This window comes from Peromyscus californicus, unplaced genomic scaffold (genome assembly GCF_007827085.1).
Source record: "Peromyscus californicus insignis strain IS unplaced genomic scaffold, ASM782708v3 Scaffold_11__1_contigs__length_118956290, whole genome shotgun sequence".
In the NCBI taxonomy this organism is placed as follows: Eukaryota; Metazoa; Chordata; class Mammalia; order Rodentia; family Cricetidae; genus Peromyscus; species Peromyscus californicus.
The window spans coordinates 61,880,137-61,951,355 of record NW_026294402.1 but is presented as its reverse complement, the minus strand read 5'-3'; the positions used below and the strand labels follow the sequence as shown (position 1 = coordinate 61,951,355).

General features: G+C 46.9%; 1 protein-coding gene and 1 pseudogene across 29 annotated transcripts; both read left to right on the top strand.

Moving 5' to 3' along the window:
- The first annotated feature begins 22,191 nt into the window (after positions 1-22,191).
- Positions 22,192-22,623, top strand: LOC128105186 (40S ribosomal protein S25-like; annotated as a pseudogene).
- An 11,165-nt stretch (positions 22,624-33,788) lies between these two features.
- Tpm1 (tropomyosin 1) lies at positions 33,789-61,011 on the top strand. 29 transcript variants are annotated; one of them, XM_052713145.1, is made up of 10 exons: positions 33,789-34,107; positions 34,898-35,023; positions 35,227-35,352; positions 46,817-46,950; positions 49,362-49,479; positions 50,608-50,678; positions 50,930-51,005; positions 51,989-52,051; positions 52,339-52,408; positions 53,932-54,014. In XM_052713145.1, the coding sequence occupies exons 1-10, from the start codon at positions 33,994-33,996 to the stop codon at positions 54,012-54,014; spliced, it is 981 nt and encodes a 326-aa protein (XP_052569105.1). In that variant the 5' UTR covers positions 33,789-33,993. The 29 variants fall into 29 exon arrangements, with proteins under 29 accessions (XP_052569105.1, XP_052569140.1, XP_052569133.1 ...); XM_052713149.1 differs by lacking the exon at positions 34,898-35,023 and adding an exon at positions 60,156-61,011 and having other exon boundaries at positions 33,798-34,107; positions 53,932-54,010; XM_052713139.1 differs by lacking the exon at positions 50,930-51,005 and adding an exon at positions 51,454-51,529 and having other exon boundaries at positions 33,804-34,107.
- The last annotated feature ends 10,208 nt before the right edge of the window (positions 61,012-71,219 follow it).

Here is a 71,219-nt window from a genome sequence, read left to right as displayed (position 1 = left end):
CTAGATTTAGAACGTCAAGTCGGTTGTAAAGAAAAGAAATATGTATCCTCCCTCCACTCCCAGGTTCCTCACATTGGTGCTGGGAAAATGCCAACAAAAATAGCATGATGTCATCCTGGCTGATGCTGTTAATCCCTTTCTGTCCAATATTGAGGCTTGGTTTTTATTTAAAAGCGATTTTATTGTCAAAGGCTGGTTAAAAGCCTCTGAGAGTGGTGCAGGGAAACCCGGGGACGCCTTTGATGTGCTGAGTGATGCAGGGCTCCCAGGCCCCTGAGTCTAGTATGGAAAGAAAATGGGATCTGCAGAAGGCTGGGGAGCTTGAAGCATTCTGTTTCAGATGGTGTGCTTTACCTACAGCATCTGGTTTTGCATGTCATGGCCAAGGCTGGCATCCTGAATAGCATCTTTCTGCCTCTAGTGGGTCTGTGAAAATCATCAGGGTCCTCTCCCTCTGAATGCCACCTTTCCTGGCCCCACGCTGCTTGAGAATCCTGGGCCTTCAGCTGGCATGCTCTGCCCTGTTCATACCTTTAGAACAAGTATCCAAGTCTCAATCTATTCTAGAAGGTCAAGGTGGAGCTAAGGCCAGTGGGTATGAGTTCTGGACTCAGCTTTGGATGAATCTGGGAAAGACAGTGGACCTCTGTGAGCCTTATGACTGGACCTCACCTGTTAGATGAAGTATGTACACCTGCCCTATTCCATAGCCTCTATCAGAGGTGATCGACAAAACAAAATTAAATTATGCATTCCAAAAAGCTCTAAAGAAGCCGAGACTATAGCCCAGTTGTTAGAGTACTTGCCCTGCATACATAAAGTTCTGTGTTCAATCCCCAGCATTACAATAGACTGAGCGGGCATGGCAGTATATATATATATATATATATATATATATATATATATATATAATCCTGGTACTTGGAAGGTGGAAGCAGGAGAATCAGATTCAGGGTATTCTTTGGCTGTGAGTCAAGCCTGGACTACATGAGACTCTGGGATGGGAGGGAGGGCAAAAAGTAAAAATAAATAGAACATTCTACCAACCAAAGAGTTCTGTTCTAAGCTAAGCATTGTTCCAAGTAAATTGGAGAGTGGAGTTGTGGGGAAGAAGAGAGGCAGCTGGGGATGTTTAGAAGAGGGTGATTCCAATGAAGGACCAGGGAGTCTATGGCAGGAAAGGGTGGCACTATACCGGGAGGAGACAGATGGTGATGGATAGCGACAAACTGAGCCTAGGTGAGCAGATATCATGTTGACGTTTACAAATAGTTTTAGAAGGAAGCTGGTTTGGGTTAGGGGCTCAAGGCTGTGATCTGGAAGATCTATCCACACAGATGATAAAGGGCCCAGGAATGATGAAGGGGATAGAGTGAAAGGATACCTAGGAACCCTGGAGCCATGATAGACAATGACTAAGGGGTTGACCAGATGGTCCAGGAGGGAATCAGGGATGAGAAGGAACTAAGGGTGTGAATTTAAGGGAATAGGGTCTTTCACGGGATGAAGAGGAGTTTGGGAATGGCCTAGGGAGCCAGGATTTCAAACTGACCTCTGACCCTGAGAGGGATACATGCAAATAAGCAGCCCTTATCTGAGAGGACAGAGGCAAAGAGAATAGGGTTTTCAAAGGACAAAAAGAACATACATGGAGCAGAGGGAGGGTCAAGGAAAGGGGTTTGAGGACCTTAGCAGCCAGGGAGAACCTAGTCATATAGGGTTAGCGTCTGAAAAGAGGTCTGAGATCCTGCCTGAGACTGAAGAGAGAGACAAAGGGCCCAGTGGATTCCACTTCCTCAATCTCTAGCAGCTGGTGAGAACTGGGGTTGAAGACTTCCCATAACACCTTGGCCACAGTGCAGGCAAGTGTGATGCTACCGCACGACTCATGTTAGCCAAAAGGCACCTAAGGAATGCTTTTAAAAACCTTGTGTGATGGGTGTTGGCTCTTCAATCAACTGCTCAAACAGGACTTGTGAGGAAGGATGGTGGCTTTGATGGTTAATATTGATTGTCAGCTTCATAGGATCTAGAATCCCACGGGAGGCAAGCTTCCAGGCACACCTGTAAAGGATTATCTAGACTAGGTCTCTGAGCATGCCTATGAGAGATTATCTCGGTTGGTTTACTTGAGGAGGGAAGACCTACCACAAATGTGGGCAGCACCATTCCCTAGGTTGGAGTCCTGAACTAAATAAAAAGGAGGAATGAGCTGATCACCAGCATTCATCTCTGCCTCCTAACTGTGGATGTTAGTTATCTAACCATGACATCTAGCCATCTCAAGCTCCTGCCACCATGAACCCCCTGCCATGATAACTTTTAACTCTACTATTGCCTTGCCTATGACTCTACCACCTTGGCCTTGCCTTGCTCTTGACTCAGAAGGCCAAGCTATACAGCCTTTCTTGTCAGCAGCAACCATATACAAAGACGAGGCATGGGAGCACCAGGTTTGCTGAGTCTAGGTACCTATCAGGGATGTTCCAGGGAAATGTCCACACTGACTAGACAACTGTGTCAGCCCCAAGGAGGACTGTATTCTAGGCACTGCTCCGGTAAGAGTTGCCTTCTCACATGACACCCCCTTTCTTCCCCATCTCCAGTGGTTGTCGTGTTACAAGCCATCCCCACAACTCACTGGTAGACCCACCTGGTTGGTGAGTTAGCTCCTCTCCAAGAGGCAGCCTGTGGGGTCCAGATGGCATGGAAAACCATGGCAACTGGTTTTCCCAACTGCTTATCCAGGAGACCAAAGAAGAAGCTGCAATTCCACTAGGCCTGGCTGTAGCAGTCACACATTACCCTTCACTGCATCTCTTGTCCCCATGCCTCAGCCCTGATTCAGCATGGGAAAGAGCTATACAAGGAGAGAATGCCATCAGTAAGGATCAACCCCCATCAACCACAGGGCTCCTCCTTCTCTTTCCAAAGCACTGATGTGGGGACCTGGGATACAGTTCAGTCATGCTTGCCCAGCATGCATGAAGCCCTGAGTTCAGTCTCCAGCACCAAAGAAAAGCAGACATGGTGGTACACTCCTGTAATTCCAGTATGGGCAGAAAAATCAGACGTTCAAGGTCAGCCAGGAATGGTGTCATAGGCCTTTAGTCCCAGCACGTGAGAGAAAGGGACAGGTGGATCTCTTGGAGTCCCAGGGCCAGCCTGATCTACTACATAGCAAGTCCCAGGCCAGACAGAGCTGCACAGTGAGACCCCGTCGACAAACAAACAACAAAAAGTTCAATGTCATCCTCAGCTACATAGCAAGTTCGAGGCCAGCCTGGAGTATCTGAGAGCCTGTCCAAAAACAAAACAAAAACAAACAAAACACTAGTATGATACTTATCACATTTCCTCTCCCTCTTTCTTTTTTGTTTTTTGTTTGTTTTTTGAGACAGGGTCTCACATGGGACCCAAATCAAATAATAAACTTAGAAATCAGTTGGTGTTCTGCCCTAGGATCTCCATGACCTTATGTTTTTCTATTTTGCTGTCTGTAAATCCACATTTCTTTTCTTTTCTTTTTGTTTTTTTTTTTTTTCCTCACCCCAGACAGGAAGCTAAACCTTTATGGTATTTTTTTTTTTCTATATGTAGACCAGGCTGGCCTCGAACTCACAGAGATCCACCTGGCTCTGCCTCCTGAGTGCTGGGATTAAAGGCACAACTATACCTGACGCACTGTTTCTTAGTTTTAAATTTTATTATTGGGCGTGTGTGTGTGCGTGCGTGTGTGTGTGTGTGTGTGTGTGTGTGTGTGTGTGTGTACTCAATGGAGCTGCACATGTGTCATAGTGCATATATGGAAGTCAGAGAACAAGTTTGTGGGTTGTTTACCCCTTCCACCTTTACGTGGGTTCTGAGGAGAGGGGTGGACATATAAATAGGGTCACACCAGACTTTACATGGGTTCCGGGGACCCAAGGCTTGCACACCAAGCACCTTTACCATGGAGCCGTTTCACCAGCCCTAACTTCTTATACCAGCAGCTGGAGAGCAGTTTGTATCTTTCCCAGCTGGGAAAGTGCACGCTGTCTTTAGCAAAAAAAGCCTTCTTGTGCTTTTTCTGTCTTCTGCACCTAGCAGGATGCCCGGGAACGAATCAGAGTTTGCAAAATACTGTTATACTGACAGCACAGGACTCTGCTTTAGGCCCTGGCCACCAACACCCAGAATGCCACAGATTGGGGGCGGGGGAGTGGGGCGGGGGGAGACAGTGAAAAGCTGGGTTACCTCTCAGGGCTAGGGCAAGTGACTAAGAAAGGCAGTTGACAGAGACACACCAGCCTACCACAGCCCAAATGTCTTCCCAGGTCAAGAAGGCAGAGCCCAGGCCTAAGACACAAAGCACAGCCCCAGCTTGTCTGTGGTACTGAAGTCTGGTGCTGTCTCCACAGACATTGCAGGCCCCTGGAGCCAGGTCTCAGGTTACAGGGCTTCTTTCTCTGCTCAACGTTTGATGGGAGGAGCTGCTTCAGCGCACAGCAGTTACAGCCACCCCTTTAGTGTGGGAAATAGTTGCCAGAGAGCGTCACCTTCCAGGAGGAGCAAGGTCTACATTTCATTTGTTCCAAGACTCTTTTAGCTTCACAGGGTTCCTTAATCCTCCCTCCCTCCCTCCCTTCCTCCCAGTCAGCTCAGTAGCCTGCAAACCTTCCACACACACATCCAGTGTCCCTTTCAAGTTTAGCAATTGACCTAACAATAGTGCCTCCTTGCAATGTCCTTGCAAGTGCCCCAGTATCTACCGCCTGGTTTATCCAGTGTCAACACTGTGAGGCAGGACAGGAAAGGCTGGGTTTAGATATCTACCGGGTACTTAGCGATAGAAAGGCAGCAGCAGCCGACATTGTGCTTAACATTGTATAAGTAAACCACAGGAGGGAGAGAGCACTGGTTTCCCGGTGAGTGAATCGAGGCTCAGAGGGATGAAAATGTGCTGGGGCCGGGGAGATGCTTCAGATCAAAGTGCTCCTCGCACAGGCCTGATGACAGCACAAGAGAACCAACCCCACCAAGTCCTCCAGCCTCCACAGGCTCGCTGTGTGGCTCACACACATGCCCATGCAACACACATGCACACGATAAGAGGAACTTAAAAAGACTTTTCAGGAAGGATTTAGAGACTTTCCAAGTCACACGTGTTGTCGAACACGCCTGTCATCCTAGGAGCTGGAGGAAGTAGGAGGATCAGTATGCCAAAGCCAGCCTGAACAGCACAGTGAGACCCTGCCTCAAAAACTTCAAAAGAAAAGAAGCATCTAACCGCCGAACTGGGAAGGGATAAGAATAAGGATTTAAACTCGGTGTCTACCTGGCCCAGTGATGCAAGCCTGGGAGTCCCAGCTCCTCAAAAGGGTCACAAGTTCAAAGATAGCCTGAGACATTTAGTGAGACCCTGTCTCTAAACAAAAGTGAAAATAGGATTAATGTTCAGTGGGGAAAAGCTTGACTAGCCTACAAGAGACCCTAGGTTCAGTTCTCAAAACTACACAAATTCATAAACAAAGCCAGCAAAATGGCTGAGTGGGTAAAGGTGCCTGCTGCCAAACCTGACGACCCGAGTTCCATCCCCAGGACCCACATGGTAGGAAAAGAGAACCTAAGACTTTCCCAAGTTGTCCTCTGACCTCCACACACAGACAATACACACACAGAGAGAGACAAAAGTAAATAATAGAGTTCAAAGAATAAAATAAAAATAGAACCATTCCCTTAACACTATCCAGCCGCTTCTACCCATTTACCTAACATCTACGAGATGTCGGCGGTTGAACTAAATGCTGGAGGTGGAAGGAAGACACCACCTCACTAGAGAATCTACTCTAAAGAATTAGATTAACCCATTTTGATATAGAGAATATTTTTAGTATTAATTTTATCCATTTTCATGTGCGTGGGTGCTTTGCTGCATATATTTATGTATACCACCTGCATTCCTGGTGCCCTCAGAGGTCAGAAGAGGGCATTAGATCCCCTGGAAATGGAATTGCACATGGTCGTGAGCCGCCATCGGGTGTTAGGAACTGAATCTAGGTCCTCGACAAGAACAAGGGCTCTTTATCCACCGAGCCATCTCCTCAGCCCCGTAGTGTGGTTGGTAATAATAAAAGTAGATGGGTCCTGGAGAAACGGCTCAGAGGTTGAGCGTGCCTGCTGCTCCTGCAGAGGCCTGCGTCTGATTCCCAGTGCCCATGCTGAATGACTCACAACTGCCTGAAACTCTAGTTCCAGGGGATCTGATGTCCACAGACACCTGTACGTATATGGTGCACTTACAGACAAGCAGACACACACACACGTGCACAAATAAAATTAAAATGTGTGTGTGTGTGTGTGTGTGTGTGTGTGTATGTGTGTGTGTGTGTGTATGTGTGTGTGTGTGTGTAGGAGTGCACCAGCGAATGATGATTAATTCTATCAATAAAGGAGGAAGGATTAGAGACAGCTTCACAGAGAGACACTCCAATGACTAGACTCCTTATCTGTGACTCGACTCCTTTTCTATTTTGAGTGTGTAATCTTTAGTGTCTCTTGGATAAGTCACCCATCGTCTGGTCGAGCTCCAGCAAAGGGGCCCTTCCTCTGAGCCTGTGCTTTCACAGATTCATACATCACAGACACAAAATAAATAAAGGTGTTAGAGATCAGGAGAGCACTCCCGCCTCTCAGGACGAGAACACGGCACTAGGGCTGTGCATCTGGTCCTGTTAAACACCCACCCTTGTGGGTAACCGCAGTCAGGGCCCAGGGAAACACTTCTCCACATCTCTTGTCCTGTGTCTATGGATCAAAAAGAAATGCGTCCAAATGCCCCAGAGGTTTGTGATTTGTGATGTTGCTGTGTTACAGATGGACTCCCCTTTACAAGCCGGATAGCATTTGAAGAGATGGTTTAACAGTTAAGAGCTTGTATTGCACTTCCAGAGGACTGGGGTTCAGTGGCCAGCATGCACAGTGGGTGACTGACAACCATCTGTGACTCCAGCTCCAGAAGTGCAGCCTCTTCTTCTAGTCTCCAGGAGTAGCAGCACTCACCTCCCACATACCCCACATACATAATTAAAAATTCCAAGTGAATCTTTAGAAAGAGATTTGAGCAAAGAGAGGCTATGGTTAAATAAGAATAAAAGCCAGTTAATCAACTTATCTAGTCTTCCCTACCTACGAAGTAGAGTGCCATTCCCTACTAGTAGCAACTCTGTTTCTTGTTTCTCTTTGTCTTCTGAAAAGTAATTCTGGAGGTACTCAAAATTGAGGTAGTAGTCACATGGTGGCTGGGAAATAGCCTACAATATAAAATAAGTGCACGCCTTTAACCACAGCACTTGGGAGGCAAAGGTAAGTGAATCTCTGTGAGTTTGAGGCCAGCCTGGTCTACAAAGCCAGTTCCAGGACAGCCAGGGCTAGCTATACAGAGAAACCCTGTCTCGAAAAAAAAAAAAAGTCAAAATATTTACTGGTTTTGTATTCATAAATCTATTTATGACACATAGGATAAATTATACTAATTATTGTTTATATTTTTACTAGCTTTATTCATTTTATTTTATGTGTGTTTTGCTTGCATGTAAGTATGTGCACCATGTGCATGCCTGGTGCTCTCAGAGGTCAGAAGAGAGCATCGGATCCCCTGAAATTGGAGTTATGGATGGTCGTAAGCTACCGTCTGGGTGGTGAGAATAGAAGCCAAATCTTCTGTAAGAGCAACAAGTGCTCTTAACCTCTGAGCTATCTCTCTAGTCCAAATACTAATTCTTTATATTGGCATAGCAGACCTCAAAGCTAGTTTTTAATCTCATAATACTGTTTTAAATATTTAATTATATTTTCAAAAAATTAAATAGTTTTTCATCTAAGCTAATTTTCAAAGTTTGATACATTATAATTTACATTAGATCTTTAAGTTTCAATAGATTGCTTTACATATTTAATCATATAAATATTGCCATATGAAAACATGAGAGCAATGAGCTGAAGGGTAAAGATTACCAAAGGACATTACATTTATGTATGAAATGTTATTATGAGAATATTATTTTATCCAATTAATATATACTAAAACCTCAAAATTTATATGTCTTTAATATAATTCATATTTTACCTTTTAATTTCAGCAGATTGTTCTGCACATTCTAGTCAAATATTGTATCATGAAAACATTAGCTGATGTAATAACTGAAATGTTTGTGGTTAGCCAAAATTCAGATGTGGACTCTCTAGGGCCGTGGGATCTGAATATGGGCTCCCTAGAAGTAACTAAATGAGGGAAGCAGAGTCCTTGTGGGTGGGGCTGGTACCCCAAGAAAGTAGCAGCGTTACTTAGCTCTTTTAGCACTTCTCTTTTTTTAGTGCTTTTTTTTTTTTTCTTAGACAGAGTCTCTTGCACTACCACTCAGGCTAACCTAGAATGAACCATGCAACCCAGACTAGCCTCAAATTCTCTGCAGTCCTCTTGCCTCAGCCTCTTGAGTTCTGGGATTAAAGGCAGAACCTGTCATGCCCCACGCCTTCTGCCTTCAGAAGGTACAACCAAAAGTCAGTAGTCTGCAACCTGCATGAGCCCTTGCATGGAGGCACCCTGCATGAGCCCTTGCATGGAGGCACCCTGACCAACCCTTGCATGGAGGCACCCTGCATGAGCCCTTGCATGGAGGCACCCTGACCAACCCTTGCATGGAGGCACCCTGCATGAGCCCTTGCATGGAGGCACCCTGCACGAGTCCTTGCATGGAGGCACCATGCACGAGCCTTTTGCATGGAGGCACCCTGACCACCCTTGCATGGAGGCACCCTGACCACCCTTGCATGGAGGTACCCTGCATGAACCCTTGCATGGAAGCACCCTGACCACCCTTGCATGGAGGCATCCTGACCACCCATGCATGGAGGCACCCTGACCACCCTTGCATGGAGGCACCCTGACCACCCTTGCATGGAGGCACCCTGACCAACCCTTGCATGGAGGCACCCTGCATGAGCCCTTGCATGGAGGCACCCTGCACGAGTCCTTGCATGGAGGCACCATGCACGAGCCTTTTGCATGGAGGCACCCTGACCACCCTTGCATGGAGGCACCCTGACCACCCTTGCATGGAGGTACCCTGCATGAACCCTTGCATGGAAGCACCCTGACCACCCTTGCATGGAGGCATCCTGACCACTCTTGCATGGAGGCACCCTGACCACCCTTGCATGGAGGCACCCTGACCACCCTTGCATGGAGGCACCCTGATCTTGGACTTCAGCTTCCAAACTAGTGAGAAGAAACTTCTGATGTTTTAAGCCGTGAGTCTACAGGACTTTGCTGTAGCCGTCCAACCTAAGATTAGGCAGATTCACTCTTACTCTGGTCCCCATCACTCCCCTCTCTAGGATTCTTCCTGGGCCAGCAAACAGTAGAATGCTGGAGTATGGTGCCTCATCTTCAGCACCTCACTCAGCAGGAAGTCATGAAGGGCTCCCTGGCTGGGGTAGGAGGGGACGCAGCTGCTATTTAGCACTGCTCAGGCCCTCACTGTGTTTTATTTTGACCTTGGCCTTTGGATGATTCACCTAGCTTCCTGGTCTGCCCTGACTGATATATAACATCAGTCACTGTTCTCCTGGGTCAGGTCACTGTCAGCCTTCTTAGGTCATCACTGCTAACTTCCCACCAAATATCTCACGATAGCCATTGGCCTGGCTGCTTCAGTTCCCTAATATGAATGCTCTTCAAAAACCAACCCTTGACTGGAGCAGTAGTTCAGTGGTAAAGAGTGTTAATGGTATACACAAGACTGAGTTCAATCCCCAACACCCACTAAAAGTAACCCTATCCCCTAACTACCCCCCCCCAAAAAAATACAAACTGGCCTTCCTCACTCATTTCATGTTTTATTATATATATATATATATATATATATATATATATATATATATATATAATACTTTTAATAATATATATATATAATACTTTTATTATGAGTGTGATGGCTAATAGTGATCATCAACTCCACAGTATCTAGAATATTCTAGGAGACAGTCCTCTGAGCATATCTATGAGGGAGTTTCTGGGTTAAATGATATGGGAAGACCCATTCGAACTGTGGGTGGCAAAACCCCATTGGGCTGGAACCCCCAAGTCCATAAAAGAGAAATCATTCTCTCTCTCCTTCCTCACCACACACTACTCACTGCTTCTGTCTGGTTCAGCCGCCTCACTCTCACGCTGCCATGCCTTCTCAGCCATGGAGTTAGTACACCCCGACCTGTAAAACAAAACAAACCCTTCTTTTCTGAAGTGACTTCCCCCAGTCCCTTGTCACAGCAGTGAGAAACATCCACAAGCTAGGCTGTGGTGGCACATGCCTTTAATACAGAGGTTCTCAACCTATGGGTCGTGACCCCCTTGCCTGCATGTTGGATGTTTACACTATGATTCATAACAGTAGCAAAATTACAGCTATGAAGTAGCAACGAAAATAGTTTTTTGGTTGTGGGGTCACCACATGAGGAACTGTACTGAAGGGTCACAGCATTAGGAAGGTTGAGAAGCACTGCTTTAATTCCAGCACTTCGGAGGCAGAGGCAGGGAGATCTCCGTGACTTAGAGGCCAGCCTGGTCTACAAAGTGAATTCCAGGACAGCCCAGGGCTACACAGAGACACCCTGTCTCTAAAAACCAAGAAAAAAAAATAAGAAAGAAAGAAAAAGCAAAGGTAACTAATGCAATGAGCTCGCCCTTCATTTCAGGGTAACATGTAAATCATTAAACTAGAACGGAGGGGCAGACAAGATGGCTCGACAGATAAAGGCTTTTGCTAACAAACCTGAACACCTGAGTTAAATCCTGAAAGCCATGTGATAGGAGAGAGCCAAGTCCTGCAAGTTTTCCTCTGATCTCCACACACACATACACACACACTGTGACATACACACATGATATATATATGTACACAAAGTAAATAGATAAAATGTGATGGAAAGAATTTTTAACCTAGAAAGGAGGTTATCTAGTTTGATACACTCTTTTGACAACTAGGGAAACTGAGGCAAATGAAGAAAGAATGCAAATGACTGACCTCCATCAGCCAGCAAGAAAAATGAACCAAGCTGCAGGCCCCAGGCTCCAGGCTCAGCGTCCACTCACTGGCTCCACATCACCCGCTGGGCTAACTACATGACATTCTCTGCAGCATCCCACCCCAATAAGTGTCTCCTAGCATCCCACAGAACATGTGTCATGAATTATGGGGTCACACACCGAGTGCTAGTGTAACAGGGAAAAGCAGGAGAGAGTGTTTCCTGTGTAAAGTCGAGCCACAGGGCTGCCGCTGCCAACTCTGCACGCCTTTCTGGAGACTAAACATTTTCACGGTTCCTTTGGCCCAAGAGCTATTTTCTTGTTGAAAAAGTGGGGGAAATTCCCCATACAGATGGTAAGAAAAATAACTTCAGCTGGGCTAATCCAAAGACAAAGGCTTTTTCTGAAACAGAAGACGGACAGAAGGGTGGGGGGAGGAGGCGGGAGAACAGCCGTTAATTTTAAATAAACACAGAATGTCTCTTCTGGGTTTCATTCTATTTGCTCATGCCTAAGAGCGCCTACCTGAATGGGGGTGGGGCTGGGTGATCTGGGGCCCTGGAGTCAATGGGTGGCCTTGAGCTTACAGGAACACCTCCAGCTCCCTGAATCCCCTCCCTGTTCTTCTAGGCTGCTGGGAGCCGTGTATCACAGGGGACATTTGTCTTCTAGTGGAAGCCTTGTCTGAGAGAGATGCTTCTCCTAGCGATGAAGTCCACTGGCAGTCTGACCCTGTTTCTTATCTCCAAAATGCACCTTTGTCTTAATGAATTGATGCTTCCTGGCACTGACATTTCTTCTGTTACAACTGTTTCTTGATTTCAAAATAATTTGTTAGCTAGGCATGGTGGTACATGTTTTTAATCCCACAACTTGAAAGGCAGAGATAGAAGGACCCCTATGAGTTAGAGGCCAGCCAGAGCTTCAGAGACTGTGTTTCAAATAATAATAATAATTTGTTGATTTTATCCATTCATAATATATGAATTTTTATTTGAATTTTCACTTGGTTCTGGAGCTAAAAGACATTCCAGGTTAGAATGGGATGGTACAAGCCTGGTGACCAGAGAAAGGGAGATAACTGACTCCTGAAAATTATCCTCTGACCCCCACGTGCACTTAAGTACACATACACACACACACACACACACACACACACACACACACACACACACACAAATAAATGCAATTAAAAATTTTTAGACTACCTTAGTAATAATCTTCATAATATTCACCCAGGAGGCAAACTTGAAAAGAAAAACCAATGTAACTTGAAAATGTCCATACGCTTTTCTCCTTTGAGATGAAGGGAACCCGCTGCATGTCCAGGGCATCCCCTCCGAGACCCTGTGTTGCCTTTAACAAATGCCTGTCACTGCACCACCCTGAGAGACTGTATTAGCCAGCAGCTTATGGTTCTAGAACTTGATTCACTCAGATGGATTTAGCCACAAATAGGTGGTTTCACTTGGCAAAAAAAAGTTAGGAATTGGGCTGTGGATGTAGCTCAGCTGGTAGGGTACTCACCTGGGATGCATGAGGCTTTGAGTTCAATCCCTAGTCCTGGAATGGTGACACATGCCTGTCTGTCATCTCAGCACTGGGGAGGCAGAAGCAGAAGGATCAGAAGTTCAAGGTCATTCTCTACTACATAATGAATTGTGGCTATCCTGGGCTACATGAGAGCTTGTGTCAATAAATAAATAAATAATAATAAGGAATTTCTCTGGAAGGCCTTGGGGTTTCATAATAAGGCTGGCCTATAAACCGTATGAGAGGGTTGGCTCAGCCTCCCAAGCATCCCTTCCAGATAGCCGATGCTCGGCCAATGAATGTGGGCAACAGCCTGTGAACTAAGGCCCCAGCATGATCACGTGATAGATACTAATGCACAAAGTGAAGATGTCAGAGGGGAGCTGTGTGACCTTGAGCCAGACTTTGCTGAAGGCATGTGTGTGTCCATGCTGTGTTGGGAGTATTCTGAGTTGAGTTAGGCTGGGAGAGGAAGCAAACACCTTAAATCCCCAGCCCTCTGGAGCTAAAGGCAGGGGAATCTCTGTAAGTTCGAGGCCAGCTTGGTCTACATGATGAGTTCCAGAGCTACATAGTGAGACCTATCTTCAAAATAAGTAAATAAATAAATATATGACAGAAAAAAATAAAGGAGTGCTCTAAGTAGGTGTTGACTTTCTGTAAGGCCCTACAGAAGCTTAAACAACATCAAATCCTTCCTGAAAGCATTTTTGTTCACGCAATTATATACCCACGAGATATTTATTAAGCCGCTATGTGTGAATCACCATTCTAGCATTGAACTAAGTCTTAACATAGGGGCTCTAGGGATAATCAAACAATCATAAAAGAACTAGGATAAGACCCTCACTTCCCACACATACCCTTGCCTTCTGCAAAAACTAGACACTCTCACAGAAAGTATTACAGAAAGTGAAACACCATGACAGGAAACAAGCTGCTCCCTAACGGTGCAGACTACCTGTAGGTTTCCATTAACTACTTGTGTGTGTGTGTGTGTGTGTGTGTGTGTGTGTGTGTGTGTGTGTGTGTGTGTGTGTTTGTGGGTGTTTTGCCTGCGTGTATGTATGTGTATCATCTGCATGAAGTGTTCACAAAGGCTAAGTTGGATCCCCTGGAACTATAGTTACCAATGGCTGTGAGCTACCATGTGGGTGTTGGGAATTGAACTCAGGACCTCTAAAAGAGCAGCTAGTGCTCTTAACTACTGAGCCATCTCTCCAGTCCCTGTATTATTTGATTTTTAAAATAAGTCAAAGACCTCAATTATCCAGACATTCATTCCAAAAGTAAATTCTTCAAGAAAAAGTTAGTCAACTACAGACCATGCAAGCTGGCCCTGATCTCTCCCCGACAATCTCCACCATCTCCTCTGAGTCTCACCACCCATTCATTGTTCAGGTACTAGGCATAAAACGTAATGTTCAAACCTCAAGCCTCCTCCCACAGATACTGACAGGTGCCCAACTAGGTCATTATGTCTGAGTCCCAAGCCGCCAAACTAGCTGATGCATGACACCTCTCACCTGGGAAGTGAGTTTACATCAATGGGATGTCACCTCCTGCTCCCCACTTCCTGCTGAACTGCAGGATCCTGCTGCGGACATCCCCCATCCTCAAAGGTGTATGAAGAGGCTATGTCTCCTGCTACAGGGCCCTTCAGAGATGCTGCCACACTGTCTGTCTCTGGTGCTAGGGTTTGAACTCTCCTCCGGAGCCTCTGCCATACTGTTGCCTCCTCTGTTTCTCTATCCATGGTGTTAATAACTTTTAATAAACTCTCCAGTCCCAATAATCCTCTTGAACCACTGGAGCTATCCAAAACCTAACCCCAGCATAGCATTTCCGTAGCACTGGTGTGAATCTTTCCATTTCGCCTGAGCTATAAGAATAGCTAGTATTGTAAAAATGTCTGAATTAAATCAAGTCAGACTGCAATCCCTCATTCACCTAGCTCAGCAAGAAGTCCATGGTGTGTGTATGTGTGTGTGTGTGTGTGTGTGTGTGTGTGTGTGTGTGTGTGTGTGTGTGTCTATCTGTCTGTCTGTCTGTCCCCAGCTATCAAAGCCTTTATGATCCATGAGAGAATGATGACAAGACCTGCAGCCATCCTTGTGCTCTGATGTCCCCACTTGTGGGGTGCACTCAGAGGTGGGTTGCTCTACAAACACATCTACAAGCTCAGCCCAGGCCGGAGCCCACTCCACAGCAGGGTACTGGAGTCTGGCCCTTCAACAACCATTCCACCCAAGTGTTCCCCCACCCTCTGCCACTTCAGGAAGGAAGGTCTTCCATCCCATCCTCTTTCCAACCCTACACTGCAATCCCTTGACCTCTTCTGCAGGAGAGTCAGACCTATTCATAGCTGAGATTCACCTTCCAGGAAAGCTCAGGAGCTTTTCCCCTTGCTTCTGGAGTCACACACTCAAAGCCTTTACTGTCAGCCCTTGCATCCCATGAGCCAGGGGAAGGTGTGCAAGGCTAGCTGCCACATCCAGCTGCCCTGGTCCCTGTGTCCTTGGCCCTGTCTGCTCCATGTGCATTCCTTTGTCATCCACCCCGAGCCCCCAACCCAGCACAGCTGTTTTGCTGCTGAGGCTGCAGGAACAGCCAGAAAGACAAGCCCCCCCCATTTTTTCAATAAAAAGATCCTTTAGGTTACCACAGCATAGTTCATGATCTAGATTCTAAAGTATCTATTTCTTATAGAGCAGAAAGATGGACTAGAACTCACTCGTATCCAGGACTCCTGGAGCCAGACACACCGGGAACTTCATGCTGTCCAATGAAGCTTGATATTTTTACCTCAGTTCCTGCTGAGGGGCAAATGTACCTCTCTAGAATTTCTTTATGCTGTTTGTTGAAACAGTGCGTTTCTCGATGTGTTTGTTAGGCATTGAGAGATGTTGAAAGAGGGGTGGAGGTGAGGGTGCTGGAGAGAAGACTCAGTCAAGGGCTTGCCACACGAACCTGAGGATCTGAGTTCGATCCCTAGGACCCCTGTAAGCAAAAGCTGGCAAGGGACACAAGTTTGCAATGTCAGTGCTGGGCAGTTGTGGATGGGGAGGTCCTAGGACTTGATAGACAGACAGCCTAGCTGAGTCGATGAGCTGCACTTAAAACAGAGAGACTCTGCCTCAAAACAAAGTGGAGAGTGACTGAGGAAGACACCTGAAGTCGATTTCTGGCCTCTACATGCACACAGAAAGGAAGAGGAGGGAGGGGGCTCCTGCTTGTACACACAAAGACACCCAAAATAGCTAAATCACTGTTCAACTAATCAATTGTAAAGATTAGAATAAGCAGATGATATGGTCCCTGTTCCTAAAGACATCTTTCATTTTCTAGGAGAGATAGTATGCACTCCTGAGAAAACTCAAGTTTAATGATAGTAAGGGGCAGGGCTTGCTTGGTAGAGTGCTTGCCAAAATTGCCAAACTGCACAAAGCCCATAAAACCCGTGTGGTGGCACAGGGCTGTAATCTCAGCACTCAGGTGAAGACAGGAGAATCAGAAATTCAGGCTCATCCTCAGCTACATAGTTGGTGGCCAGCCTGGGCTACATGAGACGCTGCCTCAAAAAAAAAAAAAAAAAAAAAAAGTTGACTCTGGAAAACTGGCACATCACTCCAGATTCTTAAAAGCAATCTTGAGTGGTAGATCTTATGATCTCCCATTTGCTAGATGAGGACACCGAGGTCCCAGAAAAGAGGTGGTAGACTTTGACAAACCTTGCCTCTGGAAGTGAGAAAATAACCTTGAGTCAGAGGTATTCTTGCTCAACTGTCACCTACTGACTGGCTCATTTCCTACTCGCCCTGACCTGCAAAGACCATAGTACATGTGGATGGACAGACACAGACAGACAGACAGACAGACAGACACACACACACACACACACACACACACACACACACACAAATGTGCGAAATCTGACCCTACATTAGTGGAACATCTGACTCTTTAATGGTCTGTAAAGGTTTTATTGTTCCTTCTTTTAGAAGCTGGCTAGATCTTCCCAGCTCTCATAAAGGATATGGCTCCAGCCGCTGCCTCCACCTGTCATGACCATAGGCACCCAGTGACCTAAGGAACCCCACAGGATGATTCTCCTCCAGCCACGGGCCTCTCTGTGGTGGCTTGCTGAGCTATCACTCCACCTGCCCCACTGTGCAGGATGAAGCTGCCCACGGAGCTGTCCAGTGTCTTTTCAAACTCATCTTCTGTTCTGTCTGTGAGTCTCCTCAGCGTATCAAATGACCTTTGACTAGTACCCAATACTCACTGTCTCCTGGTTTGGGGGTCATATTGTTCTTCCGTTTGGAGTATCCTCCTTACTTGTCTAATTGCTCTTTCAAGTCTTTCTCAGTTTTTCTCCTGAGTGTATGACCCCTGCTTTCTCTGAAACGCCACAGCATCTCACCTGTTCACGCAATGGTGTTACCATTCTTTGTGTCTATGTGTTATTTGCAACTGGGCCTTAGAGGTTAGGAGTCAGGAGGCTGAGTCCATGTCTTATCTCTGGAAAAATTGGGAAAGTGAGTCACAAGAAAATCATCTGTGAAACAGTTTCGTGAGGGTGAAATGGGACGATAGAGAGGCAAGTACAAGCATTACTTATGTTACACTGGCCCTCTTTCTGCCTCAGTTTGAACACCATATACGGTGTTCATAATAGTGAGTTCTTCCTGTTGGATTAGCCATGAAGATTAAGCAAGCTCCTGTGCACACATCACTAAGCACACTCCTTCACCCACCTCTGGCCCCCACACACAGAGTCTGGGGCTGGGGGTGTGGTTCAGTGGGTAAAGGGCTTCCCTAGCATGTACCAAGCCCTGGGTTTCATCCCTAGCACCACATAAACCTGTCACAGTGGGACATGCCTAAAATCCTAGCATTGGCGAGGTGGAGACAGGAGGATCAGAGGTATAAGGACGTCTTTGGCTTCATAGCAAGTTTAAGGCTACCCTGGGCTACTTGAGGCTCTGTTTCAGAAACAAAGACAAAAATAAACAGAACCTGGACTGGATGAGTATTCTATTCTTTACACAACATTGCACAGGCTTCAGGATGCGGCTGCAAACTGTCCTCCACAGGGGTGGCTTCTGGAACCTGAGCAGAAATTCCATTGCTCTGCAATAATCATCGTCATCGTCACCGTCATCATAAACAGTTGGAGTCTCTGCATCCAGGAAATTAGTTTTCAGGGCCCAGGTCTGTGCTAGGACTAAACAGTGAGAGACTGCAGAGCACGCGCATGAAAAAAAAATTACAGCTAATCCTCAGAAGGAAAAGAAAAAGCCACTGGCTGCTATTGCCACAGAGCCAGAGGTAGCCACAAAGCAGCATGGGGTGCAGCAGCCACAGGCCTCCAGGACCTGTGTTACCTGATCGTTCTGGGTCAAGTGGACGGTTTCGATCACTACATGGGCTGAGATGTCCACTTGGGAATCTGCATTTGAAATGACAAGGACACCATAAACCACCCAAGGAAGGAACCGACACAGACCCACATCCCTCATGCAAATCTCCAAGCCCCACCTTCCCCCTTCCTAAGCAGCATTCTTTCATTTCAGGGGCAGGTCTCCAGGCCTTTCGCGTCACCTGTGTACAAGCCCTAAGGTCAGAGACAATGACCAAGTATGAAACAAGTCCGACCTGTGAACTCTCTCCTGGAATTCTGGAACTGGACACAGGAAACACTGGCCTCGGTTGTGATCAGGAAGCCCCACTTTCAGAGACAGGATGGAATCCTAGACAGAAAAATGAAGAGTTTGGAAACTTCTGCCTTGTTTCAGAGAGACACAGCTCGAGGGGGCACATGGAAAAAAAAACCACAAACAGAAAACATCCCACTGAAGACACCGACTTTCTTTGCCTCATTGCTTTGGTAACTTACAGGGTATTTTGTACCATGAGTGAGTTTGCTGACCCTTAAACTAGTCATCCAGGACGGATAGAGACCTAATCACAAGGTAAATTTTAGAGAGAAATGCATAACCGCTTAGTTGTTCAAAACCAGGTGTAAGACTTCCTACCGTTCAAAACTCGAGAAAGCTATGGGAGTAATGGTTACTTAGCAGAGATAGAATAAGGAGAGCTTCTGGAATGTTCTGATTCTTGATCCGGGTGTTGGTTTTACTAGTCTGTTTAGTCTAGTAGAGATTCAATGATCTACATGTATTTGACACACATTTTTTACGTATGCTTTATGTTCCCAAAAGATTCAAAAGTATGAGGCTGGAGAGCATTTACTGCTCCTGCAAATGACCTGAGTTCTGATCTCAGCATCCATGTCAGGTGACTCAAAACTGCCTATAACCCTAGCTCCAAGTGAGCAGACACCCTCCTCTGCCTTGGAACTCACCATGTAGACAAGGCTGGCCTCTAACTCAGAGATCCACATGCCTCTGCCTCCCTAGTTCTGGGGTTAGAGGTGTGTGGGACCATGCTTAGTTAAAAAACAATATTTTTAAGGTTCAAAAGTGAAACAGTAAATCGGTGTTCCTAGAAACCACCTGACTCTGTCCTAGAAAGAATTAAACATTCTATTTCCCTAACTTCTGCATACAGGTGAGATCTGACTAAAATAAATGACCAAAATTGGCCTGGGGATATAATTCATTGCTAGACTGCTTCTCTGGGATCCGCAAGATCCTGAGTTCTGTCCCCAGGACAGTCAATAAATCAACAAAGAAAAGTGGGAGTCTGAAGACACGGCACAATAGCATACTGATGTGGATGTTATTATCATCTCTATTTCAGATGAGGAAGCAGAGACCCAGAGCCTTGGCTAATGTCACACAACTAATAACTATCAAACCTAACACTTCACAAAGGTACAAAGGTAGGTGCCCTTGAGTCCTCTGTGTGAAGGGTAAAGCAGGAACTTTTGGTTTTGTTAACCAGTGGTTTTTACTACAGAAACATTGTGTCAAGCCAAAGGGAGCATGTTTACTTAAAAGAGTAAATATTCAATTTGCTGATGATCACTTTCCCACCTATGAACAATGGAAGGGGAACAACAGAAGTGGGTTCTATATCACACTTACTATTGTACACAATTATATACAAAATGTATTTGTTTTTATAATTTATTTATTTTTATTTTATGTGCACTGGTGTTTTGCCTGCATGTGTGTCTGTGTGAGGGTGCCTGATCCCCGGAACTTCAGTTACAGACGGTTGTGAGCTGCCATGTGGGTACTGAGAATTGAACCTGGGTCCTCTGGAAGAGCAGTCAGTGCTCTTAGCCACTGAGCCATCTCCTCAACGCCACAAAATATATTCTTATCTGTAGTTTCAGGAGATGCTGAGGTTGGGGAGCATTTGAAATCCTTCATCAGATTCTTGCCTAGGTGACTCCAAATGTCATCTATGCCCAAGAATGTCATCTGTGCCCCAAATTAACCCCTGAACTGTCCTCAATGGGACAACAAGTTAACCCGGAAGGGCTTATGTGTAAGTTGGCCCAGCACTAGGTCAGGTGTGCCTAGGGACAGAGCTCTTAATGTCTCTTCTGCTTGTCTCCAGTCCTTGCAAGGTGGTAAGATCCAGCAGCTTAGCAAGCAATGATCATACCATCGAGAAAACCCACCTTGAGCTCCCTGGTGGAGGAACCCAGGAACCAAGAGTAGCCAGGGCCACATAGTGAGACCTCCCTCTTCCCCTCCCTCTTCCCCATGAGAAGTGAATTCAATCACCAGATTGTTCTGCAAACTTCCAAACATGTTTTTATTCTGTGTGGGTATATAATCATGCATACGTGTGAAGCACACTGCATGTCCATCATGTACACTATTTTAAACTAAATTTTACCAATGTGTGTGTATGATTTGTTGATTACATTTTTCATGCACCAAAATGAAACCGACAACTTGAAAGAGGGGTAAGCCCATTTCAATGTTTAGCTTCTAGTTCACTTGTTTTAAGTGCGGGGGGGGGGGGGGGGGGGGAAGAAAAGAAAATCTGGGCATGGTGGAGCACACCTTTAATTCTAACACCCTGGAAGCAGAGGCAGGAGGATCTCTGAGTTCAAGGACAGCCTGCTCTACAGTGCAAGTGCCAGGACAGCCAGGCCTGGGCAGAGAAACTTTGTCTTGGCGGGGAGGGGACAAGCTATTGACTTCATACTTGTGGCATTTTACATAATAGCGTTTGGAAGCATCGAAGATAGCCAGAGAAGAGATTATGGACGCCGTTCAGTTGGTGGGGTGCTTGCCTAGCGTGTCTCATGCATGGCTTCAATCTCTTGCATCAAATTAAACTGGGTGTGATGGTACATGCCTTTCAATCCCAGAATTTGGGAGGTAGGGGCAGGGGAGTATCCCTAGCCACATAGTGAGTTGAGGCAAGTCTGGTCTACGCAGGTCCACAACCAGGTCAGCCCGAGAATTTATCATCCCTCGTTGTACTGACTGTGACACTGAGGAATGCTGTGGATGGTATGGGCTGATGTCAACCTCCAAGATTAGAGCCAAGTGACCCACGACGCATCTGTCCTCCACAAATGTGTTGGGCTTCATGAAAAACACGTTTCCAATTCCAGTGTGTACCATCTTTAGAAGGCAGTGAATTAAATCTGTCATGGGAAGGAGGTTGATGCCCTTGGCCATTGCCTGAGCTTCGTCTCATTTTCAGGGCTATCAAAAAAATATTTTGCTCTAGGGAAATATGCAGATACTCTATTGTTGGTGTGAACGGTAGAGGAGAAAATTGAAGTTAGGAGCAAATGGTGGCACCTCTAGCCACTATTCTCAACCAGGAGCTGTGACGGGCCTGTGGTTCAGGAAGACACGAATACGAAATGGCTCCCATTGGAAAACCGTCTCCTGGGTGGTATTTTAGGACATTAGCTCAGGCTGCCTTGTCCTCAGTCATCTCCCTGGCATTTAAGCAGCCCCTTGGGTTACAGAGCATGGCAGGTGCTGGGAAGTGAAGAAGGCCATGCTAAAAATACCAGCCTCTTCTGGAACTCTGCCTACCAACAACCCTGAGAATGGAGTTCCCTCCTCCAGCAGCAGGGCCTCAGTAAAGGAACGGACAGTTTCCTCTGCCGCAAGCCCTAGGAAGGTCCCTGGCTGGAGTCGCCAAGGTAGAACAGTTCTCAGGAGAAAACTCTGAAGGAGGCATTTCTCTGGAGGAACGGCAAGTTCCACAAAAGCAAAAAACAAAACAAACACAAACAAACAAACAAACAAAACCCACGGGTTCTCTTAAGGAAAATGCAGGAGCCCACTGGAAAGTCTTAGAGAAATATCTTACCTATCACCAGAATGAAATCTTTGCAAAAGCAAAAAGCAGGTCCACTACTCACTCTCAGTTACCCCGTTCCACCCACATGTTCCCAACCAAACCACCTCTGCTGAAAAATAAGCTGTTGGCCCTGGGTCTGACAGAGACGCAGAAGCAGGATGCCAGACATCTGAATTTGAACTTGATATTGTGTCTGGGTCAAGATTGGTAGTTTCTGAGTTCTTGGCCTCTCATTCAGGGAATTAAAATAAAAACCCATACAGATTTGCAAAAGTAGCAAGGAAAGTTTATTTAAAAGAAAGCAATAGAATAGGATCTGAGCTTTTTCTCCCGACATCTTAGGAGGCTGCAGAGGTCGTCGCCACTCTCCGAGCTTCATCATGCCGCCCAAGGATGACAAGAAGAAGAAAGATGCCAGGAAGTTGGCCAAAAAAGACAAAGACCCAGTAAATAAGTCTGGTGGCAAGGCCACAAAGAAGTAGTGGTCCAAAGGCAGAGTTTGGGACAAGCTCGACAATCTGGTCCTGTTTGACAAACTCTGTAAGGAAGTTCCCAACTACAAGCTCATCACTCCAGCTGTGGTCTCTGAGAGACTGAAGATTCGAGGTTCTTCAGCCAGGGCAGCCCTTCAGGAGCTACTCAGCAAAGGACTTACCAAGCTGGTTTCAAAGCACAGAAACACAAAGGGTGGAGATGCCCCGGCTGCTGGCGAAGATGCAGGAGCAGGTTCAATCAGCTGTACATGTGGAAAAATAAAACTTTATTAAATCAAAAAAAAAAAAAGAATAGATCTGAACACACTTCAGGAAAACAGTGGGCCCCATAAGCCAACCGAGTAGAGAGTGGGTTACTACATGGAATCTCGTTGTATGAGGTTCAAAGAAAGGAAGAGCTGGTTACTAAGGGACATAGTTTGGGTGGTTTTCTATTTTGATTGATAGGTTAGGGCATATAACCATTTTTCTACTGCACATGTCCCTTCCCATAACATATTTGATTTTAGCTGTGTGCACACTCTTTTATACACAGGCATAAGATGGCAGATAGTGGGGCTAGACAATTGGCTCAGCCATTGAGAACACTTGGTGCTCTTGCAGAGGACCCAGGTTTGATTCCCAGTGTCCACACAGTGGCTCACAACCACCTGTAACTCCAGTCCTAGGGAATCTAATGACCTCTTTGGACCTTCGTGGGTACCAGGCACACATGTAGCTCACAGACATACAGGCAAAAAGCTCATAGACATAAAAATGCTAAAATTTTAAAAATCTAAAAAAAAAATTTGAGATGGAAAATAGGAGATTCTCCCTAGAAATTCACTTGGAGGACACAGTTTGCCTCACAGCACATGCATCCCAAGCCAGTTCAGGTTGGATTAATCTTTCCATTCTCCGTAACTAGATATGTGAAACAGGTTTGAACAGAAACTGTTAAGTTTGATTGTTGTTCAGGGAGGAGAAAACTATTTCATTTTTCAGGAAAGGACAGTTTCCTCTGCCTCAGCCCTAAGGAAGGTCTGACTGTAGGGGTCAGCTCAAGCAGGTGGCGGTCCAAGGTTGCCCAGTGCATTGTTCAGAGAGGGATGTGTGTGCACAGTCCATGTAGATGGAGGAGCTGGGCTGCCAAGTGCAATATTAGAGCAGGAATGTGTGCATAACCCAAGCAAACAGAGTCCCAGGTTTCTCCAACTGTTCCCTGAGCTTGTCTGCCTCAAACTTACTCAACATGAAGGCCCTGCTTGAGCCTCAGTGAAGGGTAGTTATCACACAGTCCTTCAGCAAGTACCTGGTCTGCCTCCTCCGCCTATGTGAGCTGTAGCTGGATGACTAGTACAGTGCATAGGCCAGCCACCCTGAGATGTGTGTGTGTGTGTGTGTGTGTGTGTGTGTGTGTGTGTGTGTGTGTGTGTGTGTTCACACACGTGTGTGGAGGCTCTGTCAATCTTGCGTGTTATTCCTCAGGCAGTATTATTATCCCAGGGTTGGGGAGGGCCACACACCTTTAATCTCAGCACTTGGGAGGCAAAGGTAGGTGGATCTCTGTGAGTTTGAGGCCAGCCTGGTCTACAAAGTGAAGCCCTGTCTCAATAAACAAAAATAAACAAACAAAAAAGGGTAGGGATAATCTCCTACTGGCCCCAGAACTCTATTCCAGGCTGGCTGGCCAGCAAGATGCAGGAATCTACCTGTCTGCATCTCCCCGGCACTGGGATTACAAGCATATGCTACCATACCAGCTTTTTTAAACACGGGTTCTGAGACTCGAACCCAGGTTCTCATTCTTGTAAGGCAAGCACTTTATCAACTGATCCATCTTCCCATAACCTCTTCCCCGTTTGAGACAGGGTTTCATGTATACCAAGTTGGCCTCGAATCTGCTGTGTAGCCAAGCATCATCTGGAGCTTCCAATTTTTCTGCTTCCACCTCCTGAGCACTGGGATTATAAACCTGTGGACACACCCGGTTTATGCTGTGCAGGGAACTCAACCTAGGGCTTCCTGAATCTAGGTGAACACTTTACCAACTGAGGCACATTTCCTGCCCGCCACCTGGATTTTATACTCTGCGGAGTAAGTGCTGAGCTCTGCAGAGGTCACGTCCACATGTGTTACTGTTAAGTACCTCAGTGGAAATTTGAGAACCAAGTATAAAAATATATAAATGAACAGATGGCTTTCAATATGAAAAGAATGCAGAGTTCACTGGGAAGCAGTGATTGAATCTCCAAGCTCAGATGTGAGCCCTGCAGCTGGCTGGAGTCTCTGGTCTACAAGGTCTAGAGGTACTTTCATTTCTGCGTGTGTCTCTCTGAAGGAGCCCTGAATGCTGTCTCCCACTGTGGGTTTTTCAATTCCCTCCCCCCCTCCTCCCCATATACACACTACCTGGATGGGTCGGCAGCTCAGGCTTGGCCAGTCTAAGAATTTCGGGAAAAGGAAGCATAATGTTTAATCTTCAAGGACAATTTGACTGGACTCAGAATCCATTAAGACATGGTGAAGCTCACTTCTGGGTGTTTTTGGACTTAGAATCCGTTAGGAGATGGTGAAGCTCAGGTCTGGGTGTTTCTGGACTCAGAATCCGTTAGGAGATGGTGAAGCTCAGGTCTGGGTGTTTCTGGACTCAGAATCCGTTAGGAGATGGTGAAGCTCACGTCTGGGTGTTTCTGGGAAGGCCTTTCCAGGGAGGACTAACTGACAGCAGAAGGCAATCCTGGATATGAGCAGTGGCATCCCATGAGCTGAGGCTGAGGCAGTACAAAAGCCAGCAGAGAAAAAGCCAACATTTTCTGTGTCTTTACTTCCTAGCCTGCCATGATCGGACTACTCAGTTCCACCACACCTTCCTAGCCGTGATGGGCCCTCAGAAACTGTGAGCCCAACCAATCTTTCGTCCCAAGTTGCTTCTGTTAGGTATTTGGTCACAGTGGAAAGAGGAAAAACAAAGGAACAAAAAACCCCAAAAGCCCTCTGGTGGCTCCTTCTCTCCTGATCTTTACCTCATAGTGTTTTAAAGCATGAAATGAAGTATGAAAATCAAAATTGGCTTGGGAATGAACAGAGTGGAGCTTCATGTCGGGAGCGGAACCACTTGTATCCTTTTCCCTGAACTGTCACCTCCCAGGGAGGTGGCCTCAGACATCCCACCACTCTTGGTTTTCTGACCTACAGTGTGGCCGTTACACCACTCACCCTAAAGTTGTCGGAAGGGGTTGTAAGGAGGGAAGGAACTTGAGAGTGCTTTTTAAAAGGGGAGGGCTGGAGAGATGGCTCAGCAGTTCAGAGCACTTGCTGCTCTTCCAGAGGACCTGGGTGAAGTTCCAGCACCCACAGTGGGATCTCTCAATGCCTGCAACTCCAGCTTCAGGAGACCTTCTGGTTTCTGCAAAAACTCACAGGCACACACATGCATACATACACGTAAGTAAAATAAAGTAAATCTTTGAAAAAAAGAGATCATTCTTGAGATGGCTAAATTCCATCACTAACTGGGCTTGATTAACCTGATTAGACCCACATATCGATACTTCTGTTGAGAGGCAGAAAACATAAAACAGGAAAATCCTTGTGCTTTTTTTTTCTTTAATGTATTGGGGAAATGATTTTGCCCATGCAATCTTTCCAGAGAGTTAGCACACTCTGGGGTCTCAGCAGAATCAAGGCCAGCTGTGGTCACTACCCATGAAGACAGGCACCCATGATGGCCCAAAGACTCCAAAGTGTTCTCAGGGCTCCACCCCCACCCCTGCTCCTGGCAGAGGCTGTTTTCCATGGGCCTTCAATGACCCTTGGGAAACAACACTCTCTAGTGTTGATGAGAACGTGCTGAATCTTGTTCCGAAGGACAATGAGCCATGAGTATATCACGCTGCATTCCAAAACCTAGTGGAAGGAGCATTGTTTCTGGATTTAATTATAGATGCTTCACTTTCTCTTCAGTGCGTGAGTCAGTGCAGCTGACTCTGGGGGAGTCACAATGCACAGGTAGCTCTTGCTGTTAAACAAGGTGTGACTATCGGGTAATGAGAGTTTTGTTTTGCTTTGTTGTTTTTTGAAACAAGCCGTCCCTCATGTACACATTCAAGTGAGCATTCCTGTTGAGGGTGTCAGTTAGCGAGCTCTGCACATGGTGACTTTCTTTTGTAATTAAATATTGGGGAATGTAGTATGGTAGGTACAGAGGCCTTCCCGGAGGGGAAGGGGCAGTTTATTTAATAGCGAAACTCTCTTAGGAAAACTGAACTATCCAGGTGTCAGGGTACATGCCTGTAATCTCCACCCTTGGGGAGGCTGAGGCAGAGGGATGGCCTGTATGGGCTACATATCCAGTTTAGGGACAGCTTAGACAATTTAGAAAGACCCTGGTCCAGAAAGAAAGATGGGATAGAGGAAGCAAGGAAAGGGAGACAGACTGGAGAGAATAAGGGATGGGGAGGAGAAAGGGGGAGGGGAGGCGAGAAGGGAAAGAGAGGGAAAGCTGGCCTGCCTGCTATCCTCTGAACAGTAAGAGATCTCAAGCAGTCTGCTGGGGCAATGGGAACATAATTGGATATGTTTATAATTTGATATATATATCAAAGAGAGAGTTTTACCCAGCATTACACAGATACTTTTCCTAGAGGAAAATACCCATGTCTCTTCTGTAGCATGGACCTTGGATGTCCCCTAAAATCATGTGTTGAAGGCTTGGTGGTCATTTGGAAATGGAGGAAGCGTCAGTTGGTGAGGCCTAGCAGAAGGAAGTTAGAGCATTGGGGAATACCCTCGAAGGGGATTGGGGTCATGGCTCCTTCCCACCTCTTCACTTCCTGCCTGCATGGAGGTGAACATCCCTCTTCTATCTCACTTTCCCATTGGGGCTTGCTAACTGATCCCAGGCCCAAGGCAACAGGCCAACTAACCATGAACTAAAGCCTCCCAAACTCTGAGCCAAAATGAATCTTTGCTCCTTGTGTAAGTCGACTGTCTCGGGTATTTTGTGACAGAAAACTAACTAGTGTATCTCCTTGCCATATCCCTTGGTGCCAAAAGCCCTAAATATTTTGCACATAAAAGTATCCAATTATAGACCTGGTGGCTCACACCTGTAATCTCAGCACTTAGGATGCTGAGGTAGGAGGACTGCCCTGAGTTTGAGTCCAGCCTGGACTACAGAATGAGACTTTATCTCAAAAATAAAGGAAGTCGCCAGGCGGTGGTGGCACATGCCTTTAATCCCAGCACTCGGGAGGCAGAGGCAGGTAGATCTCTGTGAGTTCGAGGCCAGCCTGGTCTACAAAGTGAGTTCCAGGAAAGACACAAAACTACACAGAGAAACCCTGTCTCAAAAACCAAAAATAAATAAATAAATAATAGAGGAAGTGGGGGCATAGCCCAATGGTAGTGCACTCACCTAGCATGTACAAGGTCCTAAGTTTGATTCTCACTAATGATTTTGTTTTTAAGGTGCCCAATGCTTGTGAGACATGTGTCAGACCTTACTAGATCTCTTGTATTCCTTCCTTTGAAAACAGATGTCCCACGACGCAGGGCAGCCACAGGATATCCAGGAAGAGTCCTAGTGAGGGCCCAGTGTTCATGGTGTAGCAGAGACCAGGAGCCTTGAACCAAACCAATGATTCTTTGCAATAAACACCTGTATGTAAAAATGTATGGATAGGGACTGGAGAGATGGCTCAGCAATTAAGAGCACTGGCTGCTCTTCCAGAGGTCCTGAGTTCAATTCCCAGCACCCACATGGTGACTCATAGCAGTCTATAATGAGATCTGGTGCCCTCTTCCGGCCTGCAGGCATACATACAATCAGAACACTGTATACATAATAAATAAATAAATCTTTTAAAAAAGATGTATGGATAAGCCGGGCGGTGGTGGCTCACGCCTTTAATCCCAGCACTCGGAGGCAGAGCCAGGCGGATCTCTGTGAGTTCGAGGCCAGCCTGGGCTACCAAGTAAGTTCCAGGAAAGGCGCAAAGCTACACAGAGAAACCCTGTCTCGAAAAACCAAAAAAAAAAAAAAAAAAAAGAAAAAAAAAAAAGATGTATGGATAAAGGGGTTTACTTAATGACTCACTCTGTCACGCTGCAGCTTCCATGACGAGATTTTCCCTTTCTCCTTTTCCCCTCCTTTTTTTCTTTTAAATTTTATTTTGTTTAATTGGGTGGGGTGAGTGTTGGAATTCCTGGCCACTCCCCCAGCTACATGACCGCACATGCACTGTCCAGTAGCCAGGCAAGATGTTTAGTCATTCCAGGGCTTTATGGCCTACATCATCCATGTGCTGCGTGATCACACAATTTGCACACAGCGTGATCACGTACGTAATCTATGCACATTCGTGGCGTAGCTATGTAAGCCCATTTGCGCATGTGTGTGGAGTGGGTGGGTGGGGTGTCCATAAAAAGCGGTCACAGACTCCTGCCCCCTCTTCTTCCTCTTTCTCTCTGCAGTCTTCCATAGGCCTAAACACATTCCCCTCTGTTCCTTCTCTTAATAAACTCTTATAGTGGGTTTTGTCTGTCATACCTCTTGGCTCTTCTCATATGGTAAGCAGGCAAACAGCGCTGCTTAATGAATAACACAGTACTGCATAATAATAACTGAAAGTGGGGGTGGGAGAAATGGATGGGATTGGGAGGCATGATGTGAAAGACAAAGAGTAAACAAAAAGAAAGTTAAAAAAATAGAAGTCCTTATCTTGGGTGGAAATGAGGTCTTTTGAATGTTGTTTTGATACCTTACCATCTCTGGTGGTTAATGATGATTGTCAACTTGCTGGGGTTCAGAATTGTCATGGGGGGGTGGCGGGGGGAATCTCTAGGCCTGCAAGTGAGGCATTATCTTGATAAAGTTAGTTGAGGTGGGAAGACTCATCCTGAATGTAGGGGACACCATTCCATGATCGGGGGGTCCTAGACTGAGTAACAGGAGAAGAACAGCTGAGCACAGACGTTCCTTGTGCCTTGCTTCCTGGTCGTGGACACAATGTGACCAGCCGCCTCAAATTCCCCTGCTGTGACTTCCCCTCCACGCCTCACACTGTAAGCCAAAATAAACCTTCCCTTCCTTAAGTGTGCTTCTCATCAGGTACTTGGTCACAACAGTGAAAAATGTCACTAATATGTCTCCCCAGATACTAGCTCCCCATTACTGCCATTAAAAAGCCATTCAACAAATATTTGTGGAGAAATGACTGAGTACAGGTCCTGATTAAGTGTGGACATCCAGTGCTCACACAGAAACTCTGAGCCAAGTGAGCCAAGGATGTTGTTCATGTCCCCACTCCACCATTACTTGGTGACTTGCTGTGTGTGTGTGTGTGTGTGTGTGTGTGTGTGTGTGTGTGTGTGTGTGTGTGTGTGTGTGTTTCGAGACAGGGTTTCTCTGTGTAGCTTTGTGCCTTTCCTGGAACTCACTTGGTAGCCCAGGCTGGCTTCAAACTCACAGAGATCCGCCTGCCTCTGCCTCCCAGTGCTAGGATTAAAGGCGTGCACCACCACCGCCCAGCTTTTGTTTTTTAATTTAAAAAAATCAGTTTGTTTGTTTGTTTGTTTTACTGTCAAGAAACACTGGCCTTCTCCTATGCCCTTGGGAAATGAGGAATATAAGGCATTAATCTCTCTCTGAATTATATTCTGTTCATCTCGACATGGTTGCTGCATTCTCCTATCTCTATGATCAGAGTTCTCTGCTTCCCCCTATCTGAAACAGCCTATAGTGTGTATTAGTCAGGTAAAACTAGCTCTGTTTCAGTAACAAACAAGCCCCAGATTTCAGTGACCTAAAATCGCAAAATAGAAATGCAAAGATTTCTTCTATCTTGATCTCATTACATGTCCACCAAGAGTTAGTCATGGGGGAGGAGGTCACATGAGAACTCAGAATGACAGAGAAATGACAACCTTAAAAAGTAAACACTGTGAGGCATAGACCAGCTCTTAAAGTATCCATCACAGGTCTCTTATACTCACATTTCCTTGACCAAAGCAAGCACCTAATGGACTTTGGCGAGGATATACAATCCTGCCAAGGCACTGGCTGGACAGAGAGAGCCCAAGCACCATTAAATAACCATAACCACTTCTGCACATGGCCTCTTCAGCTCAAACTCCAAGGCCTTTTCATTTCATATTGAAGTTATGATTCATATTTTCCGTGTTCCTTAGTGTGCTCTACGGTGGGAGAGAGGCTGAGTAGCCCGGTTCACCTTTGCCTGACAGGCCACATTAGCTCCTTGGTTCATCTTTCTACCTGTCCTTGTTCATGGCCAATTACTAGGGAACAAAGATATACCATATAGCAAGTGGCTATCCAGCTCTCTCTTCATGGTCCACTTCGAAGATCAGAAGACCTGCCCAGAGTTTGTTGTTGAAATCATGGTATTTGGCTTGTCATATCTCCTGATGGAAGGAAGGCCATGGGTAGGACAATCCATGAAGTTGGGTGGGACCTGGCCAGCTGTCAGGCTATTAATCAGAGAACAGAAGTCCACAGGAGTGAAATGGCAATGACTGAAGTCAGGGACCTACTGTGTCAACCCACCAGTGGTGATAATACGGTAGCTCTGAAACTAGGAAGCTAGCTTAGTGAGCACTTGAGTTCACTCCCCAGAATCTGTGCTGAAAATCCAGGTGTGGTGGTGTACATTTGCCATCCCAGCGCTAGAGCAGAGGACCCCTGGGGATCTCCATCCAGCAAGCCTAGCCTACAAGGCCAGTAAGAGGCCTTGTCTCAAAACCAAAGTAGATGGCATCCTGAGGAGCAACATCAAGGTTGACCACACACACACACACACACACACACACACACACACACACACACACACACACTTAGCTCACTGTAACTCCATTTTCCACACTTGAGCTCCATTGGCTCCAGCCTTTGAGTAAAGCTGTAGGTGAGACACAGGCCAGGGCTAAGGAGAAATAGAAAGAAATCTATAACTTCTACCCACACAAGAGTCATGTATTATGTAACCCCAGGACTCAAGAGGCAGAGGAAAGAGAATGGGAGTTCAAGAACCACCTAGACTCCCAAGTCCTCTCCCATCTGGCCTCACCTTGCCTTTCCAGTCTGATGTCCCAGAAAACCTACTACCCAACCACCGTCAATGGCTTCTCACTCCGTTGTTACCCTCCTCTAAAATCTGTTTTAAAACTTCTCAAAGAAGGCTTTTCTGTCTGCTCTGACTTGGTTCTTCCTGCATCTCCCTTTCTGAGGTCTTACACCCCTGTTCATTCTCAACATCAGGATGAGAAAGATGAATGTCACCCAGTTTTAAGTCCGGAGTCCAGTAGTGCCCATTGTGTATGTAGCGGGTAGCCAGTTGTGCCGTGTTTGATGAACTGCAGCCTTAGCTCATTTTAAAAGGCTGTAGTGACCCTTCAGCTTCAGTAGATCTTCAGCTCCGCCCAGCACACTGAGAAAGTCAGTGTCTACTCCAGCACCCCATTCAGAGAACAGAGAATGGAGGAAGGCTTACCATGGCTAAGGCTACATTAAAAAGAAGTGGCCACGTCCATTTTGGATCTCAACTTCTAACTCCCGAGTCCCTATTCTTCCCCCTCTGTTAACCCCAAGCTGGAGAGTCAGCTTCCTACAGCCCACACACCTGAATACTGCCCAAGGCCTGTGCTCAGTGTGTCAGCGCTCTGAGTCACTGGGCATGTGGCAAGCAAGGGCTCTGGTGAATTTTCTGTGCCACAAAGCCCCTGTGCACCCAGCTCTCATGTTCTGGTCATTACAAGAGGTTGTGTTTTCCCTCCTGGGCAATCAGAAATCTGATAAAATCCTAAAGAGGAATTTGATCATTCTCTTGGAGGACTTAACAAGTCATTTGGCCTGCCTAATCTGCTCGGACACCGTCTGGGGAATATTTGATATCCATGTAGTACAGGCTGTAAATTATTCTGTAGGGACTGGTCACAAGACCCTCACAACCCTGTCTCAGCTGGTCATCGGTAAGGTTTGGGGACAGCCCCCCTCTCTTGAAGCCTCATTGAAACTGAGAAGATCAGGCTTCTCCTCCTTGAGGTACGTTTAAAGAGATAGAGGGGGAAATCCTGCCTTCACAAACTTCTCCCACAACGCAGAGCTGAGCTGGCCCCTTCCCTCTGCAGAGTTCAGGCTATGGATAGAGTCTTTTTGTTAGACTAATTTGTACCATGTTCTCAGCACCCTGGCACCCAAGTGCTTAACACACATACATACACACACACACACACACACACACACACACACACACACACACACACACACAGACACACACACAGAGAGAGAGAGAGAGAGAGAGAGAGAGAGAGAGAGATTCTCTGTATGGATCAGTGCAAGGAAAAGATGAAAAACAAGATCTGAAGGGTCTTTGGGACCCCTCTACCCTCTGATCTTAGATATGAGGAAACAGGACCAGCAAGATGGCTCAGCAGGAAAAGGAGTCAAGTCCAAAGACCTGTGTTGCATCCCAAGCCCCACAGGGTGGAAAGAGAACTGACTCCTAAAAGTTGTCCTCTGACTGCCACAGCCCACTATGACAGAGTGCACCTCTGTGAGCCCCCCTCCCCATAAGTAAATGAGTATAATAAAATATCCAAATACATAAATAGAGGGAGCTGCAGAATTGAGGCTGTTACTAATCACGGCTACACAGCTGATCATGACTAAAGAGGAGACGCCAAGATGCACCTCCCCCAGTTCCCACAGGAAAAGAAAAAAAAAAAAAAAACAAACCTCTACACACTAACACACTCCCTCTACCCTTTCCAAAGCACCACATATGCACATAACTCCGCCAACTGGGCCCTAAGTCCCTCAAGTATTTTATTACCCACCCCCATCTTGGTGAAAAGACTCAAGAGACCTATTCGCTGTCATTGTGTCCACCAGCAAGGGCAGAGAGTCAGGAATGACCCCCACACCTTCCTCCAGCTCTATTTCTCTGCTCTGGTTGAAACTTCCAGAACATAAGAGCCCGGGTCTACACCTGGTAGGCCAAGAGCTGCCGGAAGAGCGCCGCTGGGTACTGAGAAGCTCCCAGACCCAGATTCGAGGTGCAGTGGCTGTGACAGGTGGCCCCCAGGTCTTAGGCTGAGCACCCCAGAATCTGGACGCCAAGTGAGACCGGTGCGCACACACCACCTGCCCTGTTCCCAGAATCCCGAGTGGCTCCAAGAGGGCTCTTCTGGGGATCCTGATGGCCAGGCGATGGCTCTGGGAGGTGGCTAGAGACTCTCGCTCAGCGCCGGGCTCCGCTCCAGCGAGGTCCGGGCGCTCTTTCCCAGGCGCACAGGTTTAGAAATAGGACGGCCTCGCCCGGCCGCCGCCTCGGAGGCTCGGGTCCCCATATATAGTCATATCCACCGTCAACTGGGAGGCCGGCAGGCGGCAGCGAATGGGCGTGCGGCCCCCGCGGGAGGAGCGAGGAGGGGGCACGGGGCGGAGGCAGGAGACTGGGAAAGGGGGCAGGAGGAACAAGCTTTTCCAAAAAAGTATTGGCTGTCCTGAGGAATGCGGTCGCCCCCCTGGGAAAGTACATATCAGAGAGCAGCAGGCAGCTCCGCGCTCGCACTCCGTCTCGGCCACCCCACAGCGCTCGTGTCTTCGCTCCTTACGCTGCCTAAGGGCCCCTCGCCACCGCCACCATGGACGCCATCAAGAAGAAGATGCAGATGCTGAAGCTCGACAAAGAGAACGCCTTGGATCGAGCTGAGCAGGCGGAGGCTGACAAGAAGGCGGCGGAAGACCGGAGCAAGCAGGTCTGCGCCTACCCCCACCCTCACCCCCCACTGCCCCGACTCAGAGTCGGTGGGTCACCCCCGATACCGGAGCTGGCACCCTTTCCCCATCCCATCCCAAGCCCAAGGTGTCCAGGAGCGCGCGTCTAAAAAAAATAAATAAAAGAAGAAGAAGAAGCAGCGCGAGTTAGGCTACTTTTAACTTTTCTGTCTCCTCCAAGGACGCTTGTGGCCCTTCTCTGGATCCCACGGTCCGCGAGGTCCATGAACTCCCTAGAGGGGTTCTTGACTGGGAATCAATTTTGAAAGAGGAAGGGAGAGAAAGGAGACCAATTCCCGATGTAGCCGGAGGGAAGGGCGGGGGAGCGGGGCAAGGCAAAAAGTCCTAGAGTGTCCGGAGTTCTTTGGACTTTTTGGTTGGGGAGAAAGAGCCCTTGAACATGCGATGGAGACTTTGGAGGGAAGAGGGGAGTCGCTGAATTATTTCCTAAGAACAAAGATGGGACAGAATGGAAGACACAGATGGAAAGCTAGCCAAACAGGGGCGTGTTTCTGCAACCCCTCAAGTCGGGGACCTGAGCTCTCTGAGCTCTCGGCAGGAGAGTGTGGTCCCAGGAGGGGCGGGGGGGGGGGCGGTGCGAGATGAGTCACTGAGAGGTTCCAGCTCCGGGAGAGAGATTATCTAGGGTCCCTTGAGCCCCAAAGCAGCGATCCCTCAGCCCCAGGGCCCCAGCCAACCTGGCACCCGTTTGTTGTGTGTCTCACACCCGGTCCATACCGGCCGCCCGCGCCCGCTCGCTGCTGCCCCCAGCTCGAGGAGGACATCGCAGCGAAAGAGAAGCTGCTGCGGGCGTCGGAGGACGAGCGGGACCGGGTGCTGGAGGAGCTGCACAAGGCAGAGGACAGCCTCCTGGCTGCCGACGAGACCGCCGCCAAGGTACCCGGGCGCGCGGCGTGGCACGGCGCACGAATGGCTAACTTTCTCTTCTCTCTCCCTCCCTGTCTTTCCCTCTCTCTCTCTCTCCCGCTGTCCCTGTCCTTTACGGTCTGTGCACCCTCACCCCGCACCTTGCGGGATCACGCTGCCTGCCGCACCCCACCCCCATCTCCCCTTCCTCGTACCCCACCGCCAACTCCCAGCTGGAAGATGAGCTGGTGTCACTGCAAAAGAAACTCAAGGGCACTGAAGATGAACTGGACAAATACTCCGAGGCTCTCAAAGATGCCCAGGAGAAGCTGGAGCTGGCGGAGAAAAAGGCCACAGATGTAAGTGCACGCTCACACTGCCTCCCTCACCTCCTGTCCGCGTGGCCACTCTGGGGGTCACCACAGGGGCTGCAGAGCAAAGGAAGGAGGTAAACCTCCTCCTGCCGGACACCTGCACACAGCCTGGCCATGGCCCAGAGCATGGATGCCACCTCTGACTGCCGCTGCGCACATTCATTTATATTTCATCCGTTCCTTTTTCTCTTTTTTCCTCTTCTTTACCTCCTCCCCTTTGGTTGGAGGTGGGTGGGTGAGAAGCTGGGAGAACACAGCCTCTGAAATGGGGACTTCTGGAGGTGAACTTCGCCTCCTGCTGGTATAAAACCTCTGAAGTGTGTGTCATCGCCAAGGTTTGTGCAAAACAGAATACCTAGTCGTCCCCCCCCCCCCCCCCCCCCCGTGGTTTCCGATGATGGGCCTAGTCTGGATACAGAGAGCCTGGCCCTTACATGCACTCATACTTTTTTACTTCAAAGGCTAAGCTTGAAGACTATAGGGACACTTTGAGGCTCTCTTTCTCACTCAGGCAAGCCTTAAGACCTGCCCAGGGAAGATGATACTTGCTTGGGTCTGCAGTCTGAGGCACTAGATCCAGAAAGTACGCAGGGAGTTATATATAGCTCAGTGCTTTATATGGCATAGTGAGCTGACTGCCCCCTGCCCGCCCCACCCCCACCTGTCAGGCCTCTGACAACCACGGCATACTTCCAGGGGGTGATAGACACAGCTCCAACTCTGCTAAGCACCCTCTCCACTGCCCTTTGGAATCTTAACTACAGGGTTAGTCTCTTCTGTGTAGAAAGTCAAGCTGAGGGTCAGTTTTCCAAAGGACTGACTTCTTTTCACACCACTACATTCCACTGGAGAAGCCAATTAAGCCTAGAGGCCCAATTAGAAAAGAATTCCTTGGGAAGCTGATAACAATTCCAAGAATGTGTGAGTAGCAGAGAAAGCTACACCCAGAAGTCGAACCCCCAAGTTTGACAGCAGTTTGTAATTTTCTGGTTTTGTGTTTTTGGATAATGTGTAATGCAGATTACCCAAGGGTTTTTGAAACCTGCAAGGCCTTTTGTGTCCCAAAAGGCTTGAGGTTTATCCAGTGTTCTTGGTAAATGGGTGGTCTAAACCAGCCAACAACTGGGATCGGACAAAAGAAAACTTTCAGTGACGATTAAGTTTCCTGGGAAGGAGGCTTCGGGAAGCACTGCTTGGCTAAAACTCATACTAAAACCTACCTGACTTTAGAAAAAGAACAACAACAGAACAGCCTTCACGACTCTGAGCCAGTTTTGTATAATGTGGATCAGATGTCTGCTTTGTACATGTTAAATGGAGGATGCCCATCTCCCCCAAATCCTCCTGCAGGACATTTATTTAGGTTTTTCAAAAGAGCCGCTGATAGATCTAGGAGAGATATTCCTTATAAGGAAAGGAATTCGGGGAATTTGCAAATAGCCCAGTGCGGAAAGAAAGCAGAAAGAAAAATGTTACTATAATTCTTAAGGAGGTGAGGGGATGATAATTGTTGTAACTATGGAGTGGTAATCATGTCTTTAATGAGAAATCGTGGGGGGGGGGGGGCTACTGGAATGGGGTGGGTCAGAAGTAGAAAGGAGGCTATTTAAAGTCAGCTGTGGGGGCGGGGCCAGGAGGAGAGGGAGGTTCTTAAAGCCAGTTTTGGTTCTTTCTATGTGCTGGAAAATTGTCTCTAAATATGGTGTGAGCGTGTGCTTCTCAGTTTCTTTTGGTTGGTGTATTGATCATCTACCTCTGGAAAACACCCTTAGCTCTTTGGAGATAAGGAATGTTGAAGGAGGTTCATGAGGACTCGTTATATTTAGAGAGATCTTGACTCACTTGAAATAGCTAAGACTTGAAGAGGAAACGACCTGTGTCACTAAAGGGAAGAGGTGGAAGAGAAGTCATCCTCCTGAAGCATTGCAGTGAGGACATTTTACTCTCTAGTGTTAAAAAAATACATTTTTTATTATTATTGCTAAAAACATTTTCCCAATTTACCAACCTACTTTACAAACTAGTCTTCCAGAAACAGGTTTTCCTCAGTTTAAAAGGCTGTCACACAGGAGCTAGCTAGCATCCCCAGCAGTCTGCTTTGGATTTTTACTCCATTATCTTGGCTCCTTCCCCCCAGTAACTGATGGAGCTGATATTTTTGGGACATGAGTCTTTCTCCCTCTAGGTCTTCTACCTAGTGTACTGACTCAGGCTTGTCTAAACTCGGGTTTTCCCCCCTGGGATCTCTTGGGATGGGACCCAGACACAGTATTTCTTAAATAACCAAGGGATTCCATCCTGTAGCTAAACCGAACAACTAACTGCCCATAGCTCTTCAGTAGTGACATCAGCTTGAAAATAAACTCCCGAAACTGACTTCCTAGTGCTTGAAAAGCAAGACATGAAGTCACTAGGGTGGCTGCTTACTGCATTGGCAAATGGCCAGCATTTTCCCTGCCTGCCCTTGGACGGTTGCAGATGCCCTGTCTGGTCATCCTCAAGGTTGGAGGCAGATCGTCTGTGAGCTTTGGGGAGGAGCTGTACCAACCACTGCTCAGCCGACCAAGGGCTTGGAAACCAAGCAAGAGGCTCCACCTACAGGACTTGAGGGCTCTAGCCAGAATTTGGAGGCTTGTTTTCTGCAACAGAGGCCAGAGGGGACTAGGAATGCCATAGGTGTTCTGGTTTTGGAAGACAGCCTTGGCAGGAGTGTTTTCTTTTTCTACCTTTGTTTACACACACACACACACACACACACACACACACACACACTTAAATAGGTCCAGGACTGACTTTAAGAGCTCTCTTTGACAAAGGTGCAGGAGGATATAAAGCCCAGAGACTTGACAGATGGCTTCTTCCAGATTGTATCTGTGTGGCTTTGCAGCTAGTAACCAGAGGTTCTGTCACAGGTTTCTGTAGTTTTGCAGCTTGGGTTTATCAGATTCCAGATATCAGACTGAATTGAAGCCAGGGAAGGTTAGGATGCTTGCCTTGACTGAGATTGCACAACAGGACATGGGGCCCCACCAAACTCTTAAGGTAGTGCCTGCGTTTGTTTAATTATATCGTTTGAGTTCTTAACTATATGCAAGGCATTGTTAAGTGTTTTATATTATCTGATAATTCTCAACAGCCCTGTGAAGAGCCCTGTACTATTATACTCGTTTTTAAGAGATGAAGCCCTGAGAAGTCATTTGTCCAAAGCCAGCAGAGACCTAAGAGCTAGATTCAAATCTAGAAAAGCTGTATTTCGAACAGTCTAACCACTGCGCATTGTCAGATAGTAATTTGCACTTGGTGAGATAATTGGGGTATTGGGGTACTTGTAGTCTTGGAGCTTGTGTTCTAGGATTCTTTACAAGAACCACTTCCCTTAAGATAGTCATACTATAGGCTTCAAGTTCCATGTTCGGATTCTGTGAAGTAGGGATTACTGAGCGCTCAGAACAGCCAGCCAGAGTCGCCATGGCCTTTAGCATTTAGAATGATGGCATTCCTTATGACCAAAACAGTTCCTTTAGGGAACATTCAGGGTCCAGACTCCCAGCCTGGCTCAGCTTCAGTAATCGGGATTCCGGAGCTCTCCAAGCGACCAGCAGGAGTCGCCATAGGCTTTAACATCCAGACCCTCTACTTGTGGCCACCGAGGCGCAGCGGAGTGAAAGCAAACGCCCTCCTGCGGTGGCCTCGCTCTAGGCGAAGCAGCCCAGAGCCAGGCGTCCCCGCGCGCACGCGCAGTGGTTCCACCGGCAGCCTGTTCCCGGGGTCTGCCGTGCCCCGCCCGCCTGCCAGCCGCGCCCGTCCTCTGCGCTCGCGCACCCGCCCGCGGCTCTCTGGTGCGGCCCCGGGGCCGTGACTTCCGGGCTGCTTCTGGGCCGCAGGGGGCGCCGGTGTTGCAAAGCCGGCCTGGGCGGAACGCGCCGGACTTGGGTTCTGTAGCTGCAGCCGCAGCAGCAGCAGTAGCAGCAGTAGAGCGCGGAGGCAGAGCGCAGCCTCAGCCGCCGCCTCGCCATGGCGGGTAGCAGCTCGCTGGAGGCGGTGCGGAGAAAGATCCGGAGCCTGCAAGAGCAGGCGGACGCCGCAGAGGAGCGTGCGGGCAGCCTGCAGCGCGAACTGGATCAGGAGCGGAAGCTGCGGGAGACCGTAAGGGACCCACCCATCACCCCGAGGCCCCACGCCGCACCTGGCGCACCTAGGCCAACTGGCACCCGGCTGCTCGGTCCTGCCTGTGTAACTCCCTAGTCTAAAGTCAAAACCCCCAGTGGGGAGCAAGAGTGCTCTTGAGAAGGTTCTGGGAGCGGCATTTTTCCTGTGAGAGGACTACATTTCTGGGGTGATCATGAATTGTGTCCCAGGGATGCGCACTTTGCGCTGCTGGCATTTATTTAGTCATACTGGGGTTGGAAGGAGGCGTCCCTCCTTTTAAAGATCAGTCTCTGGGGAGAAGCACTGTGGGACTTCGGGGCCTGCGGATGCTGGACTTTTGTCTCTGTTGATCCTGTCGTTCCTAGAGGCTGTTTCTCTATGGAGGTTAAAGACATCGACAGTACCAGGTTCTGAGCTAGCTTCATAGCTTGCAAACTATAGCTTTAGGTTTCTTAGCCCTCCCATCTCCCTACTTGGGTGTCCCTCTACAACAGATATCCCTTTGTTACGAGTTTTGGAAAAGTTGGCCAGATGTAAACAGTTACTGGTTATACCTTTTGCCGGCCTTCCCTCCTCCTTGTCTAATGTAGTACCTGGCTTCCTTTCTTCCTAAGGAAATGTATCCATCAACAGAAACGGGGTTCCAAAGGGAGTTTAGGTATTAGATATTTATCGGTCCTGTGTGTGTGTGTGTGTGTGTGTGTGTGTATACACGCTTACACGCCTGTGTTTTAAATCAAGGTACTCAAACACCTTGGGAATTTTATGACAAACAATAATATGGTGTCCAGCTGTGCTTAATATACACAGGACTATTCTGAATTGAGTCATCCCTCCTGGCCAAGAGTTTGTAATGGTTGCATGGCGTCTTGTAGAAACTCCACAACATGTTTTGTATAAAATACAGAGAACCAAGGGAGTCTTCCTCAGAGGAAGGCCCAACTAGAGGAAGTTTAAGATAAAAATGCAGATGAAGATTTAAAAAAAATAGTAGACAAAAGATAACTTGCAGTATTTGCTTGATAGGACTAGTTAGCGGAAGTCCCACTGTAGAGGTCTCAAGGTGGCTGGTGATGTAGGAATTCTGATCGGTGCCTGGCTAACCACTGAGAACTAGTGAGCTAAAAAACTAGTGAGGCAGAGCACTGGTCCCAGTTTGCCAGGATTTGAATCTTGGCCATCTCCTCTCTAGCTGGGGACAACTGTTGGTGCTTTGGTTGCCTGTGAGTCAAACGTGGTCAGTAGAGATGTAGAGATCACAGCGCGGCTCCGCAGATGAACGTAGTACTGCTTAAACTAGCCTTGATTCACGGTGTCCAGCACCACCCTGCCTAGCATTCTTGACCGTAATTGCTTGGCAGGCGCTCCTAAAAATGGCCCTGCTCACTTCATTAACCATAAAATTCCCCCACTTAATGCTTTCAATCAACAATTCTTTTTCTCAGTTTTAGGAAGGGAATCGGGCAGGTTGAAGGACTGTGGCGATGGAGCCTTACTGGACTCCTGGCCCCGACTGGTGGTGCACACAAAAGACACACCTGCTATTTTGCACATTTTTGTTTTGTTTGTTTGTTTTTGTGACAGCCTCCCCAGGCTAGTTCGCTAAGGACAGAGCTTTCATTCTTTTCAAAACGTAATGCCTTTATTTGAGCAGCTCAAAATCCTTCGTAAAGAAATTTTAAAATCGTTTTTTCAGGAATCCTCTAGCAGGGTGATTGGTCAGGATTCCCAGTAGAGACTGAGTGTGAGCAACGGGTGAGACAATTGCAAATTGCTGACTACACCTGACTCTTACACTGGAACTTACATACGGATGGAGCTAAGTTAAGCAGTTATTAGGCGTAACTTAGGCTGTGAGTTAAGCTAGCAGTCACAGTTTCTCTTGGCAGCCGAGGTTAAGGTTTGGTGACAAAGCCATGAGCCGCTGCAGAACATATTTCAGTGTGGCGTTGGCCCGGGTTCAGGTGCTCCGAGAGTCAGGCAGAGACTTAATGGGCCCTCTTAAACTGGTGTGTGCCCTGGAAGAAGCAGATATCACCCACTCCCTGTTTGTTTTCCCAAGGTGTGTGGGCCCTTCAGAATCCCGGAATGAAATGACCTTTCTTGATGTAATGCTTGACTCTAGGTCTTGTGTCTTAAGGGTTTTGTGGGCCGTCGAGATGTGTGTTTAAAGTAGAAAAAAAAAAAAAAAGGGCACTTCTTTCTCCAGCTTTCTGGGCAGAACCTAGCAGATGAGGAGACTTAGAAGGGCGGGCAGGTTCCTAATGGATAACTTTATTAATCATGGGAAATAACCGATTTCCAGAAGTCCCCAGCCCTTTCCTGGCTCTTCAGCATGGGCAGCTCCTTCTGGAACCAGGAAACTGAGTGTGCTCTAGGCTTGCCCTGGCACTTCCAGAGTGGCTGTGACTGACAATACTCGGGGCTCCCCCACCCCACCCCACCCCACCCCGTGCAGTCACAGCAAGGCACCTCAGTACCTCACTCTCTCCTCTCTTGCTATACAAACATGCCTCACAAATTACAGGCTTTGGCCCAGATAGAAGAGGTTGTGTTTATCTGCTATCCATGGGAGTGCCCCTAATGTGGTCCTTGTGTTTTTTTCCCCCTTTCTTGACCATATAAGGGCAGAAGTCTAGCTTGGCCCTAGTCACTTTGGTCTCACACAGCAAGCTGGGTGAATCCCTCTCTGTAACTACAGTTTACATGAAATAAAAGATCTGACCTTTGATCATTCCAGGCTCCGCTCAGATTCAGTCAGGACTTTGGAAATATAGTCTAGAGCATTGGCTTTCAGAGTAAAAGATTTTCTTCTTTCTGTATTGGCTAAAACATGTGAATTTCATGTAAATCTTAGGCTTTATTCAAGTCTGGTTTGGAATCACATTTTGCTGGGTCGGAGTGGAAACACTTGATTTCTACATATTACCTTGTTGGATAGGGCAATGGTGTGTGCCTGTGTTTTTCTGAAGGTAGCCACTTCCTTGTTTGGGGGCAGGGCGAAAGGGTCGGAATGGTGAGCTTGCAGAACTTCCTTGGTGGGAGATAGTGCTTCCGGGGGCAGGGAGCATGTAGAGCACTAAGGATCTCACATGTGTGAGCACTGGGTGGTGGTTTAACCAGGGCTCATAATCTCCCCAATACAACAGTTCCTTTTTTAGTAACTTATTACATGTTGGGATCCAGTAGTACTTTTGAAATAAAAGAAACTAGCAACACAACTGGAAAGGCTTTGCTGACAGTGTTGATATATGGGTCCACTGTTAGAAGAAACCTAATTCAGTGCACTAAGAGTGATTTACATACCTAGGAATAATTGCATCTGGGGTCTCGACCCCCCCCCAAATGCCTTATTATTTCTGTCCACTTTTAACAGATAGGCACAGGGCAGTAGGCTCATTCTGACAGACAGCAACAGATACTTAAGATGACCTGGGTTCTGTGATCCCAAGGCCCTCAGGAAATATCTAGAAAAGCCTCAACTCTGAGGGAAAACCCAAACCGGAAACAAAAGCTGGTAAAGGTGACAGGTGTGGCCCTATGAAACACAGAACATAATAAATCGGGGTAACTCATGCATGTAATCTCTGCCCTTGAGATGACTGAGGCAGGAGCATCACCAGTCAGCCTGGACACCAGAGTCTCAAAATGGGAAGAGAATAAGAGATGGGACTTTTTTATTAGGAAATTAAACTTGTCTTGGATTCTGAGGAGATCTTCAAAACTATTAGACCAGCAGAAGGAAGCCCATGGAGCCAGAACAGGGTCCCCCACCCCCACCCCTCAGGAAGGTGGTCTGTTAGTGAATCCCAGGCACTAATCTCAAGTTCCCATCCTTGAGAGTTAGAGAGCAGTGTCCTTGGGTGAGCCTCTGGTTACCCACTGGGACATTCTGCCTTCAGAAAAGAATTGAGGTGCCTTGCTGATGTTAACCAGGATCTGTCCAGACAATCTCTTAAATCACTCGGGGCGCTGCAGGTCCGGGGATGATAGAGAACCTTCCACTCTGGTGTCTAAGAGAGCAAGACTCCAGGGGTGAGAACCACCAATCCCAAAGGGTCCTTAATCTCACATTTGAGAATCCAAAGCTTTGGCTTGGGTTCCAGTCCTGCCTCGCATTGCACTGACGGGGTACTCCCGAGCTTGCCTTAGCACTCTACTTCAGAGGGCCTTCTCTTGGTCTTTGTAGACAGCTTGCTGGGCAGCTCCTGCATGACTTCCCAGCTTCTTTGGGCGGCGATGGAAGAGGAGAAGGGCTTGCCATTTACATCGTGGTCCCAGCCCCTTCTCGCTGTCCTAATCTGTAGGCATGGGACCTGGGAGTCTTTGTTTCTATTATGTATGTCCCAGTGGGGTGCATCATCTCCCAGTGGGGTGCATCTCCCTGTGGGGTCCTGGATGCAGCTAGTGGTGGCCCCTGTGTGATGCCCAGGTTCTACTCCAGTTCAAACAATGGGGCTTTGTTAGGTACACTTCAAGTGCCTCTTCCAGATGTGGTCCCCAAACACTGCCGTGTGCCAGTTGCCTCTACCAAAACGGGCCCAAAGGAACCAGTCCTTAAGCCCGGCCACTGCCTAGGCACTCTGTGTTGACCCTTGGCTGGTCTTGTTGGAGGACAATAAATAACCTGGATGTCAGGGAGTTTGGAGTTCTTAAAAAAAACGTGCTGGGGGAAGGGTGTGAGGGACGTTTACAAAGCAGCGTTCAGCTGAGCGGTATCAATAGCAGCGGGAAGAGTGTATAGAGGGGGTGGGGGCAGAGAGAAGGAAGTGACCTAATGTGGTGGGCCCTTGTGTGCAGAGAGGCTAGAGTGAATGTGGGGTGTCATGGCCTTCTCTGGTGCTCTACCTGCCCCAGTTCATTCCCACCTCTACACATCAGCAGTCATCCTGTGAGTGAGTAGGGTCCTCGAGGTTTGCTTCCAGTGTAGGGAACTTAGAATTGGATGCTGCAGAAGTGTTTTTAAAATCCTGCCCACACTTCTCTGACTCACCAACAGCTGGTATAGCGAGGGTATTTGTTCTTATATTAAATAATAATGATTTCATTATATAGCATTATAATAAGAAGGGTACTTTTGAACATGACCTAGGCATTCTAGAGCAATCCATACCAGCATTTCTTGGCCTTTTAAAAAATGATTTACATGACTTGTCTAATGGCTGATTTTCTTGTAGTAACTAATGCTGGTCAGGATCTGTCCATATATGTTAGACTTACTTGGGGCACTGGGTACTAGGAGGTAGCCCAGAAACTTCCACTCTGGTGTCAGAAAAGAAAGAAGAGGGGGAGCTGCCCGAAACCACTAATCCCAGTCGATTTTCTGTTTCTGTTTTTGTTTTCTGTCTCCACGCCCACCTTCCTCTTTGTAAAAGGAATAGAATTTTTCCTAGAAATGTAATACTTGCAAGATGAAGAAATTTAACCTGACCCAAAACTATAGCCTCAATATGTATATATTTCCAATTATAGAGGCTGAGGGAGATGGCTCGGAGATTGAAAGCATTTGCTGCTCTTGTGGAGAACCTGGGTTCTGATCCCAGTACCCACATGGCAGCTCACAACCATCTATAATGCCTGACTTCAATTCCAGGGCACCTGGAACTGACCTCCATGGGCACTGCAAGCTCACATGTGGTACATATGCACACATGTAGGCAAAACACTAATAACACATAAAATAAAAAATTAAAATAAAAAAATAAAGGAACAGTCTTTCAAAGGCAGTTCTCTGTCGTTAAGAAATGGGTTATTCCAATCCCCTTACTCTTCAAGGAAAAACTCGGTCATTCAGGACATTCCCAGCTTGGCTCAGTTCCAGCCTCTTCTTTGATAAGGATTGACCTTGTGGGATGGTTCAGTTGTAACTGTTCCCCCCATTCATTTCACACTGGCTGGCCCTGCTTCCTGCCTCTGGCAGCCGGTTACTACATAGTAGTTTTTTTTTTTTTCTTTGAGATAAGTGAGTCTAAAGTGTTTATATATTTAAAAAAAAAAAAAAGTCAGCAGTCATTCATGGTGGTGGGAGATGCACTGTTCACTGCCATTCTCCAGATAAAACCTGCACGGAATTAAATGGTCTCATTTCCTGTGACTCAAGGCAAGGCCATGATCCCCGCCTCTCTCTAACTACACATACTTTTCCAGTTTCCTCATGAGCTTTGAAAGCTGCCGTTGTTTAAATTAGGGTGCTTTTACTTACTCAGTTCAGTAGACATGGAGCCCGGGTCTGTGGAGAGCAGATGCCTTGGACTTAAAGACCAATACGTGGAAAGCTAGGAGCCTGGGCTCTCAAGTGTGTATTGTGATTGTTAGAAAACTGGCTCCTGAATATCCTAAGGACTCATCAGCCTTTGATGAACACAGGTTCAAAATGGATGAGGATTAATAATTGCTACCTAGTTAGCAAGTTCCACCTTCTCTATCGGGTAAATAGTCTAGGATCAGCTCCTATCACAGTGAGGCAAGTATTCCCAGGCTCAGAGCAAAAGTTCTTACGACAGGAAGCAGTCATTGCCCGCCCAAGAAAGAAAATCTTTAATTCAAAGCTAAGTTCCAAATAAAAACAGTATCTACGTTGCTTTTCTCCTTAGGCCTGTGAAACTTTTCTTGTAGCAACCTTGACTTTTAAGAAATTCCAGTAAGCTTAGGTAAAAAAAAAAAACCCTTGGGAAATTTATCTTGGCCCTGTTCCAGTGAGACCAGTTCTTCCTAAGAGGTTACTGAAAAGGTGGGGCAGAGGGGAAGTTTCTAGATGTCATTAGATCTCCATTGGTATGGTTTTTGTTGTTTTGGTTTTGGGGTTTTGTTTTTTTAATTTTCCTGGTATGTGTTTTTAAAACCACTGGATTTTAAAACATTCAGTTTCATTATAAAGCTCCTTTGAGAAGTCTTGTCAGAGAAAGGATAGCTGGATGAAACATGGCATCCCGACTTCTGATCATAACTGCTAGGGACTCTGTGGCTGAGCCTGCCCTCAGCTGTGAGGACGCTTTCCTTCAACCAACAGGTGAAAGGCAAGGCACTGGGCGCTGGAGCAGGACAGAGCCCTGCAATCCCGCGAGCCTGCGAGTTGCTGATGGCCCTCTCTCTGCTGAGAGTTGTTTCTAGATTTGTGTGCTTCCAAGCATGATGCTCCTGTGTGGAGGACTTGAGCTGGTCGGGGCTTGCAATTCCCTGGAAGATAGCTCACATCAGGCCCCAGACTTCCTGTCTGGAGCCAGCACTTTAGTCCTGGCCAGTTTCTGAAGGTACCACCCTCACTTCCTCCCAGCTCTGAAGTGTCTCCCTCTCTGCCTAGGCTGAAGCTGATGTAGCTTCTCTGAACAGACGCATCCAGCTGGTAGAGGAGGAGTTGGATCGAGCTCAGGAGCGTCTGGCCACAGCCCTGCAGAAGCTGGAGGAGGCTGAGAAGGCCGCAGACGAGAGTGAGAGGTGAGACTACACCATCCAGCTCCTGTGTGTGCGTGTGCACTGTGCTTGTGCGCACACACACACACACACACACACAGAAGGAGAGATGGCTTAGCACTTAAGAGCACTGGCTGCTCTTTTGAGGACCCTGGTCTCAGTCCCAGCACCCACATGGCAGTTAACAACTTTCTGTAACCCTTGCCTAGAGTGTCTGATGCCCTCTTCTGGCCTCTGCAGGCAACCAGGCATGCATATGATGCACAGACATTCCTGCAAGCAAAATACCAAATACATAAAAACAAATAAAATTGCTTGGCGGTGGTGGCGCACGCCTTTAATCCCAGCACTCGGGAGGCAGAGGCAGGCAGATCTCTGTGAGTTCGAGGCCAGCCTGGTCTACAAAGCGAGTTCCAGGAAAGGCGCAAAGCTACACAGAGAAACCCTGTCTCGAAAAACAAAAACAAAAACAAACAAACAAACAAAAAAACAAATAAAATAATATATATACCAAACAGTCTCAGACCTAGGGAAAGGAACTGTGGTAGCCAAACAGGTAGGAGAGAAAGCATAGGTAAAGCAGATATTATCTGTAGGCTCTGCGTAAGTGAAATGTTTTGGATTTAATACATATGTACACACAGACACAGGCGCAATTATGTTTTGCACCTACTCCTGCTGTAACCTGACTTATATGTAAAGAGCCAGCCTTGTCATAGTAAAGGGGACCATGGTTCACACAGGCCAGCTTTATGAATTTCTTTCTTGTTAGTGTGATGGAAGACCTGACAAGAAGCAACTTAAGAAAGGAAGAGTTTGTTTTGGTTTGTGGTTCAAAGGGATACCACCCGTCCTGGTAGGGAAGTTATGGTGACAGGAACATGAGGCAGTTGGTCACACGTTGGGTCCACAGTCTGGAATCAGATAGCAATGAATGCTGTGCTCGACTAGCTTTCTCCTTTTTATTTAGTCAGGGACTCTTGCCTGTGGGTCTCCCAACCCTCACTAGCCCCATCTAAGAACTCCCTCACAGGTGTGCCCAGAGGTTTGTCTACTAGATGATTCTAGATCCTGTTAAGTTAACAATCTGTTTTAACCATCACACCATATGAGCTAACCTCGTGCATTCTGAAAGGCTTTTAAAATCTGTACTCTTGCTGTACAAGCCACAAAGTGTGGAGATACTTCATAAGAGTAGAGTATTCTATTGGTTGAAGAATGGCATAGCAGTGTGAGCTCAGAACAGGGCAGGTATGCCTTACCCCAGCTGGAAAGTGGGCAGGTGAAGGTCTGTTTCTCCACCACTACTTTGAAGTGAGCCCCTGCCGTCTGGCACCAGGTATAAAGAGTCCCTGCAGACTTTAGGGCTAAGAAAGCTAGTCAGCTAAAGTTTTCAGCTTGTTATTTACCACCACTTAGTTTTTCTTTGTTAGCCAAGAGTAGTCTTGTGCATAACTTCTTCCTGGTACTGAACTTTAAAGGCAATCTGGCAGTACAAGACTGGAGGAAAAGGGATATAGAACTCATTTATTTTTACATCCTCTTCTGGCATCTGAGGGTACTGCACATACATAGTGCATATACAAACATGTAGATAAACACTCATAGACATCAAATAAAAATCAATGCCTTTTAAAAAACAATGCTTTACTTAAACTTGCTTAATTTTTTTCTAAGTGAAACCCATTTATGGTTTGCTTATGCCATAAATCTGTAAAATCTAGATCAGTTAACATTTTCTGAACTATACCACCATGTTATAACATCCAGTGTCAGTCTTACCTCCCAACACCTATTCATCCATTTTCTTTCTTCCTTCCTTCCTTCCTTTTCTTTCTTTCTTTCTTTCTCTCTCTCTCTCTCTCTCTCTCTCTCTCTCTCTCTCTCTCTCTCTCTCTTTCTTTCTTTCTTTCTTTCTTCCACCCCCTAGACAGGGTTTCTCTGCGTAGCCCTGGCTGTCCTGGAACTCTCTGTGTAGACAAGGGTGGCCTCTAACTCAGAGTTCCACCAGCCTCTGCCTCCTGAGTGCAGGAATTAAAGGCGTGCACCACCATACCTGGCTATGCATCCATTTTTAGTCTGAGACTTCCCTCAGGAAAAGGGAGAAGGGGAAGAATATCTACATTTAACAAATAAAGCCTAGTGGCTTCCCTTGTTTCCATGCTGCCCAGAGTCAACTAGGATCCTGACATAGCACCTTCCATTTATGAATAGGTGACTTAGAAGTTTCACCAGTACCCCAAAGTGCACCCGAAGATCTCATTCACAATGAGAAGAGAGAAATATGTGTCTTTCCTGGAAAGTTTTGCTTCGTGCTTGGGAAAATAAACGGCTCTCTGTTCAATTTTGGCTGGCCGTGTGCATAGAGCCTCATATTCCACGGTGGCAGTAGTCATCTCTCCATCGTGGGTCTTCCTGCTTGTCTGTCTTTCCAGAGGCATGAAAGTCATTGAAAGCCGAGCCCAAAAGGATGAAGAGAAGATGGAAATTCAGGAGATCCAGCTGAAAGAGGCCAAGCACATTGCTGAAGATGCTGACCGCAAGTATGAAGAGGTCAGTTTCTGGGGCCCAGAGCCTTACAGACTCAGAGCCGTGACCTCAGGGGAGCGGGATGCTGTCTGGATCCCTGGGAGTAAGAGTCAGCTTCCCGGATAGAAGTGGGTGGTTCTGAGAGGCAGGATTCCTTTACCTGCAGAAACTGGTTCTTCCCGTGATGAAGCCAGCCAGTCATCTGCACCAGGAGGGGAGATCAGCACTTCCCCACACCCTGAAAGCTGGGACAAAAACATCTTTAGCCAGGAAAAGGGAGAGCTGGGGGGTTGGGAATTTAGCTCAGTGGTAGAGTGCTTGCCTAGCAAGTGCAAGGCCCTGGGTTCGGTCCTCAGCTCCGGGGAGGAAAAAAAGAAGAAGAAGAAGGGGAGAGCTGGGTCCTTAGGAAAGAAGCTGGCCTGTTGTCATGGTTCAGATGTTTCAGTTCAGACATTGTAGAGAACACAGACCACAGACAGAGCTGCTTGGGAGATTCATAGAGGCTTCTCCGAGGTAGTAAAAATCGTTTGTTAGCACAGGCTCTGTCTGCAGTGAAGTCGTCTCTGGTGATTGTCCCTATGAAATGACATGTGATGATGACAGCCAGAGTGACTGTAGGTTCCAGTTTTTCTTTCTGGATTTCATCATGGCTGAAGCTGCCCCATGGTGTTGAGCTGCCTCGGAGGAACCCTTTCTCTGGGGTGGCGTTTCTGGCTGCAGATTTGACCTTGCAGCCGTCACCTCACTGGCTCTCGCCTTCTGCGCAGATCTCTGTGCGGTGGAGCCCTTGGGTTTATTTTTGATGCTCTCTCGGCAGCCCCTTCCTTTGCAGTCTAAAATGCCTCCTTATGTCTCATCATCCTGCTATTTTTAAGATTGCAGATTTCATATTTCTCTCATTCCGAGAATTGCTCTGGGTGCCATGTAATTATCTAGACTCCACCTGGGGAGAGCTAACCATTCTGGTCTCTGAGCGGGGGCCTCAGCCTCTGCTGAGTGAGAGTTCTTTGTCTCTAGTCTGCAGAAAGATGAGCATTCCATTTGTAGAGAAGAATCCCTAGGGTCAGTGGATGTAATCTACCCTATAACCACCCCCTCCACAAAGTACATAAGACCACAGTGTGTGTGTATGTGCTGTTTGCCCTGCTGTAGGTGGCCCGTAAGCTGGTCATCATTGAAAGTGACCTGGAACGTGCAGAGGAGCGGGCTGAGCTCTCGGAAGGGTAAGCGGGCTCATGGCCACCCCATGTGGGGATGCTGCAGAGCAGTGACTAAAAACAGCATGACCTTCTGGCAGCTGCACATTTATCCACCTCGGTTCCGGGTTCCTCGTGTGCTCAAAGTCCTGTGGATGAGCCACGAGCGTGGAACACGGAGGAACCATGTGGGGTGTCTGTGAATGCGTGTGGCACTGCATGCCTTACCTGCACTGATTTTGTGAATGGCCTTGTGCATTTCCTGTGTCCACTAACAGCCAAGTTCGACAGCTGGAGGAACAATTAAGAATAATGGATCAGACCTTGAAAGCATTAATGGCTGCCGAGGATAAGGTACTGATGGCTCACGTGTGGTTTTTAGGTTTAACTGCATCCCAGGCAGCTTTGAGCTTCCAATGGCTACTGGTTGGTTTGGTGTAATGACTGTACCTTCACTACACCCTCTGCTGTTTATATCTTGCTTCAAGTGCTTTCTCTTGGTCCTTTATGCTCTTTGTTTTTCCCCTCATAAATACTCTGAGGGGCGGCCAATAAGAAGCCAAATGGTCACAACTCGGACGGACATGCTGGCTTTTGTCCCTCTGTCCCTCCGCTGTTGCAGTGGAAGGCAGAGCCCATGGCAAAACCGAGCTTCGTGCCTCGTGCTTTGGCTACTTAAGGCAGCCCCCCCCCGCCATCTCTAGGACTCGGTTTTCATTTGTTTCCCATCCCTCTCCTTTTTTTCTCTCCTCGCTCCTTGGGCTTGTCTCCCACCCTTTCTGCTTCTGATCGAAAACCTTAGCAAATGTGCCGAGCTTGAAGAAGAGTTGAAAACGGTGACGAACAACTTGAAGTCACTGGAGGCTCAGGCTGAGAAGGTAGGCCAGCAGCAGGGAGTGGGGAGACACCTTTGTACGAGCTGCTCCAAAGAAGCCCGGCTGGTGAAAATAACCGCACAGGAGGCATTTTAGCAAGGGACGATATTTTTGAGATGATTTCCTAATGGTTATTAGATAGTAGGATTTGTTTGTTTGTTTGCTTTTGTTTGTTTTGTTTTGTTTTAAAGAAGATTAACAGAGAATGTGTCTTATGTTGGGTAAATCATCAATTTAATTGACACAAAGTGCCAAGTGGATAAGTTATCTCACTCTTATCCCATGTAAAGCAATAGGCAAGAGAGCAGAGAATGTATTGTAGTGTGCCATGTGATACCTGAGGTTCTGTTACCTGCTAGGAGATCCCCAACATCTGTTGGTTGGGCTGGCACGCTCCTTGTGTGAGAAGGCGTGAGTGTGAGAGCTGCAGCCTGACATCTGGAACGCTCTTTCTAATTACAGTACTCGCAGAAGGAGGACAAATATGAGGAGGAGATCAAGGTTCTTTCTGACAAGCTGAAGGAGGTAATGTTGAGAGCCTGGAGGAAACTGACTGGATTGTGATTAAGGTTCTGTGGAGTGGGTCAAGGCACCGTCGTTTGGAGACGGATGGTCCAAAGCAGGCATGTTCGGAGGTTTTCTTGGAGTTCATGTCCAGTGTTCGCTAGCTGCCATAGCTCACAGTAGGGACTGAACCTGACATTTCCCAGGAGATAGACACTTGAGGTCCGTCTGTGTCTGGTTTCCCCTCTATCTGTAGCTACTGGTCTGAATCTCCCTGACCTTGACTCAAATGAATTAAATCATTACAGGCTGAGACCCGGGCTGAGTTTGCAGAGAGATCAGTCACTAAATTGGAGAAAAGCATCGATGACTTAGAAGGTAAGGTCTTTAACATTTTAAATTCAGTCCTTGTTGAACAACCGTCTTGATAAGCAGTCCTCGGATCCGAGGGCTTCCACCCTGGCGCTCCATTTTGCTCTCGCACTTCCTGTCTGGCTCTCCTCTGGGGTTTTCACCTGTGACACTGAAACTCTCGGGGTGACTAGCCAGCCACCAGACAGCTTACATCCAGCTTCTTGGACTTGAGAAGTGGGTCTGAGCTATTTTTCACTGAGTGAAGTAATTATAGATGAATGTGTCTCTGGTATATTCTTTGTCTCTAGTGGTATTTCCTAATTGTCAGAACAATGTGGATTTGTTTTAGACACACCCATCTTCCAAGTATGCCCAGAAGAAGGGCTTGGTTTTGTTTTCTTTTTTTTTTTTAAGCCATTCATTGGCAAAATATTCTATATCCTGAAAGGACAGAGGGCAGAGATCAATAGAGCACCGAGTCTCAAGGTTATACTTAAGCACTTTTAAAAGCAAAAACAAAAAAATACCATACATCACAGGCAGAAGGGGTTGAAGGAGGGACTGGAGGGTGGTGGTGCAGTTAATTATCAAGATAGCAGCCAGGCCTGGTAATACTCACCTTTGATCCCAATGCTCAGGAGGCAAAGGCAGGTGAGTTTGAGACCAGCCTGGGCTATATAGCGAATCCCAAGCCAGCTAATGAGACCCTGCTGGAAAAGAAATAGAAAAGTAAACAAGCAAACAAATAACAACAACAAAAAGAAAGATAGCAGAGGAAGAGAGAATTGAGTGTGGGTGCAAGCCTGCTAGGAATATGGCAAGGCTCAGACCCACCACCATTGCCAAAATTAAACCACAGACAAGCCCCCCTAACTGTGGCTGCCTTTGCTTTTCAGACTTCTGTTACTAGCAACAGGCAGTGAGAGAGAGAGAGAGAGAGAGAGAGAGAGAGAGAGAGAGAGAGAGAGAACGAACCATGGGAATAATTTAAGTGTCACCAAAAAATCAATATCCCATGGTCTGGCTTGGGCGGGAAGTGAGTGAGCGGTTTGAAGGTAGCATTGCAGACTGTCATTGGAAATTGAACTTGAAGCCTTTGGATAGCTCCGCCCCCCCCCCCCCCCCCCCGCCTGTGTACCCCCCTCCCATAGCTTATAGCTGCAGGTGGCTGACTACGCCAGTGTAAATAGACAGCTCTGTGAAAAGACAGATGTTCCATTACCCACCAGGGGAAACAGTCTTCTGTGGGTGTCTTTAGGATTTAACGGGTTCATTGGTGTTACCTACCCTCGGTGTTGTGTTTTTCATATTGGGTCTTTCTCATTTCATTTTCTAATGGGTTTTTGTTCTCTTTGTTTTTGTTTCAATTTCTTTAAAAACCAATCGCACGCCTCCTGCATTGGCCATCTGCTGCGGCACCAACCCCTCCATGCATTGCCTTTCCTTGCTGGCGTGTCGGGATGGCGTCCTCGCCACCCTTGCTCACCCTCCATCTCTTGACCATTCTCCATGCCCTTGCACCTCTGCCTTCCACTTCCTGCTCCTAGATGAGCTGTATGCTCAGAAACTGAAGTACAAAGCCATCAGCGAGGAGCTGGACCACGCTCTCAACGATATGACTTCCATGTAAATGTTCATGCACCCTGCCTGCTTGCACCCTCACTCTCACGCTTGTGTGATGAACTCACCACGGCTCCCTTCTCAATCTGTGCTCTCCATTTTGGCATCTTTGGTTGCATAGCCTAGGATAGCCATGGTCTTTTTCACATTGTACTAACAAAAGCCAAGTGGATTCAGTCCATGCAAACCATTTCAGAATCCTTTTATTTCATAAATGCAAATCTGGCCTCTTTCTGCCAAGAGATGAACTAGACTCTGAATGGCCCTGAGTACTATCCTTCTAAAACCTTAAACCAGACTCAAATATAACGAGAATGCTGTGATGCAGTGGTACAGGAAGTTAGGAAGAAACACCAGGTTGTTTCCTGAGATTCGGGGAAGGACAATATGGTCATTTTCAATTCACACTGTTAAGTTTAAAGTATCAGAGAATTGAAAACCTGAGGAAAAGGAAATGGTCATGACCCGGTACATATCCCTTCCTGTAGTGAATTCCGGAGCACGGCCAGGCATGGTGGTGCATGGCTTTTATCTCAGTATGTGGGAGGAAGAGGCAGGTATATCTCTGAGTTTGAGCCCAGCCTGGTCTATAGCAAGTTCCAGGCCAACCAGGCCTGTATAGTGAGACCCTGTCTTTTAAAAAGAGAGAGAGAGAAAAAGAGAATTCCAGAGCAAACATGAATGGTCTACCGAGGAACCAAGTCTTTTATTTGTTGTGTTTATTATATTGAATGGAATTAAAATACCCCACAGTAAATGCTTGCCACAACTGACATCAGAGAAGCAAGAAATAAAACATTTATACAACATGAGTTTGGAAGTTAATGGTCCATATTTTACTCATGTGAGTAATAGTCGGCCTTGTTTGAGGACCCTCAGACATACACAGCTAATTTACATATTACTAACCACACTTGTGCCCCTTGCAATTCTAACCCCTGTAGTGTTTCACAGTGGGCTCTTCATTCTAATACCGCTGTGTTCCATCAAAGCTGGGAGTGGCCTTTCTTTAACCATTCAGAAATATAGTAGCTTCAGGAGCATGACCTGTGCCTGCTGCCTTGGAGGTTCCAGAATATCCTTTAGAGACCTGACTGTCACCATGGAAACATGGGCATGCCTCTTCTCCACCATTAGTAAATGAAGAGTGGAATCAGGTCATCTGTAGCCACCAATCCACCAGTGCTAAAATGTGATGCCCCGCCCCCCGGGGGGTGAACTCTTGAGTGTGATGAAATGTCCCCAAAGCCAAGTTTAGTGTAAGTTCTGTTTTTAAAGTAAAGTTTTGAAGATCTTCCTTGAGGTTGGCCCATGACCGCCTTGGGTTCAGACAGTGGTTGCCAAGGATGACCTCCCCCAGGGGCAGCTGGCAGTGGGTTTTACATGCCTGATACTTGCTTGCATTTCAACTGCTCCTGTCATCCGTGTGGTTTTCCTCTTCCTTTTCCATTGCTCCACTTTTCCTCTTTCTCTTACCTTTTCTTTCACACAGATAAGTTTCTTTGCTTCACTCCTCCCAAGAGTCCTTCATCAAGCTGGATGTCCCACCTCTCTGAGCTCTGCGTCTGTCTGTTCTCCAGCTGACCCGGGTTTCCATTAGCGCCCACCTTAGGGCCAGGCACATAGTGTGCTTTCTATTGTACAGGAGCTATTCACCCAGTGTAAAATAAACACTGTAAGCTATTCCTGTTCGCTCTTCTTTTACTCCTTATTTATTGGCGTTTCATCTCAACACTGAATAAAACAACGGTTCTGCTTCATGGATCTAAGGGAACATTTTTTTTTTTTCTGAACACTATATACTGACATCAGGAGTTTTTAAAGTGGTAGTTCCTTGTGCAACTTTTAAAAAGAATACCTGGTTTTCAGGTACTGGCGTGAGGCCCAGGTATCTATGGTTTTAGGAATTGTGATGGTTCTGACAGTTGGGGTTCAGAACCTCCTCCACATAGTAGATAGTGGGAACCAAATTCTGGCCTGAGCAGCGTTTTCTCTGCCAAAAGTTTACTTTGGGGTGTGGCATCCTCTCGGTGCTGATACGGAGATGGCGCTGCCTGGCTGCGTAATGGAAGTCCATGTAGCCATCCTGTACTCTGTAGCTAGGAGGTTTGCATCTCGTGAAGAACTAGGATTCTAGCGTTGTAAGTCATGGTTATTATTTATTGTCCTATTGCAGAGATGAGCTGAAACTTTTTTCATTAAATATATTCATTACGCAGATACCTTCACATTGAACACAAAAACCACATTATAGGATTTCTAAATAGTAATTATATTTGAGTCATGGTTTATTTTTGTGTTCTGAAGCACAGCGTATATTCTGCAGAAGGTGTGTTTATATGAGATGAGTTTCTCCCCTTGTTTATGAACCATGCAGTTGATTCATGACAGACACACCCCCAAGAAACAATGCTTGATTTCAGTCACAAACATTAGCTTGGTAACTTTTATAGCCGAAGTCGGACTTTAAAACAATGTGACCTCTAGCTTCTTAGCTCTTAACATAAGCCTGGCTCCGTTCTTGTGTTTTAAGTATGAATAGCCCTCGTCTGTCTCATGTGTGGTACTTGTTAGCCTAATAGGGATAGCATACCACTCTCCTCAAATAAATCTGGGCAAACTCTGAAGGAAGTCATTTACTCTGAAATCTTCAGAGCAGAAAGGATTTAAAAAAAACAAAAACAAAAAACAGAACATGGGTCTGAATTAAAGTAATTTAGTTAATGGCATGGTAGACTAATTTTAGGATCTAGGCAGTGTTTCTCCATAGAAGGGTGCCAAGGCTTCTGCAGTTTTCTAGTGTTTTGGGTTTTTGGGTTTGTTTTTTTTTTTTTCTTTCCCTGAGGCTCCTTGGGCCCACTTCTCAATGACTTCGGAACCTTGTTCTTTTTAAAATTCAGAGTAACAGTGATGCCCTTTCTCTGAGCTTTCTGCCACAGAGGAAACAAGACTCTTGGAGCTCTGCCGAGCTGACATTAATGCATCTTGGGATCCAAATTTCTTGGCTCTCCCAGAGATTTCTACACCTATGAGTGTTCACTGTGAGGGAAATAGGAACAAATGGACACCCAGGTAGCTTAGGTATGTCCGTCAGGAGCACAGACAGCAAGCTGAGTTGATCAAGGATCTGCTCAGCAGTCTTCTAGTTGAGCGAGGGCCAGCCTGTATCGGCAACTCTTTTAAGAGCCCCGGTTGAACCAAACAGACAGCACCACCAGCTCTGAGACCAGAGGCCTCAAGACAACTGGGGTCTGTGCAGAACAGGAGGGAGAATGTGTCTGACTCTGCCCTCAGTTTATCTCAGTCCCGGCTCCCTTGCAGCTAGAAGGAACAAGGCCCAAAGTGGGTTGAGATGGGGAGCACTGCCCTGTAAGCCGTGGATTCCCTAGGGTTTCTCCAGTGTTCTAGTCTAGATGGCCCAACATTTGGGCTCAGCAAATGGGACAGTCTGCCTGCCACTCATGGTGGCAGTTTCCCGTGATGATACGATGGATGTAGTCATGGGGTTTCTGTTTCGCAACTTCTCAGTAGATGGGAGACACTGGAAAGTAGCACGGTAACAGAAGAGCTGATCTGGGTGTGCTCTGCTAAGCTGGCTGTGTAGGAAGAGAGGAATGGGGTGAGTCTACACTGGTAGACATGGTGTGTTTGGAGCCAAACAGAGAACAGAAAGTCTCACCTGGAGGAGGTGACAGCTGACTGGAGTGTTGAATATTCAGAAAATTTAGATAAGTGGAAAGGGCATGGGTTGGATGTAGTTCTTCATACTACCCAACAAACAGAAGGAGCATAACAACCTCCCCCACCTCCTGCCATTTATGTGAGAACGTTGACAGACCCACTCCGTTTCCCAGCGGTGAGTGCTGTGGTCGATCACTAGGCAGTAGGATTGTTGGCTCTCCACATCATCGAGTAGGATGCCCTGGTCCACAGAGTCACCATCCTCCAAAGCAGTCGCAGGCACCCCACTTTTCCTAGTGTGGGCCAGCCTCTTTGTCAGCGGATGTCCCCTGGATCGTCAGGCACAGACTGAGTCCTGTGCTGGACTGCTTTACCACCTGACTGGATTACATGGCACCACATAAAGCTTATACCACACTGGGCAAGTGTAGATGTTTGAGAGGGTTTTTTGGGGGGCGTGAGAGTGGGGGAGTCATATACCACAATGTATATCTGAAAGTCAGAGGACAGCTCTTAGGAGTCGGTTTTTTCCCTTCCACTGTGTAGAACCTGGGGATCAAACTTTGTCATCAGGCTCTGGGGCTAGTACCTTACCCGCTGAGTCATCCTCCTGGCCCAGTTTTATTTAGTTTATGCATGCCGTCAGCACCCAGCATGAATGTCATCATCCTCTTGAAGCACACAGATAAGTTCTGAATCAGTGTGGAGTGGCGATAAATACTTGTTTGCTGTGGGTAGTACACTATCAAAGTCGGAGGAGAGTTCAGACTTTGTGTGTGCCCCGGTGTCTAGGGAGAGAAGGGGAAGCTTTTCAAAACCTGTCCACGGGGCAGAAATGGTAGTACCAGCTCAGCACCACTCTGTACCCTGAGCAGAATCTCTGTTGAATTCTAGCAAGGCATGAGTTGGCAGAGCCTGGCCTCTGTCCCCAAATCTGTTGTCCCAAACTGCATATAGCTCAGTTCACAGGGTGGTTTTAATGAGGTGCAGAAGGAATGCTGGTTCCTTCTCGCATCCTGCACCTCTTTACCTCTGCTCTACATCTCCATCAAGATCCCGGGTTTCTCCATTCCGACAGGCTTTGCCATGCACCCTCGCAGGGCACAGGGCACAGGGCCGTGGGGCCAGGGCACACCGTTGCTGTCCTTCGTATCTGTGTTTTCCAGTGTGTTAACCGCCTCTCGCAAACTCTACCTAACCTCTTCTTTCTGTCTCCTCTTTTCTGCTAACCCTTGCTGACCTGTCCAGATCAACTCTACCATCAACTCGAGCAAAACCGCCGCCTAACTAACGAACTAAAGCTGGCCCTGAATGAGGATTAAAAACTTGGGCCGAGTTCTAGGAATGGAGCCCATGTTCAGGAAATCGATGACTCATGGGGTTGAAAACGTCACTCCCTGCAGAAATGGGAAGGGAAGGAAGGCATTGGTTGGAAGGCCCGCCTTGCCTCATTTTCCTCTGTATGTCTCAGTTAGATTCTCATTAACCCCAAAAGTTTTTATGATATATTATGTATATGTGAAAATATTTATACCAGTTCAGCCCTTCCTGCATCAACAGGTCCACTTTGAACTGACTGATAATGAGGACCCTTCCCCTACCCCCACCAAAAAAAAAAAAAAAAAAAAAAAAACACCCCTTTTTTTCTATTTCCTCTAAATAGCTGAGTCCTGCTTTAAATATCGATTACAAATTTATATTCCTAACATCTTCATAACATATCTGTGAGTCCTGCTTTAAATATCTATTACAAATTTGTATTCCTAACATCTTCATGACGTGTCTGTGAGTCCTGCTTTAAATATCTATTACAAAGTTGTATTCCTAACATCTTCATGACATGTCTAGTGTTTGAAATGCGATTCAGTGTACCTATGCTTGGGCAAAATAGCTTTTGGAAACAGGAGTTCCTATCAGAAGCCCCTGGTCGAAAGGTAGGCTTTGTTCAGATTAACGGTGTTTGAATCTGATGGGTGATATGCTAATATGTAGGATACTATAAAAATACTAAGGGAATGTCCTAATGAAGTGTGCATGAGATGTGTTAATAACCGTTTGTGAGCAGTAGAAATAAACCATTTAAAAAGCGGTCAGAAACCTATTTTATGTCATCTTTGTTTCTGTGAGGTCGTACAGCTACCAGATCTTTAACTGCCTGTAACTCAGAATCCTGTGCTGGTATTAACTTGAGTTTGTGTAACAATGCTGTACCTGTATTTGGTTTTTACCCCTCCCTTGTTCCCACAGCACGCAGTGGGTGAGCCTTCACCAAACACACCCTGCACTTGAAGTCAGGGTGGGTCGATGGTGGAGGTGCACCCAGGGCCTTGTCTGGAGATGAGTGACGTCTTAAGCATGGGGAGGGCTGCTTCTCTTCTGTGTGTGATTGATGTTTGCTTCCTAAATGTACAAACCACTGCCGAGTCTGACATGCAGCTATTCATGACTTAATTTTCTAATCCCATCACAGAGAAAGTGGCCCATGCCAAAGAAGAAAACCTTAGTATGCACCAGATGCTGGACCAGACCTTACTGGAGCTAAACAACATGTGAAAACCTCCTTGGCCTCCGCGGCCACATTCTTTCATTTCCCTATCATTGTTTTAGTTTGTTTTTAAACACCTGCTTACCAGGAAACTCCTTCGATGCATTTTTATATACTTTTAACCACTGTCACTGAAACATCTGCAGAGAACCAGCTAGGGCAGGGGGTGGGGAAAGACACACAGAAGGGCAAACCCACGTTGGGTCTCTGATCATTTAAACGTGCCATTTCCCAGGTTGACATTGCCACACTTCATAGCGTTTCAGCATGCGGTTTGCTTAGCCAGGTAGGAAGCCTCACAAGAGTAGAAAGCTTTCTAGCCAGAATGCCAAGGTGGAGCCACTGAGAAGATTGATGTTGGAGACGATCAGGTGTGGATCGGTGCTACTTTAAACAAAAGGACCCCTGCGGGTCTTTTGTTCAATATTACGCAATTTAGATTTCTGTCCAACACTAATTTATTTTGTTTTGAGTTTGACTGCAAGATAAGACTGTGGGTTTCTTAGGCCTGTGTTCATTAAAGCCAAGGGTCTGAAAGGCACACTGGTCTTTTAAGAGTCCCATTCCTTCCCAGCTGGACACACTTGCAGGCCCTTCCAGCTCAGCAGGGAGAGCATTCAATGAGGATTGCCCCTCTTTTCAGCTTTCCATGTCAGGGTAAAAGATCTAGGCACTACATACATAATTGGTAAAGAAATGGCATTTTCTTAAGAGTTATAACTATATGTAAACATTGTATAATGATATGGAATAAAATGCACATTGTAGGACATTTTCTAAATCTGGTGGTCCTGTCTTTTTTTTTTTTTTAACTTTGAATTTTAGACTGTGATTGATCTGCCTGGTTGCTTGCAGTGATGTTCCATCTAGATTCCCTGGTTACCCTCTCAGCAATGACTTACGTGTTAACATGGCAGAGGTCAGGAAAAGTCCTTTCCAAAAGTCCTTTTCTATGTTACTGGCACAGCTCCGTGGACTAGGAGATCTTTTACAGTGAAATTACAGCTCTGGATTTTCCCCTCAGACTGTAGCTAAGTCTTAAACAGTGAGGGGTCCACAGTTCAGTGCAGCCAGTGGTGGGTTGAAGCACCAAATCTGTGGCTCTGCTTGGTTTTGGTGGGGCTTTGTGATTTTCTGTTTTCAAATTCGTGTGAGTTCTCCACTTCAATACACCTTCATTTCCTCAGCGTTAGAAACTGAAAATAATTTTTCTTAGCTCTTGAAGACACCAACAAACAGAAACAAATTATAAACAGAATCCATTAGCTTTGATTGAACGACAGCAAGATTTAAAGGGGCTGGAGGCAGTTCTCACCAAAAGCAAACATCGTGGAGTATAAAGCAAAAACTCAATTGCATGCTCAAATAACATTTTGGCTCACAAGCATTAGCTGTGCTGGTTGTATGGCAAATAACCTAAACAGGAGCCTGGAGATCTGGCCATCCCATCTATATAGAAAGCTGTTCCCTTACCCTAGGAAATCAGTTCTGTGAGTCTCAGCCTTCCCCTGTTCCACCACCCCCAGCTCCTGCTCTGCTGTAGGCATGGAAGTCCTCCCCCAAACACAGCACTCTCCCTTTGGATCTGGCTTCCCATCAGGAGCTGCTGCAAAGCCCTGAGGTATTCCACACAGATGAAGTGAGCACAAGGTGCTGCTGTGGGGACCTGACTGGAACCCAGGCTAGACACCTAAGTGTGTTCTATACCACTGCTGCTGTCCTTGTCTGTCACGTCCAGAAGACCACCACCAGGGTATTTAAGGCCACCTTTGTGAAGCTAAGAGAACCCTCACTTTGCCCTGGATAAGGGTAACTGTTACTGTCCTTGCATAGCATTTTTTTATGTGCTATATATAGTCTATGTTCACCTTACAAATAGTGAAAGAGCAAGTCAGGTATGCATAGCTCCACAGCTCACAAGGGATGGCCAAGACCTCAGACTTTGGCCTGGAGACACCAAAGTTCAATTTGGCTTCTTACGCCGTTGCAAATGTCACAGCAACAGAAAATTGGGGGAAGTTGAAGCAACAGATGTATGTAGGAGAGGAGCCCTAGACAATGTGGGTATGGCCTACCAGTTAGCAGCAGGTAAAATCACAAGGGTGTGGCTTAACACCAGACCTCTCCAGGGTCCCTGAGATCAATTCTCTGAAGCATCAGGCCAACTCAATAATTTCCACATCTTACAGATTAACATAAAAAGAACAGCCATGTCTCTCCATGGCACATGCCTTGGGTCTGACCTAGTGTGATAGCCTCTGGGCAGGCCACCCTGTGAAGTCAGGGTAAAGAGATTAGGACTCTGACATAGAGCCAGACTGGAAGCTGATAGGGACACGTGACGTGTAGAGAGGATTTAAGACAGACTGTGAACCCCATTGCTGAGGCTGCCGGCAGAAGGCTGTAGTAGTTTGGAGTTAACTGTGAACTCCAAAGAGGAAAGGTATGGGTGAGGATATAAGCATCTTTGAGACAAACTCACGTGAGAGTTCTGGATTCTTTGGGGGGAGAAAAAAAGTACATTGTAGGTCCGTTGTGAACTTAAAGCTGGTAGTGAATAGAACAAGGCCCCTATACTGACTGCTCCTGGAGACTGTAAGGGAAAAAAAATTGCCTGTTGTAAATGCTGGTGTGTGTCTTCAGGGAGCCTGGTTTTGTTCTGCTTTTCTCCATGAAAATATTTTTTACTTGAGCAAATATTTGAGTGTGTTAAGAGTTGTTTTAGCTTGTCAACACTATATATAGATGTACTTTTCCACAATCAGATGTACATAGAGGAAAAAAGATAAGAATTCTCCAACCAAAACAAACAACAACAACAAAAAACCTAGTAGATTTGGGGAGCTGCCCTTTCCAGAATTATAGATGGGTTTGGAAAGTGATGTGAGATGCCAAGCGACACAAGAAGGGTCCCCTTCTGTCACGTATGCTTCTGACACTGAGGGTTTTCAGAGCTACGGTCCTCCAACAGATGACATGAATCTCGTGTGTCATACAATGAACAGGGCTATATTGAGCATTTCCTAGTATGAACACAACTTTGTCAAGTGTCTGACAGATGGGCACTGACCCAAAGGATAAGGCTAGTTCTTGCTGCTTATGAGAGTTCGCTTCCATCTGCCGCCAAGCCTGAGAGAACAAAGAGTCGAGTCAGGGCCTTATCGGAGCCTGCCAAGGCTGATCCCCTGTACACAGACGCTGAGACTGGGCACTGCCTCCTCAAGGCCACTTGCCCAGTTCACTTCCGCTCAGCAGAGGACCTGGCTGCTCCTGCTCCTCACATCACAGTGAGGCTTGGTTAATGTGACCATTACATGTCTTCATCCTTTAAGGAAGTGGTTTCACCTCGTTCTGTGCTGTGAATTTCCTCAGGACTAAGGGCACAATGGTGTAATGAGTATACAGTGCCACCCTCTCCGTCCCTTGTCCGTTCCTCAGCCCTGCACCTGTTTTGAGCCCTTATGGAAATGTTAAAATGACTCTTCTTGAATAGAAGTCCTGAGATGAGGAGATTGTCAGTGCAGTGCTTAAGGGCCATCAAAGAGGAGGGAGGGAGTAGATAGATGTCACTCTGTCCTTCCAGGGGACTCCTGTTCGATTCTCAGCACCCACATGACAGCTCACAACCATCTATAACTCTAGCTCCATGAGATCCAGTGCCATCTTTTGGCCTCTGTGGGTACCACACACACAAGCGGTGCACAGACATACATGTGGGCGAAACACTCCTACATATAAAAAAAAAAAATTAAAAAGCTGGACGCGCTGGTGCACACTTGGAATCCCAGCACTGGGGAGGCGAAGACTGGCAGGTCCCTGGAAACTGCTGGCCGATCATCCCTAGCCTACTTGGCAAGTACGAGGCCAATGAACAGTCCTGTCTCAAAAAAACAAAGTGGACAGTGGCTGAAAAGTGACAGCTGAGACTTATTCCTGGCCTCCACAAATCCCTGCACTTGTCACCGTGCATCTGCACACACACACAAGAAATAAGAGTCACTAGTGCCACTTCCGTGGCTACCACCATTTGTGTGGCCATGGTGCCCCACGAAAGATAAAATGCATTTGTCGGTGAGACAAATGGCCCAGAATGAAAACACAGGGATTGATTCATTCTATGACATACATTCAGATTTCACTTTTCAGCAAAGCACTGGCCTTTTGAAAACATGATTCAGGGTCTCTGGTCCGTGCGTGTAGACCAGTTGCTCAGTGCAGGCAGACAGAATTCTGAACACTGCTTGTGAGAGCTAAGCTCTGTTGTCCAGGTGATGAATGTGGAAAGCAGGAGCCTCAATTGAGGAATTACCTCCATTAGACTGGCCTGTGGGTATGTCTGTTGGGGGGCATTTTCTTGATTGTGGGATGGCCCAGCCCACTGTGGGTGTTACAGGTGGATCTGGGCCTCGTATGTAACTGAATGGTGAGCCCGGACACTCCTTGGTCTCTGCCTCTGTTTCTACATACATGTTTCACCCTTGAGGGCCTGCCTTGGTTTCCCTCAGTGATGGACTATAACTCAAAAGTGTAAGCTGAAGTAAGCCTCAGAGGACCCTGCTTTGGGTCCGTGTTTTTCACGGCAACAGGAAAACAAACTGGGACACTGTAGGCCCAGGTATCCACTGGAGCAGTTCAGTTCTACAGGAGCTGTAAGGTAAGGTGGATGTGTAATCCACCGGTCCACTGGATCCAGATGAAAGCTGATGACTGGTAAGAACTGCCTGAAGAGCAACCCATGACAATGGCTTCTAATTTATTTTCAACTCAGTCTTGATTTAGAATGCTACCTTCCCAGTGGAACTTTTGTTTAGATTCGTAGATCAAGCATTGAAGCCCCAAGTGCCTTCAATAGAGTAATAGAGCCCCTCCACCTCCCAGTGAGCCTCGTTTTGTTGTGCTGATCACAGCCCACACCAGCTTCATCTCCAGCTTACTGCCTCTATGAAAGCTATAGTTCACAGTTAAACAATCCCCAAGGAGTTACTAGCTAAGGACATTGCTACCCAAAGTGAGCCCAACACTGAGCTTACAAGAATCCTTTCAGCCTGTTGCTGAAGTCCAGAGTGACCTTCCTAGATGTGGAAATCGGAAATCAGTATGGGGAGGCAGGAGTTTTGTTCTGAGGAACAGGCTGGCTCCACTGGGAGCTGGAGGGTCTACATCCTGGGAACCCCGAGTCAGGCAAATCTAACATATGGCTGGCATGACCAGCGTGGAGGCCACCATTGTGTTCTTTTCCTGTCAGTCTAACCCGTTCATAAAAAATTCCAAAGGAACGAAGAAGAGTCTGAGCAGAAACAGGAATGTAGTAAGTGTAAAGAAGCTGCAGGGGAGATGACCAGTGGATGAAGTGTCTGGGTCCTCAGCACTCAGGTAAAAAGCAGGGTGCAGTGTGTGCCTGTACCCAGCGCTAGGGAGGTGGGTGCAGGAGGATCCAGGGAGCTCACTGGCCAACCAGTCTGGCTAAATCAGTGAGCTCCAGGTTCAGTGGCAGAGCCTGTCTCATAAAAGTAAAGATGGAGAGTGGTAGAGAAGGGCATGCGTGTGTGCACGCACAAACACACACACACATACCTTCCTTACTGTAATCTCTCGTTCTGCTCACGTAGGCATAAAAAGGGCTCCAATGTTGTCTGCTATTACACGGGGAGTATATATGGAATTAAGCTGCATAATTTGGCCTAAACAACAAAGAATCAAGTCCTGCTCCCGTTTAGCCATGGGATCCCCCATGTTAGACTGGAAACTATAAGATGATGCAGAAATAGGCTGGGGCGATAATGGTGTGCACCTTTAATCCCAGCACTCAGGAGGCAGAGGTAGGTGGATCTCTGTGAGTTTGAGGCCAGCCTGATGTACAGAGCAAGTTCGAGGACAGCCAGGGCTACACAGAGAAACCCTGTCTCAACACGCTCCCCCCCCCCCCCAAAAAAAAAGATGATGTAGACGATGCAGAAAAAGTATAAGATGGACTTCTTCCCTCCAGGAGCCTAAGGAAGACAGAGGAAGCCACTGATGAATGCACATAGAGAGAGGTCTGATTACACAGCGGTTGAGAGTAAATGATGCAGGCATACATCAAAGACAGACATGTCCCCTTCCGGGAAGAGTTTACCTACCGAAAAGCAGTAAAAAGGGCTTTCTTGATCATGCTGTATATAATTTTCTCAAAGGTGCTCTGGCCATGGGCAGGTCAGGACTCACCCTCGAATTCCAAACCTTCGAAGCACGAGTTTTTCTAGCTCATAAGTGCTGTGTTACCGCTTGCTCCACCCACCAAGGGTTCCTTGTTTTGTCTTGTTGTTGTCCTGTCCTTATTGTGGCTTTCTATCCCCTGCCAGACTCACTTAAAGTTTCCTCTCAGCCAGGCCGTGGTGGCACACGCCTTTAATCCCAGCACTGGGGAGGCAGAGCCGGATGGATCTCTGTGAGTTCGAGGCCAGCCTGGTCTACAGAGCGAGATCCAGGACAGGCACCAAAATTACACAGAGAAACCCTGTCTTGAAACCCCCCCCACCACCACCACCCCCCAAAAAAGAAAAGAAAACTAAAAATAATAATTACATAAACTTGAGGATGTGGATCCATTTGTAGAGTGTTAGGCTAGCATGTGCAAGGCCCTGGGTTCAAGCTTCGGCATCATATAACTAGATAGAGTGGCACACTCCTGTAATCACAGCACCTGGAGGTGGAGACAGGAAGATCATGAGCTCAAGATCATCCTCAACTGGATTGTGTTGTGGGACATTTGTACCCTGTGTGAAGATGTGTTGCTGTGATTGGTGTAATCAAAAGCTGAATGGCCAATAACTAGGCAGGAGAGGATAGGCGGGACTTCCGGGAAGAGAGAAAGATCTCTGGGAAAAGGAAAAGCAGAGTCACCAGTCAGCATGGAGGTAGCAGGATGGGCAGTACAGGGAGATGAGGTATCAACCACACCAAGGAACATAGATTTAAAAATATGGGTTAAGTTATAAGAACTAGTTAGGAACAAATCTAAGCTAAGGCCAAGCTTTCATAATTAATAATAGGTCTCTGTGTCATTATTTGTGAGTTGGAAAAATCCGTCTACAATATAGGGAGTTCAAGACCAGCCTAGGACACATAAGACCCTGGAATCCTTAGGGACTCTGAGGTTAGCTTTCAGATACATTGGAAGTTCTGGAAGGAATCAGAAAGGTGAATGGTTGAGATGTCCATCAATGTTCATGGGTCCCAGGGAAGCTGCCAATGGTCCAGCACTGCTGCTCAGTGCCGAGTCTCATAGTAGAGAATTCATTGACTTGCTATGCTTGAGTTTCCTCAGCCAAGTTCAGAGCCTCCCTGACAGGTTAGCAGCTTTGGGCGTCTCCAGATAATCTATTTTCCACCCTTCCCTGAGAGATGAGAAGTAGGTCAGTGTGCAAGAGAGAACTGCGTTTCATTCCTGTGTTTGTGTGAGCTACTGAGATGGGGCAGGAGCTTGCCCTTTGTTTTTTTAGTTCTGATTCCCACCCAAGGGGAAAAAAAGCATTACTGATGTACACAGATACTTGATATTGGATGAAAAAGAGCTCAACCTGAAGAATTAATTCCAATTTGTATAACAGCAATAGATGTCTATTGCATATGTAAAGGGATATGCAAATTTTAGGCAGCAATTTGCTAGTGCAAATATAAAGTTGTTTGCCACAGATACAGGGTTGCCAGGTAAATAAACCAAACGTGCACCGAAGGTAAAAGCCACCATTTAATTATAGTTCCCTGATTTTCTTTCTTTTTCTCTTGTTCTTTTTATTTTTGTTACAAAGCATTATAAATCAACAGAGAAAAATCTGTACAGGAAGAAATATCTGTCTATAATCTCAACCCGTGTGTGTGTGTGTGTGTGTGTGTGTGTGTGTGTGTGTGAGAGAGAGAGAGAGAGAGAGAGAGAGAGAGAGAGAGAAGAGATGAGAGAGAGGGGAGGGAGGGAGGGAGAAAGGGAGAGAGGGAGAGGAAGAGCATCTCACTCTATAGCCCTGGCTGACCTGGACCTCTCAGTGTAGTCCACAGAGACCTACCTGCCTCCACCTCCCACATGCTGGGTTTGAAGGTCTGTCTGTGCCTCTGCCTGCCTAAGCCAGCCCTCAGACTTGATTATGTAGGTGCAGATGAGTGTGAACTCTTCTTCACCCTCCTACTTCTGCTTCCTCAGTGTGTGTGGTTTTGTGTGTGTGTATGTGTGTGTGTGTGTGTGTGTGTGTGTTTTGCTCTCAACTAGGAGTGATTTGAGATTCTTTGTAATGTGAATATTATCTGACTTGTGGAAAGTGAAAATATACACTTAAAAAGAAAGAAAGAAAGAAAGAAAGAAAGAAAGAAAGAAAGAGAGAAAGAAAGAAAAAGAAAGAAAGAAAAAGAAAGAAAGAAAGAAAGAAAGAAAGAAAGAAAGAAAGAAAGAAAGAAAGAAAGAAAGAAAGAAAGAAAGAAAGAAAGAAAGAAAGGCTGGGGAGATGGCTCAGCTGCTAAAGTCTCGGCCACACAATTGTGAGGAACCAAATTCAGATTCCCAAAACTCAAACCTGGGGAAAGGAATATGGAGCATTCCCAAAGCACACACACACACACACACACACACACACACACACACACACACACACACACACACACACGCGCGCGGTGAAGTACACACGAGCATGCATACACACACATATACACACGTGTTCACACACATAGAAAGAGAAAAACTGTTACTTTTAAGTGTGGACACAGCCAAGATACGACATTAAGCATTTTCTTTGACTGTATAGTGGTTCCTGCTCTGGTCTAGATTGAGCATCACAATTTTTATTGCCAAGCTTGGGGTCTTATAAAAGAAACAAAGCACTTATTGCAAACTGGTTGGGATAGAGGCCTCTAAGAAGTGTAGTTCTGCAGACTGGAAATGTGGACATAGTTCTTGCCTAACTTGTCCAAGGCCCTGAATTTGATGCCCAAAATTAAAAAAAAGAAAAAAAAAAAAAAAAAAGAAAAGGCTCACATCTACTATACATGAACTTTGAATGCAGAATGAGAAAGACTTTTTTTTTTTTTGGTTTTTCAAGACAGGGTTTCTCTGTGTAGTTTTGGTGCCTGTCCTGGATTTCACTCTGTAGACCAGGCTGGCCTAGAACTCACAGAGATCTGCCTGGTTCTGCTGGGATTAAAGGCGTGTGCCACCACCACCCGGCCCAAGAAAGAAAATAATTTTATAAAAATGACCAAATTTAAAAAAAAAAAAAGATCTGTAGCTTCCCATGTTCTTTCCATTGCCTTCCTTGTCTCCTCGGCTCCATGCCCAACAAAACTTGATTTTTAAGCCATATGTCCGCTGAGTCCACCCATTCTACCCTGTATCTCTTGTCTAAACCCAGAGTTGACGAAAAGCTGTACTGGGCTCAGACAAGGGCCTTATTTGGGGGAGGATCCTTACTACCAGGGAACAAACAGAGACAGAGGGAGGAAGCAGCCACAAGGAATGTAAACCATGCTCCTAAAAAGATAGCACAGAATATAAGCAAAAAGCCAGACCTTGAAGTAAGACCAGAATTTGAGTCACCTCTGTCCCTTACTGTGTGTCCTTCAGTAAGCGACTTTTCTAGGTATCTCCCCCACTTTGCAGTGGGGGAGGATAATAATGATATAACCCTACTTGCCCCCTAAAGTTCTGGACGTGGTTAAGTGCGTGCCCAACACAACAGGCTCGGTGATGGAAAGCTTTCCGGGGCTGTCACAGAAACAGAGTCACAACTTGTATCGCTGTCATCAGCCATCAAAATCATCCTCCTCAGACCTCAAAGAAAAAGGTGCTCCTCACCTCTTCCCTACTTACCCGCACAGATGCCACTGATGGTCATTTCTTCAGGGCGATCCACCAGGTTGCGTCAGGGCAGAGGCCTGTCAGCCCTGCAGCTAATTTTTATCTTCCCCCTAAACTCACAAGGCAACAAGGGCTTCACTGCCTGCCCTTCAGGCCGGAAGGCCAGGTTAGTGAACAGCACAGACAGCCCCACTGCAGGAGGGACAGGAGGAGCTTGAGTGACCCCCAAGTGACTGGACGGTCAGCAACTCGAGGAAGAGCCACCTTCCCCTGCAGCATCCAAAAGACAGTGCCTAGCTCCGGTGTCTCTCCTAGGGCATGATGGGGGTTTGCCTTCAGGGTTAGGTTTCCTTGCAACTTCCTAATGACTCTCCGAAAACCCAGCTCTCCTGCCTGCTCGGACACTAGACATTTACCTGAGGCACTTAGAATGCTGACTGAAGATAATGGTAGCCTCTGCTCCTTTGCTGAAATCCTCAGCGGCCTGATGGTTCCAGGTATGGCTGCAGCTTCTGCCTCTTCTACGTCTTTAGCCTGTAAACAGTGGGGTTAACAGGCTGTTCTCAGGTTGTGCTCAGGCAGAACCTTGAGCTTCGTAGCTATCTGTGGCCTTTTTTTTTTTTTTTTTGCCTGCAAAGTATTTCTGGTATAGGGCAGGCTATGCCCCCCCAACACCTCCCACCCCCCACCCCCCAGCCAGCACAAGACTTAAAGCCAAGTATCTGCATTGTACTTTTTGGTCTGCCTGGCCAGGCTATCTGACACCAGGGGACATCTTTCCTTTCACACTCTATTGTCCTAAGGCTTCAATTACATCCTTGACTGAGAGCCCGAGCATGGGAGAGGAGGCACTTTAGAAATCCTTAGGACAATAACTACATGAGTGTACCGCCGCCCCGACCTCTTCTAACGACGGTGCACACCCCCGGCTGCCTACATGGAGGGCCGCCGCTGCCTGTGCGGCTTGGTTTTTGTCCATTTGATAAATTAAAGTCACCCAGAAAGCGAGAGCCTCAGCTGAGGAGTGACCTCCATCAGCTTGCACTGAGGGCATGTCTGTGGGGAACTGGCTGGATTTTTTGGCTGATGTGGGAGGGCCCAGCCCACCACCGTGGGCAATACCACCCCTGGGCAAGTGGTCATGGGTGGTATAAGAAAGCAAGTTGAGC

Coding starts and splice junctions, on each gene's coding strand:
- Tpm1 (XM_052713133.1), top strand. CDS start 33,994: ATGGACGCCATCAAGAAGAAGATGCAGATGCTGAAGCTCGACAAAGAG. Junction 50,679..51,453: donor CGGGCTGAGCTCTCGGAAGG/GTAAGCGGGCTC, acceptor CGAAAACCTTAG/CAAATGTGCCGAGCTTGAAG. Junction 52,052..52,338: donor TTTCTGACAAGCTGAAGGAG/GTAATGTTGAGA, acceptor AAATCATTACAG/GCTGAGACCCGGGCTGAGTT.